The 72,089-nt window shown below is 43.6% G+C and overlaps 1 pseudogene; it reads right to left on the minus strand.

Annotated features, from left to right (window-relative positions):
• Positions 1 to 26,474: 26,474 nt before the first annotated feature.
• Positions 26,475 to 40,813, minus strand: LOC147964933 (NAC domain-containing protein 75-like; annotated as a pseudogene).
• Between the last annotated feature and the right edge of the window lie 31,276 nt (positions 40,814 to 72,089).

Here is a 72,089-nt window from a genome sequence, read left to right on the forward strand (position 1 = left end):
CCGGACCCGCCCGCCGAGGTTGACCGCCGCCGCCGTTTCTTTAGAAAAACCGTTCGGTTTTTCCGTCGTTTTTTTGTCGGTTTATTTAGATCCGTTTTTTTAGATAGATCGGTTTTTTCTCGGTTTAGTTAATTAGCGAGCGTTCGCTCGTTCGTTCGTTTTAACGAATGCGTTCATCGTTTAGATCCAGATAACGAACGTTCGTTCGTTAATATGTTCATCATTTTTCTTTTTCTCGGATTAAATACGGGATTTTTATGATCGCGATTTTTGATCCGATTTTCGTTTTAGTATAACTTTTCACTCGTTTATCGGAATCAGGCGATTCAAGCGCTTGGAGTTTCGTCTCGAAACCCTCTTTCCGTTTAACCAACTCAAACAAGTTTTTGCCTCAGTAAAATTTGATCTAGATCCAGAATAGTAAATGAAGCTTGTTTCTTTTGCCGTTTGTCTTTCGTTGCTTCGTTCAATTTGGTTCTTTTTGCCAACCAGAGTTCTTAAGTTGAACTTTCTGGTTAGATCTCTTATTGGAGTTTTACCTGTGCATTAGTTGAGTACTTATTGTATGCTTGTTTGTTTGCGATAGAGTACCCGGAGTGCGCCGCTTGCTACTTCGAATCTCTAGGTTTTGCGGATCATCAGCAAGGCAAGTAACACTTTAATCATACTTCCTATTACCTAGTTTTTACTGCATTAGATCAATCCTCACACATTGCATGATTAGGATCTAATTAAATTGGGGGTTTGAGAAGTAGATGAGGTAGTACCTATTACCTGTTTTGTTATCAAACCTTTGGGAGTTACTTCTACGTTTGCTTATATTGCCATGCTATGCTAGTAGACGTGGATTGGGTGAGTGTATCCATGATAGATGTGAGAATTGTTAAATTAATGGTTTATCTAAGGTGGCAACTTAAATACACATCTGGGTGGATTGAGGCACCTGGGTATTCCAGCGATTGCCTGTTTTTCTTTTGGACCACCCCCCAGGCTAAAAGGGATCATGAGATTATTCATACTAGAAACTTCCGTGTGCAGCCACAAGCTACTATGGGCTCTAGCATAGTTGATTAAATTGTGCGAACTCTTAAAGTGGTAGACTAGCAGATGTAGGGGAAAGTAGGTGTAACAGTCTACCCGTTCGTAACGTGTGAGCGCTTCTGAAAGACTATGTCTCGGTCATCCGTTTCTCAAACACCATGTAGTGCAAGAATCCCAACGGAGGAGATCGGGTCTTGTGGGGAAAAGTGCGCAAACCTCTGTAGAGTGTATAAACTAATCATGATTAGTCGTGTCCCCGGTTATGGACGTCTTGAGTATCTAGTACCTGGATTATCATGTGAATCTCATCATGTTACTCTAAATTAATTTTGTTTGGTTTAATGATGATGTTTAATTGGGATTGAGAGCGTGTCTACACTCTCAATGTTTAACAACCACCATGATAGTTAAATAAAATGTATTTCTTTGTAGTAGGGAAAAATTGGCTTTACGCAAAACTGTAACCATAGAGCTTTCCACCAGCCAAATATGCATATAGTATAGACTTATTCTTTCATATTTCTCTATGTGTAATATTGCCAGCATATTCCATGTGCTGACCTGTTTCGGGCTGCAACGTTCATGTTCCAGACTTTTCAGACGACGAGTAAGGTGCCTTTAGGTCGTGGTTCTATACTCAGTGATGTCGTTGGAGTTGATGGACTCACTTATCTTCCAAGCCTTCCGCTGTTATCGTTATTAGATGGCCTTAAGCCATATTTATTGTAATAAGTTCTCTTTTGAGTCACTCGATGTATTAAGTGTGTTATTGCTACTCTATTATAAATCCTTCAAGTACTGTGTGGTGTCAGCATTACTGATCCAGGGATGACACCGGAGCACAGAGATTGGACCATTTGTGGTCTGGTCGCTACATCCATGCTATATTATCTACTGTTTTGGACAATATTGGGCTTTATTATCCATTTTTATATTATTTTTGGGACTAACCTATTAACCGGAGGCCCAGCCCAGAATTCCTGTTTTTTGCCTGTTTTAGGGTTTCGAAGAAAAGGAATATCAAACGGAGTCCAAACGGAATGAAACCTTCGAGTACGTGATTTTCTCAACAAACAAGACCCGGGAGACTTGGACCCTACGTCAAGACACAAAAGAGGAGGCCACGAGGTAGGGGGCGCGCCTACCCCCCAGGCACGCCCTCCACCCTCGTGGGCCCCCTGTTGCTCCACCGACGTAGTCCTTCCTCCTATATATACCTACGTACCCCCAAACAATCAGAGACGGAGCCAAAAACCTAATTCCACCGCTGCAACTTTCTGTATCCACGAGATCCCATCTTGGGGCCTGTTCCGAAGCTCTGCCGGAGGGGGCATCGATCACGGAGTGCCAGTAGTTCACCTCAGACCTACGGGTCCATAGATGGCTTCTTCTCTCTTTTTGGATCTCAATACAATGTTCTCCCCCTCTCTTGTGGAGAACTATTCAATGTAATCTTCTTTTTGCGGTGTGTTTGTTGAGACCGATGATTTGTTATCAGTTTGGTTTGGCCTACTAGATTCATCTTTCTTGCAATGGGAGAAGTGCTTAGCTTAGGGTTCAATCTTGCGGTGTCGTTTCCCAGTGACAGTAGGGGCAGCAAGGCATGTATTGTATTGTTGCCATCGAGGATACCAAGATGGGTTTTTCGCCATATTGCATGAGTCTATCCCTCTACATCATGTCATCTTGCTTAAGGCATTACTCTGTTTTTAAGTTAATACTCTAGATACATGCCGGATAGCGGTGGATGAGTGGAGTAATGGTAGTAGATGCAGGCAGGAGTCGGTCTACTTGTATCGGACATGATGCTATATACATGCTCATACCTAGATATTCTCATAACTACGCTCAATTCTATCAATTGCTCAACAGTAATTGGTTCACCCACCGTAGAATACTTATGCTCTCGAGAGAAGCCACTAGTGAAACCTATGGCCCCCGGGTCTATCTTTATCATATTAATCTCCTACTACTTAGTTATTTACTTTGCTTTTTTACTTTGCCTTTATTTTACTTTGCATCTTTATCACAAAAATACCAAAAAATATTATTTTATCATATCTATCAGATCTCACTCTCGTAAGTGGTCGTGTAGGGATTGACAACCCCTATTCGCGTTGGTTGCGAGGATTTATTTGTTTTGTGCAGGTAAGAGGGACTTGCGAGTAGCCTCCTACTGGATTGATACCTTGGTTCTCAAAAACTGAAGGAAATACTTACGCTACTTTGCTGCATCATCCCTTCCTCTTCAGGGAAAACCAACGCAGTGCTCAAGAGGTAGCAGAGAGCTTTGAGCCATGGCCATAAACCAACCTAGGCCAAAAGCCTAAGCTTGGGGGAGTACGTATTCCTCACCGACATTACATTCATGTTCACACACTCATGCCAGTTTTCGGTGCTCATACATTTTCATTGTAATATCCATGCTAGTTTACTTTCTTTTCTAGCATTCTTCTTGTGTGTTCGAAAAACCTTAAGAAAAACAAAAAAAATTAGTTGTAGCTTTCAGCTAGTTTACTTTCCATGCTTGTAGTAGTAGTTATTAAAAAGGATACCCGAAAAGATTTCTCGTTCTTCTTTTGCTTGTTGGGAGCTTTCTCGTGTAAATAGTTTTGTTTCTTTTCTTTTCTTTGGGGGCCGAGAGGAGAAGACCATGAAGAAAATGTTCAGTGGCTCTCATATTCATTATTGTTGATTTAACCTAGGGCCCATATTACCTTGTCTTCTCCTATGTATTGAATGCTTGCAGATTCCAGCTTAGTCCAATGCACGTGCACTATTATTATTATCCACACCGTTTGGTCATGCAAGTGAAAGGCTATAATGACGATATTTGATGAAATGAATGAGATGAGAGAAGCTGGTAGGAACTTGACCTATCTTGTTTTTGTAAATATGATTAGTTCATCGTTCCTGGTTCATCCTATTATGAATGGAACATGTTTGCAATGACAATTAGATATTATAGTTGCTCATGCCATGCTTAATTAGCTAGGAGTTTATAATGGTTTACCTTGTGTGCCAACATGCTATTAAAATGGTTGTGCCATTCATAATACACAGGAGTGGCTTGGCTTGGCACATGTTCACGCATGTAGTTGAAACAAAATCAACATAGCCTCCACAATATTTATGTTCATGGTGAATTATATCCTACTCATGCTGGCTCTTAGTGTTGATTAATTTTAATGCATGTACATGACTGTTATCGCTCTCTAGCTATTCGCTTCCCAGTCTCTTTCTAGCCTTCACTTGTACTAAGAGGGAATACTGCTTGTCCATCCACTTCCATAAACCCCAAAAGTTATTCCATATGAGTCCACCATACCTTCCTATATGCGGTATCTACCTACCTTTCCAAGTAAATTTATATGTGCCAAACTCTAAACCTTCAAATGAAATTCTGTTTTGTATGCTCGAATAGCTCATGTATCAACTAGGGTTGATTATATCTTCCATGCTAGGCGGGTTATTCTCAAGAGGAGCGGACTCCGCTCCTCACTCACGAGAAAATGGCTGGTAACCGGGATGCCCAGTCCCATGCTTAAATTAAAATAATTGCAAACAAAACTCCCCCAGGATTGTTGTTAGTTGGAGGCACCCGTTGTTTCGGACAAGCCATGGATTGATGTTTGTTGGTGGAGGGGGAGTATAAACTTTACCATTCTGTTTGGGAACCGCCTATAATGTGTGTAGCATGGAAGATATCGAGATCTCTCGGTTGTTATGTTCACAATGAAAGTATACCACTCAAGATATTATTTATCTCTATTTCAAAATCGAGCTCTGGCACCTCTACAAATCCCTACTTCCCTCTGCGAAGGGCCTATCTATTTAATTTTATGTTGAGTCATCACCCTCTTATTAAAAAGCACCAGTTGGGGAGCACCGCTGTCATTTGCATGTATTACTATTAGTTTACATTGAGTAAGACTGTGACTGGATCTCTTTTACCATGAATTACAATGTTTAGTCACTCCTTGATATTCAGAGGTGCTCTACATTTATGTTTTGCGGTCTCAGAAAGGGCTAGCGAGATACCATGTTGTTATATCATATTATGATTGTTTTGAGAAAGGGTTGTCATCCGAGATTTACTATTATTGCTCGCTAGTTGATTATGCCATTGATATTAGCAAACATGAGACCTAAATGTTATTGTGAATATGGTTAGTTCATAATGTTTGCTGAAAACTTGAATGCTGGCTTTACATATTTACAACAGCCAGATCAAATAGAGTTTGTAAAAGTTTTTCTTTATCACTTTCAGTTTGTCAACTGAATTGCTTGAGGAAAAGAAAAGGTTTAAGCTTGGGGGATTTGATACGTCTCCATCGTATCTACATTTCCAAACACTTTTGACCTTGTTTTGGACTCTAACTTGCATGATTTGAATGGAACTGACCCGGACTGACGCTGTTTTCAGCAGAATTGCCATGGTGTTATTTTTGTGTAGAAATAAAAGTTCTCGGAATGACCTAAAACTTCATGAAGAATATTTTTGGAATATATAAAAAATACTGGCGAAAGAATCAATGTCAGGGGACCACACCCTGTCCACGAGGGTGGGGGTGCGCCCCCTGTCTTGTGGGCCCCCTGATGCTCCACCGACCTCAACTCCAACTCTATATATTCATGTTCAGGGAGAAACAAATCAAGGAGAAGGATTCATCGAGTTTTACGATACGGAGCCACCGCCAAGCCCTAATCTCTCTCGGGAGGGCTGATCTGGAGTCCGTTCGGGGCTCCGGAGAGCAGAATCCGTCGCCATCGTCATCATCAACCTTCCTCCATCACCAATTTCATGATGCTCACCGCTGTGCGTGAGTAATTCCATCGTAGGCTTGCTGGAAGGTGATGGGTTTGATGAGATTTATCATGTAATCGAGTTAGTTTTGTTAGGGTTTGATCCCTAGTATCCATTATGTTCTGAGATTGATGTTGCTTGGACTTTGCTATGCTTAATGCTTGTCACTAGGGCCTGAGTACCATGATTTCAGATCTGAACCTACTATGTTGTCACTAGTGAATTCTTGATCCTATCTTGCAAGTCAATAGTCACCTACTATGTGTTATGATCTGGTAACCCCGAAGTGACAATAATTGGGACCACTCCCGATGATGACCGTAGTTTGAGGAGTTCATGTATTCACGAAGTGTTAATGCTTTGTTTCGGTACTCTATTAAAAGGAGGCCTTAATATCCCTTAGTTTCCAATAGGACACCGCTGCCATGGGTGGGTAGGACAAAAGATGTCATGCAAGTTCTTTTCCATAAGCATGCATGACTACATTCGGAATATATGACTACATTACATTGATGAACTGGAGCTAGTTCTGTGTCACCCTATGTTATAACTGTTACATGAGGAATTGCATCCGACATAATTATCCATCAATGATCCATTGCCTATGAGCTTTTCACATATTGATCTCTGCTTAGTTACTTTTCCGTTGCCACTGTTACAATCACTACAAAACCAATAATGTTACTTTTGCTACTGCTACCGTTACTTCCATATTACCTTGCTACTAAATACTTTGCTACAGATATTAAGTCTTTCCGGTGCGGTTGAATTGACAACTCAACTATTAATACTTGAGAATATTATTTGGCTCCCCTTGTGTCGAATCAATAAATTTGGGTTGAATACTCTACCCTCGAAAACGGTTGCAATCCCCTATACTTGTGGGTTATCAGGGGGCACTAGAGAGGAGGGGCTAATGTTTCGTGGCTGGGGAGAAGGGAGCTTCCGGGGAGAAGGTGACTTGGCGCCCATGATGTATGGATGTGGAATTGGGAGGGGGAACCGTGTCTTTAGGACGCATTTGTCTGAAATGCACACTACAAAAGAAATACACTTCCGTGATGAGTAGGATTTGTCATAGTAGGTCATGTTTTCTGTCATGCATGTACATCCATGACGATTTTATGACAGAATCAAGATAGTCATACCTGTGCGATCGTAGAAGTGTTCCATGACATTAACAAAATTATCATCACGGAAGTGTCCACTTCCATGACAATAAATCGCGCATCATAGAAGTGCTTTCGCCAAGGGAGATCGACACGTGGCATCCACCGTAACGGGTCGCCGTTAAGCTATCAGGTTCCGGTTTGGATCCGATAAACCATTAACAGCTGGGACAAATGAGGATTTTCCATGTGTAAAATTATCATTGGCTATAGCAACCACGTGTTAGCATCCGAAAAGGACATATGTCAACCGCCCAATGGACAGGAGGCGCCTATGATACGTCAACATGTGGCAAGGCCCAACAGCGGCCCATTTAGGTTAAAAAGGCTGGCCCAGTCAAAATTAGCAGGCTGGACCATTAACGGCCTGCTTGCAGACGGCCCATTTAGGTTAAAAAGGCTGGCCCAGTCAAAATTAGCAGGCTGGACCATTAACGGCCTGCTTGCAGACGGCCCATTCGCAGTTAAGGCCCGTGCAGCTATTGTCAAATCGGCCCGTCAACGGCCCGTTCTAAACTTGTCATCATCGCGGCCCATGGTCACTTCTGGCCCGTTAACAGCCAGCTAAGTATTTGGGCCGAATTACACCCCGTTGTGTTTCTGGCCTGTTTAAAGGTCCTACTTAATTTGTGCCCATTTATTGGCCATTGAAACTTTCGGCCCGTAAACGGCCGTGAAGGATTTGGGTCATATTCGGCCATGTCTAACATTCGGCCTATTAGAGGCCCACTGTAGATTTGGGCCACTTCCAGTCTATTGTGATTTTCGTCCTGTTAACATGGGACAAAATCCATGGGCCATATGCGGCCCAACATCATCGGGCCAATTAACGTCCAATATAAAACTAATACTAATCAAGCCCGACCGAACTTCCAGCCTGTTAAAGGCCCATGTAGTAGGTCGGCGCATTTATGACCCATCTGAATTTCGGCCTGTGAACGATCCGCATTGTAAATGGGCCACCACGAGCTGAGATACATTTTGGCGTGGTAATGACTAGTGGGTTATTTGGCACAATTAGGGCCCAAACTCACTTTCGGCCTATTAAAGGCTCATGTTATTTATGGGCTCAAGATATTTACACATGTTAACGGACTATTGTTACTGATGGCCCAAATTATGTTTAGGCCTGTTAAAGGCCCAGTAGGGGCACAGGCCTACCAACAATATGAAAGCTTATGCTGATTTAGGTCCAGATAGTTTTAGTGGGCTACATGCAAATTATAGCCCGTAATCGTTTTTGGCCCAATTGGAATGGGCTTAATGAATGTTGGCACGTTGGGCTCCTACGAAGCTTTTAGCCGAATACATTACTAAGATAAACCTACACTATACAAAAATAGCGTCGTAATTTCTACAGCCTTTGGTAGCACGATAAATGATGTATCACAACAAAATAAATTACAGCCATACAAAAAAAGGCCTGTTGGCATAAAGTTTACAGTCCTTGCAGATAAAAGCACCATCAAATGTATAGAAGCACAGATCATTTGACATGAGTGCCAATGTTTCAGGCTGTAGAATCTAATGGAGCAGCATGATCATCCCCTTTTGCCGCCATTGCTCTTGAACAACGAAGAAAATGTCTGATAGTCTGGTTTCAGAACCATTCATATCTTGACGACATTTGTCAACCACTATTATTGTTTCTGAAACGACGCCCATTAGGGATTGGACTTGTGTCTGGAGCATAGATATATCACTTTGTCTAGCCGAAATATTTTGTTCAGTAGGCAATTTGGTTGAGGTTACCTCGACAACAAACCAAGAATTTCGCAGGAAGGTGCTTTTTGCACTATTAGTGGAGAGATACCGACACACTGCAGCTAGAGGTGACATTGTGCCTATGGTAGCCTCGTCACCTTCAGGTGGTTGTGGTTGTTCAATCATTTGTTCCATAGCTTGCTAAAAGTTTGAACTTGTAGATTAGTGTATCAGATAAGTTACTAATGAGACAAAAACAAACAAAGTAGGTTTCACGTTTATATGTAACTTATTTGGGTGAACTACTGTAAAACATTAGCATGTATTGTAGTGCCAACTACATAATAAAATCACTTTCGGAACATATGTCCATGTAGCATGCCTACTGTATTATCTATTTCCTCACATTCATTCACATGTAAGGATAAAGAGACATGGTTTAAAGTAGGATGAACATAGTATGACATCGTTCATATCATGGGAAACAGATATAAAACAAACAGGCTATTGTATCATTATGTGAGCACGTGAACATCACAACTAGATTACAGATCAAGACCAAAAGAATATCCTTCATCTCTTTTAAACCGTGTAAGCTGAAATGATATTTCAAGAAAACTATGTATAAAAGTGAATAGAGTAACTGACATTGGCTCCAAACCAAGCAGTTAAATGAACATGTCAAAGTAACAAGCAGTTCAAAGGCAGGAAAAGTAAGGACTTACGACATCGGCTTGAACTGGTGTGCCCATGCCCTTCATCTTGCTGGTGTGGCAATCCATGAAGATTTGCAGTGCATTCGGTTCTGGTTCTTTTTGGTCCGCACGGGCTTTCCTCTGTATTTGGAACAAGTCAATATAGATAAGATAATATGGCATAGAAAAAAGAGGGAAGTCCCAGCTATTTACAAGAGCCTCGTAGTGTGCAATATAGCTATGAGATCATGTTGTCTATTGGAATTTCACTTTAGAACGGTTGGTATTGTTCTTAAAATAGTTAGCCTAGAAGAAGAAACACTTGTAAGGCACATACATAAATACAAGTTCAATATGTGATCTGATCAAATACATATACCCTACCTGATACTTTGGATCAGACCAGTGTTTAACAAGGGTTGTCCGGTCTTCATCTATAATATATTCCACTTGAGATGTTTGGGCGATTTCATTGTTCGACTTGCCTTCAATGTGAGTTTTTCTAAGGTGATACCGATACTATCGTAGAGCAGACTGAAAAACATGAGTGCATGCTTGTTTAGTTGCATCATTTTTCGGATCCGGCTTGAACCTCATCTATTGAAAAAAGAATGTGAGTCTTATTAGGAGGAAGCTAGAAAGTATGGGGCAGAGCAAGACAATATTACAAATTGCGATGAATAACATTACTTATGGATAAATGGTCAAGGAAGGTGTTAAACTCGGTATCGTCTTTCTCATTCATGTACTGGATCCACGTAGGGAGGATACGTGCATGACACCTAATGGCAATGGCTGCCTCTGATACTAACTTGGCTGACTCTATAGCATCACGTGGCCTTTTTAAACCTGCCTCAAAATGGATCTCCATTCTTCCTCCTTTAGATTTTGTTAATCTGTCAAGCATTATCCCTGATGTCTGTTTCCACTTGCGCCGTGGTTCTAGTTCAACAACAAATATGGAAAGTGTTAGTGCACATCAAACTATGAGAGTACATATAAAGGAGCATGCAACTACAACTTGACTCTGTCAGTTACCATCTTGGTATTGATGCTCATGAGTTTTATCTGATCTTGCCAAGTCCTATTGTGTCAGCAATGCTTCGGAAGTAGTCTTAGGTGTGAAGGCAACTTGGGAACTGGCCAGTTGCGGAGCAAACGAACGAGTAACTCGTTGAGATGTTGGTACAGTTGAAGCGGATACTGCAGCTGGTGGAGCAGGTGATATTGTGTTTGTAGATTTAACCCATGGACTTGGACCTTGTACTGCACTATAAGTACCAGCAGAATCTCGAGGGCAGATCCTTTTGCGTTGCACCCGACAAGTAACACCATTCCCTACTATATTGTTTTCCTTGCTCTTTTTTGACTTTTCTATGGCAAGCCGTACCCACAACACAAAAGAATAAAATCTCTCTTGGAACTCATTGATGCATGACACAGACAAGCAATACTTTGATGTAAGACAACTGTATGAGGATGGAATATGTAAGAACAACAGGACGGCGTGACATATTCACAGCTACGATGTGTAAACTAAGCAGAAGGATTTTCAAGAAAGTAGAAGTAATGCAAGCTAGACACCATATGAAATATGCAACCAATATCACTCTACCAAGTTAACAGTATCTTGTCATAAGTGGCATTTTAAAAAATTAGAAGCAGTACAATCAGTATCACTCTGGTCGTTGTTTGTAACTTTCTCATGCACCACTCCGCCGTATTGGAGCTCTTTCCTCTCTTTCTCTCAAACTCTCCAGCTCCCTGGGTCACACATACACATGCATATCTCACTCATACTCGATAGACCCATCTAAAACTCTCTCTCCCTCAATCATTCTCACTCCATATCACACGCGTACACACACAATATCACGCCTAGCTGAGTATGAATCTCTCTCACTCAATTGTAGGCACATGTAGTCCCCCTATGTATATGACTATTTCTCAGTCTCCATCACAAACATATGCATTGTCTCTTTCCCTCACTTGGTCTATCTCGATTTCTCTCGGGGCATCTTTCTATCGCACACACACCTCATCCCTCGATCTCCCACCCATATAGTCCCCTCACGATCTCGAGGGGATCTCTGTATCACAATCACAACCTCTGTCCCTCCCCATCCATCCATCTTCTCCATGCGTCCCTCTCGACCTCTGTCCCTTGTTGGCTAGACCTCTATTGTACATATGTTATAAGGGTGTCTCTCTCCGTTGCAAAAAATCATGTACTAGATATCTTCGTTTATCTCCTCACCTCGCTTTTCTATCTCGGAGATGTAGGCGTGATATGTTTGCATAAGTAACGAACACACACTCTCTCTATTTTGTCGTTTCTTGTCCTTTTCTCTTTCACACACACACAAACACACACTCTCTCTCTCTCTCTTTTGCACACTCACTCTTTCTCCTTCACATGCAATTGATCTCTGTCGACTTAGGCACTCTCTTCTGTCCATAGCAGATAGATTTAGTGAAAAGTCAAACTTCACAAAGTTTGACTATGTATGTGGAGAAAAATATGTACATCTAGAACGGTAAACATATATCATTAGATTCGTCATGAGATGTAGTTTCATATGATTTATGTTTTGTATTGTAGATATGAATAATATTTGCATAAACATGGTCAAAGGTTCCAAAGTTTGACTTCTAAAATATTTCTATGCACTGCATTATCGAATAGATGGAGTATCTCTTTCCCCCTCTTAGCTATCTGACGCACCACTCAGCCGTATCGGGGCTCCTCTATCTATCTCAAACTTTATATATCCCTGGTTCACACATACACATATCTCGCTCGCGCTACATAGACCCATCTAGCACTGTCCGCCCTTGTTCTCTCTCTATGTGACACACCCCCCCTAAGTACCATAATATCTCACTCCATCATAGGCACACGCACTCCCCCCTAAGTATGACTATCTCTCACTATCCATCAGGAAAACACGTATTGTCTCCTTCCATCCATACGTCCATCTCGGTATCTCTCGGGGTATCTTCTATCGCGCACACACCTTGTCACTCGATCTCCCACCCATGTAGTCCCATCACGAACTCCAGGGGATCTCTCAATCACAAACACACACACACACACACTCCTCCCCATGCCTACATTTTCTCCATACGTCTCTCTCCCTTGTTTTCCAGACCTCTCTTGGCCATGTGCTAGGGGTCTTTCTCTCTCGGTTGCAAAAAACCACACACTATCTCCTCACCTCACTTCCACTGTCGAAGATGCATGTGTGATATGTTTGCATAAGACACACACATTTTTTTCTACTTTATCATATCTTTTCCATGTCTCTTTCACACACACACACACACACACACACTTTTTTCACACACACTTTCTATTTCACACACACACTCTCTCTCTCTAGGTAGGTACAATCTCACGTCCATAACACATATGGATGTTTTGGAAAGTCAAACCTCAGAAAAGTTTGACCAGGTATATGTGGAGAACATCATTTACATCTGGAACAATTATTAGATTCATCACAACATGTACTTACTTCATACTATCATTTATCTTTGGTATTGTAAAATAAAGTAATTTCTTTATAAACTTGGTTAAAGTTTCAAAAGTTCGACTTTAAAAAAATATATGCACTACATTATTGAACGGAGGATGTAGCTCTTTCTCTCTCTACTATCTCTCATGGGACTCCACTCCCACTCAATCTCTCTTTACCGAGGGATTATACGGTCACTGTGTCAGTGTATGGCTCCGTATATTGTTTAGTTGACCGGTCAACCAGTCCACATGCTGCCTTGTCAGCTCGTGTTCTCTATCTTCGTGTGCTGGCCCACATGGAAGTGGGTGAAAATAAGTAAACTACATGCCCATGTGACACGCTGTGAAGTAAACAAAGTCGAAACCACTTTTTTGAAGCTTAAAGGTGAAACCACTGGTGGTAGCACCCCACACGCTAGTAAATCAACGATGCTATACACACGACGCATGCACGGCCGATTCATGCACGATTCAGACGTGGCAACACCAAAAACTAGCATGCATGCATGAGCACTGTTTGGGAAGGAGAATCGTGCATGAATGTGCGTTTACTATCATGCGTGAAGCAATTCTGCTAGTAAATTGAGGGCACACTTTTTCTTTATGAAGGACGCACTCGCGCACACTACACCACTGCGTGACGACATGCACACAAGGACGCACTCGTGCACACCCAACACAAAATACACACCAACACACGTGTACACCGGCGTCGCCGCCGGCTGAGATGGATGGCTAGGCAGCCAACAAGCGGAGGCTGCTCGAGCCTAAACCACATCCGGCAAGCCTGGACTTCATCAGTAGCCTCCTTGATGACATGCTATTTGTCATCATTACCCTCCTCCCCAGCAAATCTGCCGTGTGGACCTCACTACTCTCCCAGCGGTGGCGCCCCCTCTGGCGCCGCATCCCCCTCAACCTCTCCGTTGACAACTGCCTCTATGACAAGGATTGCAAACGCATGGCCGCAGTGTCCAAGATCCTTGCATCGCACCCTGGGCGACCCAGATGCGTTGACATCCGCATGTTCAGTACCAACTGGAAGGTCCAAGCCAAGTTCGACAAGTGGTTCTTATCCCCCGCCCTAGATCAGCTCGAGGAGCTCAGGGTTGAAGCTGGACGATGTCACTCTCTGCCGCCGTCAATGCTCCACCTCACGCCAACACTACACCGCGCCAGCTTCAACTCTTGCTATTTTCCCCAGATTAATGTCGCTCCCGCCCTTCTTCTCCCTCAACGCACGCAGCTCGACCTCTTCCACATTGGCATCTCGAAGAAGGCTATGGAGCACCTACTCCGCAACTGTACTGCGCTCGAGTACCTTCGTCTTTGACAGATCCACGGGTTCTTTAGCCTCCACATCACCTCGACGAATCTCCGATGGATTTATGTGTCTTGCTGGCCCCGCAACAAGACATCATTTGGGAAGAGATCACTCGAGATATTCCATGTGATGGTCATTGAGAATGCACCTTTCCTTGAGAGATTGCTTGTATCTGATCTAGAAGGTCCAACAAAAATCATGATCATTGACGTGCCGAAATTGAAAGCGTTGGTGTACTCGTCTGCCAAATTCTCCAAACTCTTTATTGGATCCGTAACCGTTTAGGTACAACACTCATCTTCTTCTCCGTATTCTTGAAATTCACATTTTTAAATTTCTTCTTGATGTATTTACGACTGTCATCCAGATAATGATTCCCACAAGCTTGACCCAGTATGTGTGCACAGTGAAGATCTTGGCAATAAAATCTATCGGCCCCAATCTGGATTCCTTACATGCTTTCCGTGCACCGATAAGCTACTCATCGAGGTGAAACTACTTTCCGATTAGTAAATGGTAATCACAACGTAGCTCCATTTTTCATAATTTCCCAAATTACGATGACAAGTGTAGTGTTCAAAACTTCATCTACGCATTGCACCAAAAGCAATGTTTATAGTATTTTTCCTCACGTGATCATCTGCATTATTTGTTGTACTAGTAGCCTAGGCTAGTCATAGTGGCAAGTAACTTAGACTAGTAATTGTACTATGGTTAGCCTAAGAGCAAGTACTACCTTCGTCCTGGTTTACTCTTCAAAAGTATTTTGTCGTATCCAAATTTGACCATATATTTAACTAACAAAATGTAATGCATGTCACTAAAAATTATATCGTTGGATTCGTGTTTAAACATAATTTCAAATGGTATAATTTTTCGTGACATGCATTGGCATTTTCTTAGGTAAATGTAGGGTCAAAATTTTACACTAAATACGAGGTAGTACAAAAGAGGGCTATAACGGCCCTCCACTATGTAGGCCAAAACACGTCCCAAATTCACTTCTGATGCATCTGGCATCGATACCCTCCACTGCTCACCTGGTGCCCCAATCTGCATCACCTACTTTGTTCCGGTGCCAAATTAGCTCACGCAATAAAAAAACACTTGTGTGGGAGAGGGAGAGCACCGAGGAAATAAAAAAACACTTGTTTGGGAGAGGGAGAGGCAGGTGTAGTTGGTTTGGTTGATTTGTTTATACATGTGGATCTGTGTGCACAACGATGCCAACTCTCTCATATTGCTAGACCGCTGCCAAAATATTTTGGTTTGACATTGATGCGTATTGTATGTGGCATACTTTTGAGAAATATGGCATCGGCCACATAGTGGAAGGCAACAAATGTCCAAGCTCTTCACGTGCTCCTAGGTAGATGAGAGTAAGGAGAAAGATTGAGAGTGTGAAAAATATCATTAGCCTTAGAGAGAACCCTATCGTATGAGCGAATGATATTGGTACCTCTTGATTGCACGACAATCTTATACCGCCAACTGCTCTAATATGCTCTCTTCTTTTGCAGATAAAAAGACCCGACAGTGGAAAATGTGCTGCACTATAACAATCTCATCGAATGCCTTGATCTCCATCTGAAAAAGAAATCGATTGGATCGACTACCGAGGCAACACATCAGAGATTAAATTGGCCAGGTTCTTTGTTCTGAAGGCAAGTGTGCTCAAGGTAATGAGGTTTGACATTCTCTGGTGCAACAATGAATGGCGTGTTGATCACCGCAAGCGTCTAAGCTTAAATGGCAAAGGCTCCGTAGAAGCTGAATTTGTTTTTGAAACCTCAAGTCGCCATAGACAAAAAAATATATTTTCCCATTAGTGACTTGTCAGGGCGGTGCATTTTAGTTTGTATGATAATGCTGTCTCCACCTAAAGTAACGAAAGTTCTTACGTAATATTAGTTTGAAACTTGTAATATTACGACTATCCAACACAAGGCACTATGTTATGATAAATGTCCGCGTCCATAGGTGTGGCAACAATATACCCATTACTCGAGTACAATATTTATTATTACTCGTGGCAACGCATGGGAAATTTTATCGAACACGACTAGTTAAGCAGGCCAGCTCTGCAGCCATGATGATAGTGACTGCACATGCTGAGGCTGACTTTGGTATGCCGATCACGACGCCTACACTCAGGTGTCATCTCCGGCGCAGGGTCTTGTCACTTCACTATGAGGAGAGGCACGTAATAATTTGACCAACGGGTAGTACAGTACTACTACATTGGTAGTACTACTAGTACTAGCAGCACCGTCTTGATTTAGTAGTACTACAACCTCCATCTGAATTTAGTATTTGACTAGCAGTATCTAGTAATGCATGTCACAAAAAAATATACTACTCCATTTGTAAATAAATACATGGAGTATTGTTTTATTCGGTTTTGAATGTAGTTCCTAATGATATTATAAACTCTCCCTAATCCTCTCCCTTTCAGTATATGGCTCAAATATGAAATCTCATCAATTAGACTACTATTGTACTCCCTCTGTACTGGTGCATTAGTGACGTTACGAAAACCAAGTAGTCCCAAAACTTTTAGCCACGGTGCATTAACTACCCACCTCATTCCCTATTTTTTTCCACGAAAAAAGAAATTAGCCTATAGGAGACATGGGGTTCGTATGCATTCAATGACTTGAGATACTTAGCACAATTCTCTGCATGAAATGACATTAATTACAAAATACTACTCCCTCCGTCTAGGTGAATAAGTCATCTTAGGTTGTGCATCGTGACCAAGAGGGGAAAATGAGAGAACTTAATGTTTATTTGCTAATTAATAGCATTGCATGCATTGAACTAACCACTGCATGTCATTTTTGGTAGTCTCAAGTCATTGAATGCATGCCTGCCTCGCAGCTCTTATTGGTTGACATGTCAAGAAATAAGAAACGACGTGGGAGTTAATACACCATGCCTAAGTGTTTTGGCATTATTTGGTTTTCGTAACTTATACACTTAGACACAGAGAGTACGTAGTGAACATCCTAGTTCTCTCGTTTTGCCCCAACTTGGTCTCGGTGAGAGGACTACTACAACACACCAGTATGGAGGGAGGGCCGACGAGTAGATGGCCAACACACACATGAATGCAACGCAGTCAGCACTTCTTATGTAAAGGCTCCCTGCCAGTCCAATCTATGAAATCCTACGAACCTACGCACCCTAACCTAAGGCAAGAGTGATCACTCCAATCGCAAGATCAGTTCACTAGAAGCTAGACCCATGGAGGCAATGAGCGCGAGCATGAGCCGACTATGCCAGATGGTCCACGACACCGGCCTGCGGCCCAGCACCGAGGAACGTCTCTAGGTTGTGCTTGAGGTGGCCAGGGCGAGAGGCCTCTTGGACGATAGCTTCGTCTGCTTGTCCGAAGAGGTCCTTGTTGGCTTCCTCGACAAGTTCACCGTCATGAAGTAGCTCCTGGACGACCTTGACTTATGCCTCCAGCCCACGCGCCTCGGCTCTGTGATGCTTGCCACCCTCAACAGCCTCTATGGTGACAACCTCTTTGACGCACTGGTGGCCCTGCGACTGCCCGCCGTCGCGCCATAGAATGTCCACCTCGAGGTCACGCTCGCTGCGCAGTGCCTGGCGCAGCAAGAAACCATCGACATAATCACCCACGTCTACGAGCAAATCGTCCACAAGGACTACTACGTGCAAGAGGAGGACGAGCAGACACTGGCCTTCTTGGACCGCAGGGAAACCTTGGACGACATTGTTCAGAAGCACGTTGAGCTCGCCGTTGCTCCTCACATGTCGGTTGGTGACCCGGCGCACTAGGGCGTGAGGATGTCATTGATGGATCCGCATGTATCTTTATCTTTCCGTCAGTTCCATGTAGTACTATATTGTAGTAGAAATTATCTTACCTTTCGCGTCAACTTCATAATTTTTGTACGTACTTCCTCCGTTCCAAAATATTTGTCTTTTTAGAGATTTCAAATGGACTACCACATACGGATAAATATAGGCATATTTTAGAGTGTAGATTCATTCATTTTTCTCCGTGTGGAGTCACTTTTTAAAATCTCTAGAAAGACAAATATTTAGGAACGGAGGGAGTACCATGCATGAACCGCGCCAGAACCAAACTTCTCATTACTCTAGGGAAAATCGTTATTTCCATCTATCAGTCGTGCCAAGGAGCAAAACCAAATTTTACAAGTTACAAGTTCAAAATGTAAACCCTGCCATGTTCGTGCCGCACCCCCACACGGTTGGTCCGACGGGCCGCTCATGGGGGAATGCGTGCTGTGTTGCATTTTCACTTACAAGTGGGATCACATTTGAGCAAACCGACTATCGGCAAACTCCCACCCTGCCCACTGCGCGATGGCTGAGTTAGAGAAAACAGGAGGGCAAAGAGATAGATGTAGCATGGACTCCAAGGTCATTGGTGTAAGATGGGACTCGTGTGGGTGGCATGTGCCGTACTGCAAGACGTGAATGCTAATTGTCGCCCATGCCACCCCACTATATCGAGGTGCTGGTTACGTAGAACGACACATTATCTCTCCAGGAGTACGGTACACCACACTACAAAAAAAGACACATCCATTACATTTCGGGCCGAGCGATTTTTCCTATCATGCTTATGACACTTCTCTTATGATAATTGTAATAAAACTCGGTATCATCATAGATGTGGTGGGCTCCTACTTCTATGACAAAAAATCATGACAGAAAATGGGCTTTTCATCCTGGGCGGGCCGGAGACGCACCTGCATGACATTCTTTGGGCTGTCCATGATGGAAAAAATCATGGTATAAGCGAGGGCTAGAAAAATTTCGGGGAGTTCCTTGTTACGGTGGGTGGTCGGGGCCAAGCGATGCATGGAGGTTTGCCTGTTTCGCTAATACAAGTACGCGTGTGTGTGTGAGGCATTGCACCCTAAATAAACTCAAGCGAGGAGTTGGGCTCTAACTGAACCCGAGCGATTGCACTAGCTATGTTACTGTAGCCCCATCGATTGCCTGCTGTTAACTGAACCGAGTAATTCCTTTGCTACTACTGCTAACTGAAGCCGATCTAAGCTGCCTCTTGATGAACAGTTCCCGATGGGGGTTGGATGAACAGGATCCCGTGATAGTAGAGGCCGTTGTTGCTGGATGAACAGGACCCCGATCGAGGAGGTGGGGTGGATGAACAGTAGCCGGTGGAGAGACCCCGTATGTGGATTGTTGGTTGAACAGGACCCCATGGAGGGTAGGTTGAACAATAGCCCGTTGTAGTGATCCGACCTCAAACGGTCAAATCTCTGTGTATAAGTGTCATCCCTGGATCGGTAATGCTGACACACACAGTACTCGAGGATTTATAACAAAGTGCAATCACACACTTATTACATGGAATGTCTCAAAGAGAGTACTTATTACAAGAATATGGCTGAAGGCCATCTAAATAAGATAACAACAGAAGCTTCGAGAGTAAATGAGTCCATCAACTCCAACGGCATAGCTGAGTGCATGACAACGACCTAGCACACCTTACTCTTTGTCTAAAAACTCTACAACATAATATGTTGCGGCCTATGTAGGTCAACACATGGAATATGCTAGCAAGATAACATTATCGAGCAATGAACAAGTAACATCTATAACTATATGCATATATGGCTGGTGGAGGCTCTATGGTTATCATTTTGCGAAAATCCAGTTTTTCCCTACAACAAAGGAATATATTTTATTTAACTACAACGTTTGTTGAAAAACATTTAGAATGGTAACCCCATCTCAATCCCAAATTAATAATCAATAACCCCACAAATTAATTAAGTAAAGTGATGAGATCAACATAGTAATTCAAGCACCAGACACTCAAGATGTCCATAACCGGGGACACGGCTACCATCATTAATTTATACACTCTGCAGACGTTTGCACACTTTTCCCCACAAGACTCGATCTCCTGCATTGTATTTCTCGCACTGCATGGTGTTCGAGAAATGGATGATCGAGACACAGTCTTTCCGAAGAGGTCCCCTTAACCGATAGATAGGCCGGTACACCTACAATCCCCTACATCTGCTAGCCCATCATGCAAAGGTTTCCCACAACTTAATCAACTATGCCAGAGCCCATAATGCCTCATGGCTGCACACGGAAGTTTCTAGCATGAATAACATAATGATCCCTTTGAGACTGGGTGGCGAACCATAGGAAAAATCACACGGATACCCCAGGATTCTCCTTGGCCAACACTGGATTTCCATAGGTGCCCACAAACCAATCCACCCAGACGTGTGTTAAAGTAGCCACCTTAAGTAATCCCTTAGTTCATAATAATAGTCACATCTATCATGAATCACTCAAACCAAACCACATCTACGAGCATAGCGTAGCAAAGTATAATAAGCGTAACGTAGTAACTCCCAAGGTTTGAATAAAAGGGAAATAGGTACTACCTCAACAACTACTTCCCCGTACCCACATGTTAAACAGATCCTACACATGCAATGTTTTCGGATTGAAACTAATGCATAAAAACAGGGTAATAAGGGATATGATCAAAGTGTTACTTGCCTTGCTGATTATCTGAAAACCCTAGTGACTCATAGTAGCACGTTCGCACTCCGGAAACTCTATCGTGAACAACCAATAGCATACATAAGCACTCAAGCATAAGATGCAAGTGTAAAACTCAAGGGAAAAGATCCAAACTGAAAGTTCAACTGAAGAACTTCGATTTGCAAAAAGAATCAGTCGAATCGGAGCTATGAAACACAAACTATGATCAAAAGAAGTTCGAAAATAAATCTACTTGAAACCAAATTTTAAATTGTCAAAATCATGTACGAGTTGTTTATCTAGAAAGAGGGAAACAAGACGAAAATTTTGGCGTTGGTTCACTAGATTTGGATAAACGAGCAAAAAGTAACAAGGGTTTGAAGATCAGGGACTAATCTGTGATAAAAGTAATTACAGATAGGTCCCTAGCCGAAATTTAAAATAAAAAGAAAAATCTACCAGACGAACGTCCGCTAACAGAGGCTAATGAACGAATCCGTTCGATAATACGAACTAAACAAAGTACATTCGCTAATTACCGAACCCTAAAATAAAACCGATCTAAAACCGAAGAACCAAAAAATTAAAAGAACCAGTGAACCGGGACGGCTTTATACCGGTTAAACGGTGTGCGGCAGCTCCGGTGAACGGCAAGGCGGGCTGCGGGGCGGGGCGGTAGCAACGGCGGCGGCGGCTCGGATGGAGGCGGCTGCGGCGGCGATGATGAGGAGAGGGGCCGGGGGGCTCTTTATAAAGAGTGGGCGAGGCGGCGGTGGGGTGGCTTGGGGGAGGGGGTGACGGCCTCGGGAGGCGTGTCCGCCTCGGACATGGCCGGCGGCGGCGGGGCGGTTCCTGCACGGGGATGGCGGCGGCGTCCTGCTGGGCCTTCGGTCCGGTCGGTCCGAAACTAAAAAAATAAATCACCCGAAAGAAAAATCCTAATAAAATATAAAAAATTCTAAAAACACCAGAAATAATTTTTACCATCCAAACCTAATTTTTAGGACAAAGTTAACATTTTTCTAACGTAAAAATGGAATTTTCAAAAATGCATATTTTTCTAATTCAAATAAAATACGAATAAAATAATAATTTGATTTTAAAAATTCTCCTCAAATATTGCTCTCTTTTGAAGAAGTCATTTTATCTTCTCTCATTTATTTTTATTATTGGAAATAATTTGAGAGAAAAATATTAGAATCAAATTGATCCACTTTTTTCAAATTTGAAAAAATTCAAATAGGAAAATTTCTGAAATCTCCATCTCTCTCCTTGGGTCCTTGAGTTGCTTAAGATTCTTAGGATCTCAACCAAAATGCAAATAAAATATGTTATGCATATGATGACCAATGTATGACATCCAAATTGAAAAATTGGGATTTTACAAAACCTATCACCCTTAAGATGAATCTCACTCTCAAGATTCGGGTTCGCTAGAAAATAGGTGTGGGTGCTCTTTCCGTAGGTCTTCCTCTCGTTCCTAGGTGGTTTCATCCTCGGTATGGTGGCTCCACTGAACTTTACAAAACATGATAACCTTTTTGCGTGTAACTCGGCTGGCAAAATCGAGAATCTTGACGGGTTTCTCCTCGTAGGTTAGATCACTCTCCAACTGAATTGCTTCCAGTGGCACTGTATCTCTCAAAGGAATATCGGCCATCTCATCATGGCACTTCTTCAACTGGGAAACGTGAAACACATCATGCACTCCTTACAAACCTTCGGGTAACTCCAACTTATAGGCAACTTCTCCGATACGCTCCAAAACTCGGTACCGTCCTACAAATCTCGGGGCTAACTTTCCCTTAACTCAAATCGTTTAACTCCTCGGAGTGGTGATACACGAAGATGTGCTCTATCTCAGATTTCATAGACTACATCCTTGCATTTTGTATCGGCATAACTCTTCTGCCTGGACTGAGCTACCTTCAATCTATCACGAATCAACTTTACCTTTTCTTCAGACTCCTTAATCAGATCTGGTCCAAACAACTAACGGTCTCCGACTTCATCCCACATTAACGGTGTCCTGCATCTTCTTCCATACAAAGCTTCCAAAGGGGCCAACTTCAAACTAGCCTGATAGCTGTTGTTGCATGAGAACTCTGCGAAGGCAAATTATCATCCCAACTAGACCCATAATCTAGCGCACAGTCTCTCAACATGTCCTCCAGAATCTGATTGACTCTCTTGGTCTATGCATCTGTTTGCGGATGAAAGTATACTGAACTCTAGCCTGGTACCCAAAGTCTGGTGCAGCTGATTCCAAAACATCGAGGTAAACTGTGTTCCTCTATCTAATACGATGGTCCTCAGAACTCCATGCAGACATATGATCTTGGTCATATATATTTTGGCCGACTTCACACTCGTATAGGTGGTTTTCACGGGTATAAAGTGAGCCACTTTGGTCAAGCGATCAACTACTACCCAGATGGAGTCATATCCTGATATGGTCCCGGGTAATCTGGTGATGAAATCCATGCCAAGCTTGTCCCACTTCCATTCGGGTATTGGCATAGGCTGGAGTAATCCTACTGGCTTCTGATGTTCTGCCTTCACTCTGTGACATACATCACATACTGCTACATACTCAGCAATATCCTTCTTCATACCTATCCACCAGAAATGTTCCTTTAAATCAAAATACATCTTGGTGTTTCAGGGGTGAATTGAATAGGGCGAGTCATGAGCTTCCTGAAATATTAACTTCCTAATCTCCATGTTATTGGGCACATATACACGATCCTCAAACCATAAAGTTCCATGCTTATCCTAACGAAAACCTTAGGCTTTTCCTTTGCTCATCTTCTTCTTTACCTCAGCTATTTCCTTATCATCCTTCTGGGCTTCCCGAATCTTTCCCAATAACGTAGACTGAACCTCCATTGCTGCAACAAAACCTCTTGGAACTATCTCCAAATGAAGCTCCTTGAGATCCTCGACTAACTCCTGCGGTAAGCCTCCCCTTACGAGGGTATTGACATAACTCTTGCGGCTCAAAGCGTCGGCTACGACATTGGCCTTTCCTGGATGATAATGCAGCTTCATATCATAATCCTTTATCAATTCCATCCATCTCCTCTACCTGAGATTCAACTCTACATCACAACGATTTACAATCAGAAAATGCCTCCATGTCTTGAGCGCATGCACTATGGCTGCTAACTCCAAATCATGCGTAGCATAATTCAACTCATGAGGTCTGTGCTGACGTGAGGCATAAGAAACAACTCTTCCGTCTTACACGAGTACACCTCCAAGTCCTAGGCAAGAGGCATCGCAATACACTTGGAAATCCTTGCGTATATCTGGAAGAATTAGCACTGGGGCTGTAACCAAACGTTTCTTCAAATCCTAAAAACTAGCCTCACATTCCTCGGTCCATTTGAACTTGGTGTCCTTCTTCAACAAATCCGTCATGGGTTTCGCAATCTTGGAAAAATTCTCAATGAATCTCCTGTAATATCCGGCGAGTCCTAGAAAATTGCAGATTTCTCCAACTGAGGTGGGTGCCAACCACTCAGTGACAGACTGAAACTTGGTAGGGTCTACTGCTATACCCTCTCCTGATATAACATGTGAAAGAAATCCTTCTTCTTTCAACCAAAACTCACATTTGCTGAACTTGGCATATAACTGATGTTCCCTGACCTTTTCGAGAACTAATCGCAGATGTTCCTTGTGTTCCTCTTCATTCTTCGAGTATACCAAAATATTATCAATGAACACCACAACAAACTTATCCAAGAACTCCATGAACACCTTATTCATCATACTCATAAAATAGGCAGGGGCATTAGTCAATCCAAATGACATGACCGTGTACTCGTATAGACCATACCTTGTGGTAAAAGCTATCTTAGGTATATCCTGTTCTCGGATCTTCAGTTGGTGGTATCCTAACCGAAGATTGATCTTGGAGAATACTTTAGCTCCTTGCAACTGGTCAAAAAAATCATTGATCATCGGTAGTGGGTACTTGTTCTTGATCGTCACTTCATTCAATGCCCGATAATCAACAACCATTCTCAACGATCCGTCCTTTTTGTTGACTAAGAGCACTGGGGCTCCCCACGGTGATGAACTTGGTCAGATATAACATTTCTCCAGTAACTCCTTGATCTGCTTCTTAATTTCCTCCAGGTCATTTGCGGGCATTCGGTATGGCCTCTTTGATATTGGTCCGATGCCTGGCAACAGATCTATTAAAAACTCTATGTCTCGACCTAGTGACATGCTTGGTAGCTCCTCTGGAGAAACATCCGGGTAATCCTTCACAACAGGCACTTCTTCCTGAATAGCTCCCGAAAGGTAATTTTCTTGGGTCCTCCTTGGCGCAAGCCTAGATACATAGTTGATCTTCTTTCCCTCTGGGGTGGTGAGTAAAATTGACTTACTAGCACAGCCGATGTTTCCTCCATACATCGATAGCCAATCCAAGCCTAGTATCACGTCCAATCCTTGTGACTCCAAAACTATTAGGTCTGAGGGGAAAACATGCCTACCTATGGTCAATGGCATCTGAAAACATCCTCTGGTTGCCATATACTCTGCTCCAGGTGAGCTTACTAAAATAGGTGTCTTAAGAACTTTGGTGGGTAACTTAAACTTGTCCACAAATCACCTCGATATGTATGAATGCAATGCACCAGTGTCGAAAAGAACAATTGCAGTAAATGACTTAATCAAAAACTTTATGTATTTTCGATATAATAATATGTGTATATGAACTAGTAAAACTATAGGTAGAGATTAGAAAATGGAAATAGGACATGGCATTTCGAGAGGAAATTAGAAAAACTAACTGCGGATGTTCTAAGACAAAATATAACTAATGTTGGCGGGCCAGAGGCCAGTAGATACCTGTTGGATATTTGTGCCCCGTTGTCGTCATGGGCTGGGCCTATTAAAAACAAAACCAAGCTTGGGCAGTCTACAGCCCAGTTGAAACTTGCTCGACCTGAGAAAGCAATATACCTGCTGGATCCCAGTTATTAGTCTGTACTTGCAGAATTCTCTCATTAATTGACTACGTTGAAGACTTCATGGTGATAATAAGTGCATGCAGTTGCTTGCGTATGGCCATGGACCTGCTGGTTTCGTAAGGTTAGGCTCTGTATGGACAGCCGTCTTGTGGTTCCACGGACAAATTTCATGCAAATCGGATGGTTTTCAGTGAAAGCGGACTAAATTCATTGCATTTTACATATTTATTTTCATTATGGAATATTTTACCTATTTCAACTAATAATAATGGAGTAGGCCTTTTTAGTCCATGGGAGGCGCTTCACGATCGAGGTCGCAACACTTAACTTTTCTGGAAGGCCCAAAACCATCGCTCCTCTCTTTTAACAATTTGCAGATGGACTTGGCATGCCATAGCCCAGTTCCGAAGTGTTGCGTCCAACTATCAGCCTATGAAACCGGATGGATCCCCTGCGTACTTAGAAGATGTAAAAAAAATTAGAGAACTGGGAATTCGGACAGCAGATGCTTATGCTACCCATCAAATAAAATTTAGGTGCCTGAAAATTTGTTTCAAAACAAATGATTCAGCTTTATATCCACGTCGACCCTCGACGTGATGGTTGGAAGCAAATGCAAAGTTCATACCGAAAGATCATTAACAGCAATAGCAACATGCAGACGACCAGGTAGTACAAGTACCAATACCAAACTAACTTATAATCTTTTTAGTCCTGGCCATAGTGTTCGTCTGGTAGAAAATCTTGCATAGGACCTGCTCCCGCTCCTTCTATTACTCGAGGTCCCCGAGGTGGTACTGGTTCATCACCGAGTTGGTCCTTTGATGGTCGAAGTTCTTGTTGGTGTGCAGCACTAGAACCTTTTTGCTGCCCGTCTACCTGCCGTTAACCATCACCGGCAAGGTATTGACGGTATTGTGCCACATCGCGTTGATGCCGCACTACGACTGTGTCTTGCAACGCGTCCACGTGCCCCTTTTGCACGACCTGGACTTGCGTTGGAAGAAATGCTTGCTTAGGCAACTCAGTGTGATACCTGCAGTATTATCAAATACAAGTTTTAGTGTACGTAGTTGGCATTTTCATAACATCTTTGGCATGTTGCAGTCACTTGTTTCACTTTTTATTAACTGTCAAATTGTAATTTCTTCACTAGGTCTGCGTCTAAAAATAAAACTGGAGCTATAAACAAAGGAATAAGTTTGTGCAAGTAGACGGCCGACCGGTGTCTCACATGGAAGTTTCTCAGGATGGGTGTAGCATATGCCGTGCTCGCTGTCGATGATTGGTATGAACAAATCGATCAGAGGGTGAGATCTCACACTGTCAGCACTCACTTTGGCGTCAAGTTGCTTGATCAGCTCCTGATCCATGGGATCGAACTTGATGCCAGCTGGCAGCACCGGCCAATGCTTCTTGGACTTGCATCGGTTAATTCTAGTTATATGGTACTCAATGTAAGATCAATCGACTGTTTTAAGTGAATGATGAAAGATTTCGACAGATAAGTGTTACTCCAAATCCGAAGTCCACAATACCCGAACACGCCATCGGGACTCTTATGTCACCTCACGTGTAGCGTGTTGTCACGTCAATTCAATGTGAGGACATGATGAATAATTTGACCGACGTATACTAGTACAACTACTGTACTACTTAGTAGTTGTATTTAGTGTCACATTTTAACCATAGGTTTAACTACGAAAATGTCAATGCATGTCACCGAAAATTATACCATTGGAAACTATGTTCAAATACGGATCAAACGATATTATTTGTTCTCACATGCATTAACATTTAGTTAGTTAAATTTATGGTCAAAATTTGAGACAAATTACGAAGGGGACCAAAAAACCAGGAGGGGGGTAGTAGTACGAGTAGCACAATATACAGTATAGAGGACTAATACAAATTTAGAAATGGAGTAAGAAGTTACAAGGCTGTGCGATAGACTTTGTAGGCTACATGAGTAATACAAAATATAATTCCCATTGGACAACACTTTTACCAACAAGTACGCACTTGAAGCCTAATTGATATATATATATATATATACTCCCTCCGTCCCAAAATTCATGTCATGAGCATAGTGTAATGTAAAATTTGCACAAAAATCCCTTGTATCTTCAAATCTTTTACAAACAAGTCCTTCGGTCTTCATCCGCCCGATCCAGCTCCCGTGCATCGGGCCAAGGCCGTCGTCAACCGATTCATCGCTTGCGCCACCCAGGGCCAACTCCTCTGCCGCTGTGATCCACTCCGGCCGGGATCCCCACCGCCGCTGCCGTCCAGGACCTGCGCCACAAAGATCTGATGGATCTCGTCCTCCTGAAGCTCCCTCACGCACCAGGACCTCAAGCTCATCCTCGTGCTTCCTCTGTGCTTCCAGGCTTGTGTTGCAGCCCCCCTGCTCGAGCTGTCGCCATAGCTCCCCTGCTGCCTACCTGAGCGATGGTCACTGGTAATTTCCGCCGCCCATCCCTGTCGGCGCCCACCAAATCGACGGTCCCTGGACCTTCCCCCCTCCCCCACGCCTAAGCTTCGGTCGCCTGATCTACTCCTCCACGATCAGCACCTCCTCCTCCAAGCCCAGGCGCTGCTCCTCCTCTCCACGTACCGGAGCACCTCACTGCTCGCCCGATAGCACATCCTCTACTTCTCACCTGAAGATAAAGAGGAGATAAGTTGAGCAGAGTATCAGCAGCATGTCAATTGATTAATAGAGAGGAGTATTGATGACCCACAAGTATAGAGGATCTATCGTAGTCCTTTCGATAAGTAAGAGCGTCGAACCCAACGAGGAGCAGAAGGAAATGATAAGCGGTTTCCAGCAAGGTATTATCTGCAAGTACTGAAATAAGTGGTAAAAGATAGTTTTGTGATAGGATAATTTGTAACGAGTAACAAGTAACAAAAGTAAATAAAGTGCAGCAAGGTGGCACAATCCTTTTGTAGCAAAGGACAAGCCTGGACAAACTCTTATATGATGTAAAGCGCTCCCGAGGACACATGGGAATATCGTCAAGCTAGTTTTCATCACGTTCATATGACTCGTGTTTGGTACTTTGATTATTTGGTATGTGGGTGGACCGGTGCTTGGGTGCTGCCCATACTTGGACAAACATCCCACTTATGATTAACCTCTATTGCAAGCATCCGCAAATACAACAAAAATATTATGGTAAACCTAACCGTAGCATGAAACATATGGATCCAAATCAGCCCCTTACGAAGCAACGCATAAACTAGGGTTTAAGCTTCTGTCACTCTAGCAACCCATCATCTACTTATTACTTCCCAATGCCTTCCCCTAGGCCCAAATAATAGTAGTCAACGTTCACATAACACCACTAGAGGATAGACAACATACATCTGATCAAAATATCGAACGAATATCAAATTCACATGACTACTAATAGCAAGACTTCTCCCAAGTCCTCAGGAACAAAAGTAACTACTCACAAAGCATAAACATGTTCATAATCAGAGGGGTATTAATATGCATATAGGATCTGAACATATGATCTTCCACCAATTAAACCAACTAGCATCAACTAAAAGGAGTAATTACCACTACTAGCTACCTACTAGTAGCAATCCCGAACTTGGAGACAAGAATTGGATACAAGAGATGAACTAGGGTTTTGAGACGAGATGGTGCTGGTGAAGATGTCGATGGAGATTGCCCTCTCCCGATGAGAGGAGCGTTGGTGATGACGATGGCGATGATTTCCCCCTCCGGGAGGGAAGTTTCCCCGGCAGAACAGCTCCGCCAGAGCCCTAGATTGATTCCACCAAGGTTCCGCCTCGTGGCGGCGGAGTTTCGTCCGAGAAGATGGCTTATTAATTTTTTTCCCATCGAAAGACTCCATATAGCAGAAGATGGCCACCGGAGGGCCACCAAGGGGCCCACGAGGTAGGGGGCGCGCCCAGGGGGGTAGGGCGCCCCCCACCCTCGTGGGAAGGGTGTGGCCCCCTTGGTGAGGTTCTTGTGCTTAGTATTTTTTATATATTTGGAAAACATCATCCGTGAAGTTTCAGGGCTTTTGGAGCTGTGCAGAATTGGTCTCTAATATTTGCTCCTTTTCCAGCCCAGAATCCCAGCTACCGGCATTCTCCCTCTTTATGTAAACCTTCTAAAATAAGAGAGAATAGGCATAAGTATTGTGACATAATGTGTAATAACAGCCCATAATGCCCGATCGTCACTTCATTCAATGCCCGATAATCAACAACCATTCTCAACGATCTGTCCTTTTTGTTGACTAAGAGCACTGGGGCTCCCCATGGTGATGAACTTGGTTAGATAAAACCTTTCTCCAGTAACTCCTTGATCTGCTTCTTAATTTCTTCCAGGTCATTTGCGGACATCCGGTATGGCCTCTTTGATATTGGTCCAGTGCCTGGCAATAGATCTATTAAAAACTCTATGTCTCGATCTTGTGGCATGCCTGGTAGCTCCTCTGGAGATACATCTGGGTAATCCTTCACAACAGGCACATCTTCCTGAACAGCTCCCGAGAGGGAATTTAGTTGGGTCCTCCTTGGCGCAAGCCTAGATACATACTTGATCTTCTTCCCCTCCGGGGTGGTGAGTAAAATTGGCTTACTAGCACAGCCGATGTTTCCTCCATACATCGACAGCCAATCCAAGCCTAGTATCACGTCCAATCCTTGTGACTCCAAAACTATTAGATCTGAGGGGAAAACATGCCTACCTATGGTCAATGGCATCTGAAAACATCCTCTGGTTGCCATATACTCCGCTCCAGGTGAGCTTGCTAAAATAGGTGTCTTAAGAACTTTGGTGGGTAACTTAAACTTCTCCACAAATCCCCTCGATATGTATGAATGTGATGCACCAGTGTCGAAAAGAACAATTGCAGTAAATGACTTAATCAAAAATTTACGGATTACTACATCCGGATGCTCTTCAACTTCCTCCACGTTGATGTGGTTCACTTGACCTCTGGTGAAGGGGTTGGGATTCTTCCCAGAGTTTCCATTTCCATTACCATTCTTAAACTCTGAGCAATCATTGGCATAGTGTCCAGTCTTCCCGCACTTGTAATAGGTGACATGGCTCAGGTCCTTCTTAGTGGGTGTGGCTGGGTTGGAAAGGTTCTGGTGTTGCTTCCTCCATTCCCATTTCCATTCTTAGGGCGACTATGGTTATGTGTGCTTCCTCCATTATGAGTGTGGCCTCCATGGTTACGGCTGTAATTTCCCGAGTTAGGTGTAAAGCGAGGCTTCTGCTGAGCTCCAGAATTATACTTCCCCTGTCCATACTTCTGTTTGCGGCTCTCTATCTGCTGCTGCTTGCCTTCAATCGTAAGGGCCCTGTCTACCAACTCCTGGTAGTTAGTGAATGTTGCAACCATCAACTGCATACTCAACTCATCATTCAACCCTTCCATAAACTTCTCCTACTTTGCGGCATCTGTGGCCACATCATCCGGGGCATAGCGAGCTAACTTACTAAACGCATCCACGTACCGCCCCACAATATGATTTCCCTGGCGTAAGTTGCGAAACTCACGCTTCTTCATACTCATTGCTCCAGTAGAGACATGTGTAGTGCGGAATGCCTGCTGGAACTGGTCCCAAGTGACATTGGCTATGGGGAAAGTGGCGGTGTAATTCTCCCACCGTGAGGTTGCGGGTCCATCCAGTTGATGTGCGGCAAAGCGCACCTTCTCAGCATTTGTGCAACCTGCGGTGGTCAGCTCCCTTCCAATCCTATAGAGCCAGTCATCGGCAACAATCGGCTCGGTGCTACTGGAAAACACTAGCGGATTCAACCTCAGAAAACGGGCTAAGTTGTCAACTGGAGGTGGTGGCGGTGGGTTGTTGTTGTTGTTGTTGCTGCTGCTTCCTTGGTTCTGGACTAGCAACTACATCAAGGCATTCTAATGTTGGATCAACTGGGTGAGCTCCAGTGGAAAGACAAATCCGGGGTCACGTCTCGGAGGCATCTGATAGGTTTAGAGGGGTGAGAATAGAATAGAGTGAGGTCTAAAGAGAAATCACTACCCATATGCACATGAGATAAACACATTCATTATCACACCACTCAATTCAAACAAGGGCATACAATCAATCTAACTACCGTTACAAAAATACTCGGACTATTACTATATACATTGGGGAAATACTACCGATAATTTTAGTGGTCGATTAGAAATTTTGATTGGAAAAAGACTCCATGATATCTGCTCCAGCTTTGTCTTCATAATCATCGTCACTATCGGGGTCGGAGTCGGTGTCGTCGATGATGATGTAGTCTTCGGGATGGTTGTCCTCCTCTGGTTTGGCATCTCCCATGAATATTCCTAGCTTCTTCTTCTTCTATTCATTCTTCTCAAGTAACACTGCAATGTCCTCTTCATATCCATTATGTGTAGACTTTAGTTCCTCTTCCAGCTCCATGTTCCTGGTCATTACCTTCTTCATGTCTATCATGCTGGCACACATCTGGTTCTCCTGACGATGAATGTGGTGGTTTAACTCCTGGATGTAGGCTGAAATGGACTTGTCCCTCCTTGTGCAGATCATCTCCCATTGCTCATCTCGGCGTCCACATATGTGGTAGATGGTGTCCTTAAGTTCCTTGTGATAAACTTCGCCGATGCGTCCCATGGCGATGTGGGCTGCCATGCTCTTTCCTAGACTCCAAGTTGGTGCATCAAAAGAAAACTCTATGGGCTTAGTAACTGGCGTGAAGGTCCTTCCTGGAACATGTATTCGAATCATCCATAACTCCTCTTCCGGTAAAGTGGTGGTGTAGGTCCCAGTGAAACTTGGTATCCCGATGCTCACGTACTTAGTGGCTTCCTTCAAGTGTCGTCCAAAAGGGGTGTCTTCATCCGGTTGAGCAAACATGTTCCTTGGGTCCGCCATCTATAGAGTAGAAAGTGGAGAAGAGCCATCAATGAGTAGAGAAGAAAGTCCTATGGCTCATCTTAGTGGTCCCGTCCTACACTCAGTGTGTGCTTTTATACCATCTTGTAGCGATCCGACCTCAAACGGTCAAATCTCTTTGTATAAGTGTCATCCCTGGATCGGTAATGCTGACACACACAGAACTCAAAGATTTATAACAGAGTGCAATCACACACTTATTACATAGAATGTCTCAAAGAGAGTACTTATTACAATAATATGGCTATAGGCCCTCTAAATAAGATAACAGCAGAAGCTTCGAGAGTAAATGAGTCCATCAACTCCAACGACATAGTTGAGTGCATGACAACGACCTAGCGCACCTTACTCTTCGTCTGAAAACTCTGCAACATAATACGTTGCAGCCTATGTAGGTCAGCACATGGAATATGCTGGCAAGATAACACTATAGAGCAATGAACAAGTAACAGCTATAACTATATGCATATATGTCTGGTGGAGGCTCTATGGTTATCATTTTGCGAAAAGCCAGTTTTTCCCAACAACAAAGGAATATATTTTTATTTAACTACAAATTTTGTTGAGAAACATTGAGAATGGTAACCCCATCTCAATTCCAAATTAATAATCTATAACCCCAAAAATTAATTAAGTAAAGTGATGAGATCAACATAATAATTCAAGCACCAGATAGTCAAGATGTTCATAACCGGGGACACAACTAACCATGGTTAGTTTATACACTCTGCAGAGGTTTCCACACTTTTCCCCACAAGACTCGAACTCCTTCGTTGTATTTCTCGCACTGCATGGTGTTTGAGAAACATATCACCGACACACAATCTTTCCGAAGAGGTCCCCATAACCGATAGATAGGCCGGTACACCTACAATCCCCGACATCTGCTAGCCCATCATGGAAAGGTTTCCCACAACTTACTTAACTACGCCAGAGCCCATAATGTCTTGTTCCTGCGCACGGAAGTTTCTAGCATGAATAACATAATGATCCATTTGAGCCTGGGTGGCGAACCATAGGAAAAATCACACGGATACCCCGAGATTCTCCTTGGACAATACTAGATTTCCCCAGGTGCCCACAAACCAATCAACCCAAATGTGTGTTAAAGTAGCCACCTTACATAATCCCTTAGTTCATAATAATACTCACATATGTCATGAATCACTCAAACCAAACCACGTCTACGAGCATAGCATAGCAAAGTATAATAAGAGTAACGTACTAACTCCCAAGGTTTGAATAAAAGGGCAACAGGTACTACCTCAACAACTACTTCCCAATACCCACATGTTAAACAGATCCTACTCATGCAATGTTTGCAGATTGAAACTAATGCATAAAAACAGGGTAATAAGGGATATGATCAAAGTGTTAATTGCCTTGCTAACGATCTGAAAACCCTAGTGACTCGTAGTAGCACGCTTCACACTCCGGAAACTCTATCGTGTATAACCAATAGCATAGGTAAGCACTCAACCATAAGGTTCAAGGGTAAAACTCAAGGGAAAAGACCCAAACTGAAAGTTCAACCAAAGAGCTTCGATTTTCAAAAAGAATCAATCGAATCAGAGCTACGAAACACAAATTACGATCAAAAGAAGTTTGAAAATAAATCTGCTTGAAACCAAATTTTAAATTTTGAAAATGATGTTCAAGTTGTTTATCTGGAAAGAGGGAAACAAGTCAAAGATTTTGGCGTTGGTTTCACTGGATTTTGATAAACGAGCAAAAAGTAACGTGGGTTTAAAGATCAGGGACTATCTGTGATAAAAGTAATTATGGATAGGTCCCTGGCCGAAAATTAAAACAGAAAGAAAAATCTACCGGACGAACGTCCACTAACAGAGGCTAACGAACGAATCCGTTCGTTAATACGAACTAAAAAGAGAATGTTCGGTAATTACGAACCCTAAAATAAAACCGATCTAAAACCAAAGAACGAAAAATAACTGAAAAATAACTGGCGAACCGTGATAGTTTTATAGAGGTTAAACGGCGGCGGCGGTCAATGGCGTTTGGTGGCTCTGACGACGGCGAGGCGAGGCATCGTGGGCGGCGGGGCGGTGGCGGAGTGTGGCGCGGCGGCGCGGGGCGGCAGCAGCGGCAGCGGCTCGGATGGCGGCGACTGCGGCGGCGGCGGTGATGAGGAGAGGGGCAGGGGGAGCTCCTTATAAAGAGGAGGCGAGGCGGCGGCAGGGTGGCTTGGGCGAGGGGGCGATGGCCTCGGGAGGCGTGTCCACCTCGGACACGGCCGGCGACGGTGGGGCAGTGCCCGCGCGCGGAAGGCGGCGGCGGCCTGCTGGGCTGGCTGGGCCTTCGCCCCGATTGGTCTGAAACTTTTAAAAAAAAATCATCCGAAAGAAAAATCCTAATAAAATAAAAAAATCTAAAAATACCAAAAATAATTTTCTCCGTCCAAACCTAATTTTTAGGACAAAGTGAACCTTTTTCTGGCCTAAAAATGCATATTTTTCTAATTCAAATAAAATAATAATTTGATTTTAAAATTTCTCCTTCAATATTCCTCTCTTTTGAAGAAGTCATTTTATCTTCCATCATTTATTTTTATTATTTTAAATAATTAGAGAGAAAAAATTTAAAATCAAATTGATGCACTTTTTCAAATTTGAAAAAATTCAAATATGAAATTTTGTGAAATCTTCAACTCTCTCCTTGGGTCCTTGAGTTGCTTAAGATTCTTAGGATCTCAACCAAAATGCAAAAAAATATGGTATGCATATAATGACCTATGTATAACATGCAAATTGAAAAATTGGGATGTTACACTGGTGGAGGCTAGATTAACAGGACCCCGTGGATGGTTGGATGAACAGTAGTCGATGAAGGCTGGATGAAAAGGACCCCGTGGATGAACAGTAGCTGGTAGAGGCTGAAGGAAGTTAGCGGTGGATGAACAGTAGCAGGTGGAGACTGGAGGATGTCGACGGTGGATGAACAGTAGCTTCTGGAGTCCCGTTTTGCGGTACGCCACACCCCTCCCGATCAACAGGACCCCGTTTTGACCGTAGGTGCTTCAACACAAGTCTGTTTCCTCCGTTTTGCAGTACGCCACACCCCTCCCGATCAACAGGACCCCGTTTCAACCATACGCGGTCGAACACAAGTCCATTTCCTCCATTTTGTGGTACGCTACACCCCTCCTGATCAATAGCACCCCGTTTCAACCATAGGCACTCGAACAGAAGTCTGTTTTCTCTGTTTTGCGGTACGCCAGACACTTCCCGATGAACAGGACCCCGTATCGACCGTACGCGATCGAACAAAAGGCCGTTTCCTCCATTCTGTGGTACGCCAGACCTCGTTTCGGCTATTCCGTCCAAGCCGGTTGACGCTTGTTTACTCCGTTCTAACCCGGACGGTTGGCTGCCAATGAACAGGATTAGTCGATGTATGCATTAGAGACCCCGCCCGTATGTACGTACGTAGCCGTATTTACTATCTTGCAGCGTGGCCGTACATACGTGTACATGATATATATGGGATTGCGTGACATGCTATGTTGGCGCCACTACTTCAACACGTGTCGCTCCTTACTCGACCACAGTATGTCGCTGCAGAGAGACCGATTGACCGCTACGTACGTACACGTTCGCGGCTAGAAAGATAACGCTACCTTTGCTTCCACCTAGTAGGTCCTAGCTGTTAGGGGGTAACAAGGCGGTTCCTTACTTGCGAAGATAAAGCCAGTGGGTCCCAGCTGTCAGGGGGAAACATTTTTTTCACGAAATACAGAGGCCCTTCTAGTAGGTCCAAGGTGTCAGGTGGAGGAATCATTATTTTGCGCGTAATAAGGAGGCCCTTCCTTGCGTGCGACCATGGACCGAGCTGTCAGCCTGTCCACTTACAGTCCTCTTCTGATGGCTGTCGTTCATTGACCGCGTTGATGACGTCGTACCGCCCGAGAGCACCAAGGTGGTGGACGACGGTGCGGCCTAGGAAGGGCATGACCCGGAGCCGTGGAATACGCTATAGTGGATGCCCACGCGGAGGAGAGTACGAGGGTTGACTGCTTCGGCTGCGGTTTGAGGTTGCTGTCTCCGGAGAATAACAGGGGGTGTGGGTGAGTAGAGGGAAGCAGCCTAGCTAGCGGTGGGAGTAGGGTGGGGGTGGTCAGGCCTGCGTGGCAGCACAGCCGGCCACGGGAGGCAGGAGCAGGCGGCACGGCCGTTGCTGGTTTGAGAGGCAGGAACAATAAGACAAGAGGTTGAAGAAGCACGACGACCGTTGGATGGACATCGTACGATCACCCCAGCTAGAATCATTTAAATTGACTAAGTTGACAAAGCCCTACATCTGTGTCAGCTTAGTAGGCCCACAAGTCAGCCTCCAAATATGGTGGGACCGACCTAGCAGCGGGGCTATTCATTATTTTTGTGCGTAATAGCTAGCGGATCCGAGCTGTCAGCGGGGGGGGGGGGATGTTTTTTTCGTGAAATACACAGGCCCTTGCGGTGGGTCCCAGCTGTCAGGACGAGGAATCATTATTTTGTGTGTAATAAGGAAGCACATCCTACATGCAAAAAAGGAGTCACTTCCTTGCATCCGGCCATGGAGCCAGCTGTCAGCCTCTCCATGCACAGTCCTCTTCCAATGGATGTCGTTCGTTGACCACGCCGTGCCGAGAGCACCAAGGTGGTGGATGACGGTGAGGCCAAGTAAGGGAACGATCTGGAGCCGAGGAAGACTCGGAAGTTGTTTCCCACGCGGAGTGGGTACGATGGTTTACTAGTTCGGCCGCAGTGTGAGGTTGTCATCGCTGGCGAATAATAGGAGGTGTGGATGAGTAGAGGGATAGCAATGCCAAGGATGCGAGTATGGTGGGGCCGTGAGGCCTTCCCGGCAACACAGCCGGCCATGGGAGGCGGGAGCAGGCGTTCCACCAGCGCTGGTTTCGGTGGCTGGAGCAGGAAGATCATAGACTGAAGAAGCACGATTCCTGTTAGATTGACATCTAACGGTCTGACGCGGGTAGAGTCAATTCTTTACGAAGTTTCTTTTTTAAGAAAGGTTGTGTACGCATGAACTTAGTAGGCCCACAAGTCAGCCTCCAAATCTGTGGCACACAACATAGAGCCCATTTGCTAAATTTTTTTAATAATTTGGAGCCCATTTGCTAATTCTTAAGAAATTTGTTACAGCCCATTTTCTGCCCAAGACCACGGCCAAAAGTTCAACCTAATTTTGCATATTTTGATGGAGTCCAAACTGTTTTAATCCAGAAATAATAAACATTTATTTTTAAGAACTTGTTGATTTGCCAAAAATATCGTTTTGTTTTTGTAAGCAAATAAGTTGTGGGAAAATTGAGTTGGTTTAAGGGAAAACCAGTGGCAAAAAATCAGCGCTGGGAGGGGAAAAACAACAGAAAAATAAGGATGTAAAAATGAAAAGGGAACTTTAAGTATTTTCGATATAATAATATGTGTATATGAACTAGTAAAACTATAGGTAGAGATTAGAAAATGGAAGTAGGACATGGCATTTCGAGAGGAAATTAGAAAATCTAACTGTGGATGTTCTAAGACAAAATATAACTAATGCTGGCGGGCCAGAGGCCAGTAGATACCTATTGGATATTTGTGCCCCGTTGTCGTCATGGGCTAGGCCTATTAAAAACAAAACCAAGCTTGGGCAGTCTACAGCCCAGTTGAAACTTGCTCGACCTGAGAAAGCAATATACCTGCTGGATCCTAGTTATTAGTCTGTACTTGCAGAATTCTCTCATTAATTGACTACGTTGAAGACTTCATGGGTTTCACCGTCTCAGTCATCAGCATTTTTTGTCCATCGTGATAATAAGTTCATGCATTTGCTTGCGTATGGCCATGGACCTGCTGGTTTCGTAAGGTTAGGCTCTATATGGACAGCCGTCTTATGGTTCCACGGACAAATTTCATGCAAACCGGATGGTTTTCAATGAAAGCGGACTAAATTCATTGCATTTTACATATTTATTTTCATTATGGAATATTTTACCTATTTCAACTAATAATAATGGAGTAGGCCTTTTTAGTCCATGGGAGGCGCTTCACGATCGAGGTCGCAACACTTAACTGTTCTGGAAGGCCCAAATCCATCGCTCCTCTCTTTTAACAATTTGCAGATGGACTTGGCATGCCATAGCCCAGTTCCGAAGTGTTGCGTCCAACTATCAGCCTGTGAAACCAGATGGATCCCCTGCATACTTAGAAGATGTAAAAAAAATTAGAGAACTGGGAATTCGGACAGCAGATGCTTATGCTACCCATCAAATAAAATTTAGGTGCCTGAAAATTTGTTTCAACACAAATGATTCAGCTTTATATCCACGTCGACCCTCGACGTGATGGTTGGAAGAAAATGCAAAGTTCATACCGAAAGATCATTAACAGCAATACCAACATGCAGACGACCAGGTATTACAAGTACCAATACCAAACTAACTTATAATCTTTTTAGTCCTGGCCCTAGTGCTCGTTTGATAGAAAACCTTGCATAGGACCTGCTCCCGCTCCTTCTATTACTCGAGGTCCCCGAGGTGGTACTGGTTCATCACCGAGTTGGTCCTTTGATGGTCGAAGTTCTTGTTGGTGTGCAGCACTAGAACCTTTTTGCTGCCCGTCTACCTGCCGTTAACCATCACCGGCAAGGTATTGACGGTATTGTGCCACATCGCGTTGATGCCGTACTACGACTGTTTCTTGCAACGCGTCCACGTGCCCATTTTGCACGCCCTGGACTTGCGTTGGAAGAAATGCTTGCTTAGGCAACTCAGTGTGATACCTGCAGTATTATCAAATACAAGTTTTAGTGTACGTAGTTGGCATTTTCATAACATCTTTGGCATGCTGCAGTCACTTGTTTCACTTTTTATTAACTGTCAAATTGTAATTTCTTCACTAGGTCTGCGTCTAAAAATAAAACTGGAGCTATAAACAAAGGAATAAGTTTGTGCAAGTAGACGGCCGACCGGTGTCTCACGTGGAAGTTTCTCAGGATGGGTGTAGCATATGCCGTGCTCGCTGTCGATGGTTGGTATGAACAAATCGATCAGAGGGTGAGATCTCACACTGTCAGCACTCACTTTGGCGTCAAGTTGCTTGATCAGCTCCTGATCCATGGGATCGAACTTGACGCCAGCTGGCAGCACCGGCCAATGCTTCTTGGACTTGCATCGGTTAATTCTAGTTATATGGTACTCAATGTAAGATCAATCGACTGTTTTAAGTGAATGATGAAAGATTTCGACAGATAAGTGTTACTCCAAATCTGAAGTCCACAATACCCGAACATGCCACCGGGACTCTTATATCACCTCACGTGTAGCGTGTTGTCACGTCAATTCAATGTGAGGACATGATTAATAATTTGACCAACGTATACTAGTACAACTACTGTACTACTTAGTAGTTGTATTTAGTGTCACATTTTAACCATAGGTTTAACTACGAAAATTTCAATGCATGTCACCGAAAATTATACCATTGGAAACTATGTTCAAATACGGATCAAACGATATTATTTGTTCTCACATGCATTAACATTTAGTTAGTTAAATTTATGGTCAAAATTTGAGACAAATTACGAAGGGGACCAACAAACCAGGAGGGGGGTAGTAGTACGAGTAGCACAATATACAGTATAGAGGACTAATACAAATTTAGAAATGGAGTAAGAAGTTACAAGGCTGTGCGATAGACTTTGTAGGCTACATGAGTAATACAAAATGTAATTCCCATTGGACAACACTTTAACCAACAAGTACGCACTTGAAGCCTAATTGATATATATATATATACTCCCTCCATCCCAAAATTCTTGTCGTGAGCATAGTGTAATGTAAAATTTGCACAAAAATCCCTTGTATCTTCAAATCATTTACAAACAAGTCCTTCGGTCTTCATCCGCCCGATCCAGCTCCCATGCATCGGGCCAAGGCCGTCGTCGACCGATTCGTCACTTGTGCCACCCAAGGCCAACTCCTCTGCCTCTGTGATCCACTCCGGCCGGGATCCCCACCGCCGCTGCCGTCCAGGACCTGCGCCACAAACATCTGATGGATCTCATCCTCCTGAAGCTCCCCCGCGCACCAGGACCTCAAGCTCATCCTCGTGCTTCTTCTATGCTGCCAGGCTTGTGTTGCAGCCCCCCCTGCTCGAGTTGTCGCCACAGCTCTCCTGCTGCCTACCTGAGCGATGGTGACTGGTAATTTCCGCCGCCCATCCCTGTCGGCGCCCACTAGATCGACGGTCCCTAGACCTTCCCCCTCCCCCACGCCTAAGCTTCGGTCGCTTGATCTACTCCTCCACGCCCAGCACCTCCTCCTCCAAGCCCAGGCGCTGCTCCTCCTCTCCACATACTGGAGCACCTCACTGCTCGCCCAACAGCATATCCTCTACTTCTCACCTGAAGATAAAGAGGAGATTAGTTGAGCAGAGTATCAGCAGCAGGTCAATTGATTAATGGAGAGGAGTATTGATGACCCGCAAGTATAGGGGATCTATCGTAGTCCTTTCGATAAGTAAGAGTGCCGGACCCAACGAGGAGCAGAAGGAAATGATAAGTGGTTTCCAGCAAGGTATTATCTACAAGTACTGAAATAAGTGGTAAAAGATAGTTTTGTGAAAGGATAATTTGTAACGAGCAACAAGTAACAAAAGTAAATAAAGTGTAACAAGGTGGCCCAATCCTTTTGTAGCAAAGGACAAGCCTGGACAAACTCTTATATGATGTAAAGCGCTCCTAAGGACACATGGGAATATCGTCAAGCTAGTTTTCATCACGTTCATATGATTCGTGTTCGGTACTTTGATTATTTGGTATGTGGGTGGACCGGTGCTTGGGTGCTGCCCTTACTTGGACAAACATCCCACTTATGATTAACCTCTATTGCAAGCATCCGCAAATACAACAAAAATATTAAGGTAAACCTAACCGTAGCATGAAACATATGGATCCAAATTAGCCCCTTACGAAGCAACGCATAAGCTAGGGTTTAAGCTTCTGTCACTCTAGCAACCCATCATCTACTTATTACTTCCCAATGCCTTCCCCTAGGCCCAAATAATGGTGAAGTGTCATGTAGTCAACGTTCACATAACACCACTAGAGGATATACAACATACATCTTATCAAAATATTGAACGAATATCATATTCACATGACTACTAATAGCAAGACTTCTCCCATGTCCTCAGGAACAAAAGTAACTACTCAGAAAGCATAAACATGTTCATAATCAGAGGGGTATTAATATGCATATAGGATCTGAACATATGATCTTCCACCAATTAAACCAACTAGCATCAACTAAAAGGAGTAATTAACACTACTAGCTACCTACTAGTACCAATCCCGGACTTGGAGACAAGAATTGAATACATGAGATGAACTAGGGTTTTGAGATGAGATGGTGCTGGTGAAGATGTCGATGGAGATTGCCCTCTCCCGATGAGAGGAGCGTTGGTGATGACGATGGCGATGATTTCCCCCTCCAGGAGGGAAGTTTCCCCGGCAAAACAGCTCCGCTAGAGCCCTAGATTGATCCACCAAGGTTCCGCCTCATGGCGGCGGAGTTTCGTCTGAGAAGATGGCTTATTAATTTTTTTCCCATCGAAAGACTCCATATAGCAGAAGATGGCCACCGGAGGGCCACCAGGGGCCCACGAGGTAGGGGGCGCGCCCAGGGGGGTAGGGAGCGCCCCCACCCTCGTGGGAAGGGTGTGTCCCCCTGGTGAGGTTCTTGTGCTTAGTATTTTTTATATATTTGTAAAACATCATCCGTGAAGTTTCAGGGCTTTTGGAGCTGTGCAGAATAGGTCTCTAATATTTGCTCCTTTTCGAGCCCAGAATCCCAGCTGCCGGCATTCTCCCTCTTTATGTAAACCCTGTAAAATAAGAGAGAATATGCATAAGTATTGTGACATAATGTGTAATAACAGCCCATAATGCAATAAATATTGATATAAAAGCATGATGCATAATGGACGTATCAACTCCCCCAAGCTTAGACCTCACTTGTCCTCAAGCGAAAAGCCGAGATCGAAAAATATGTCCACATGTTTAGAGATAGAGGTGTCGATAAAAACAAAATACGGACAAGAGGGCATCATGATCATTCTTAGAACATCAACTTATATAATTATTGTCATATAATCTCTTATGCTAGAGTAATAATTCAATCACAATATCAAGTATGAATCGTAAACTTCATTGAAAACTAACAAACTACAATCTCAGTCATTCAAGCAATTGCAATTTAACATAACATAGGAAAGAGTCAATGCATAAGAGCTTATCATCAAGTCCACATACTCAACTATCATATAATCTTTCACAATTGCTGACACTCACGCAAGACTTATGGGTATGGAGTTTTAACCGGACATAGAGAAAGATAGGGGCTTATAGTTTTGCCTCCCAACGTTTTACCTCAAGGGTAATGTCAACAGTAATAGTTCATGAAAACGCACATCCAATTAGCCATATATACCAGGATCTTTCCAACATATTGTGCTTGCCAAAGGATAAAATGTAAAAAGGAAGGGTGAAGATCACCATGACTCTTATGTAATGTTGGAGATAAAAGTAAAAGATAGGCCCTTCGCAGAGGGAAGCAGAGGTTTCCATGCGCTTTTATGGTTGGACGCACAAATCTTAATGCAAAATAACATCACTTTATATTGCCACTTGTGATATGGAACTTTATTATGCATTCTGTCACTTTTATTACTTCCATTCACACGATCGTATAAAGATTATTTCCTCCCCACCAATCAATCATACGTATTTAGAGAGCAATTTTTATTGCTTGTACCGATGACAACTTACTTGATGGATCTTACTCAATCCATAGGTAGGTTGATGGGGAACGTAGTAATTTCAAAAAAATTCCTACGCACACGCAAAATCATGGTAATGCATAGCAACGAGAGGGGAGAGTGTGATCTACGTACCCTTGTAGACCGACAGCGGAAGCGTTAGCACAACGCGGTTGATGTAGTCGTACGTCTTCACGATCCAACCGATCCAAGCACCGTTACTCCGGCACCTCCGAGTTCTTGGCACACGTTCAGCTCGATGACACTCCCCGGGCTCCGGTCCAGCAAAGCTTCGGGGAAAAGTTCCATCAGCACAACGGCGTGGTGACGATCTTGATGTTCAACCGTCGCAGGGCTTCGCCTAAGCACCGCTACAATATGACCGAGGTGGAATATGGTGGAGGGGGCACCACACACGGCTAAGGAATGATCACGAAGATCAACTTGTGTGTCTATGGGGTGCCCCCTGCCCCCGTATATAAAGGAGTGGAGGAGGGGAGGGCCGGCCCTCTCTATGGCGCGCCCTAGGGGAGTCCTACTCCCACCGGGAGTAGAATTCCCCCTTTCCTAGTCCAACTAGGAGTACTTCCATGTAGTAGGAGTAGGAGACAAGGAAGGGGAAGGGAGAAGGGAAGGAAGGAGGGGGCGCAGCCCCTCCCCCTAGTCCAATTCGGATTAGGCCTTGGGGGGGGGCGGCCTGCCCTAGGCAGCCCCTCTCTCTTTCCCGTATGGCCCAATAAGGCCCAATACTTCTCCCCCGTATTCGCGTAACTCCCCGGTACTCCGAAAAATACCCGAACCACTCGGAACATTTCCGATGTCCGAATATAGTCGTCTGATATATCGATCTTTACGTCTCGACCATTTCGAGACTCCTCGTCATGTCCCCGATCTCATCCGGGACTCCGAACTCCTTCGGTACATCAAAACTCATAAACTCATTATATAACTGTCATCGAAACCTTAAGCGTGCGGACCCTACGGTTCGAGAACAATGTAGACATGACCGAGACACGTCTCCGGTCAATAACCAATAGCGGGACCTGGATGCCCATATTGGCTCCTACATATTCTACGAAGATCTTTATCGGTCAAACCGCATAACAACATGCGTTGTTCCCTTTGTCATCGGTATGTTACTTGCCCAAGATTCGATCCTCGGTATCTCAATACCTAGTTCAATATCGTTACCGCCAAGTCTCTTTACTCATTCCGTAATACATCATCCCACAACTAACTCATTAGTTGCAATGCTTGCAAGGCTTATGTGATGTGCATTACCGAGAGGGCCCAGAGATACCTCTCCGACAATCGGAGTGACAAATCCTAATCTCGAAATACGCCAACCCAACATGTACCTTTGGAGACACCTATAGAGCACCTTTATAATCACCCAGTTACGTTGTGACGTTTGGTAGCACACAAAGTGTTCCACCGGCAAACGGGAGTTGCATAATCTCATAGTCATAGGAACATGTATAAGTCATGAAGAAAGCAATAACAACATACTAAACGATCGGGTGCTAAGCTAATGGAATGGGTCATGTCAATCAGATCATTCACCTAATGATGTGATCCCGTTAATCAAATAACAACTCTTTTGTTTATGGTTAGGAAACATAACCATCTTCGATTAACGAGCTAGTCAAGTAGAGGCATACTAGTGACACTCTGTTTGTCTATGTATTCACACATGTATTATGTTTCCGGTTAATACAATTCTAACATGAATAATAAACATTTATCATGATATAAGGAAATAAATAATAACTTTATTATTGCCTCTAGGGCATATTTCCTTCAGTCTCCCACTTGCACTAGAGTCAATAATCTAGTTCACATCGCCATGTGATTCAACACTAAGAGTTCACATCACCATGTGATTAACACCCATAGTTCACATCGTCATGTGACCTATACCCAAAGGGTTTACTAGAGTCAATAATCTAGTTCACATCATTTATGTGATTAACACCCAAAGAATACTAAGGTGTGATCATGTTTTTCTTGTGAGATAATTTTAGTCAACGGGTCTGTCACATAGAGATCCGTAAGTATTTTGCAAATTCTATGTCTACAATGCTCTGCACAGAGCTACTCTAGCTAATTGCTCCCACTTTCAATATGTATCTAGATCGAGACTTAGAGTCATCCAGATCTGTGTCAAAACTTGCATCGACGTAACTTTTTACGATGAACCTTTTGTCACCTCCATAATCGAGAAATATTTCCTTATTCCACTAAGGATAATTTTGACCAATGTCCAGTGATCTACTCTTAGATCACTATTGTACTCCCTTGCTTAACACAGTGTAGGGTATACAATAGATCTGGTACACATCATGGCATACTTTATAGAACCTATGGCTGAGGCATAGGGAATGACTTTCATTCTCTTTCTATCTTCTGCCGTGGTCGGGCTTTGAGTCTTACTCAATTTCATACCTTGTAACACAGCCAAGAACTCTTTCTTTGACTGTTCCATTTTTGAACTACTTCAAAATATTGTCAAGGTATGTACTCATTGAAAAAACTTATCAAGCGTCTTGATCTATCTCTATAGATTTTGATGATTAATATGTAAGCAGCTTCACCGAGGTCTTTCTTTGAAAAACTTCTTTAAAAACACTCCTTTATGCTTTGTAGAATAATTCTACATTATTTCCGATCAACAATATGTCATTCACATATACTTATCAGAAATGCTGTAGTGCTCCCACTCACTTTCTTGTAAATACAGGCTTCACCGCAACTCTGTATAAAACTATATGCTTTGATCATACTATCAAAGCGTTTATTCCAACTCCGAGAGGCTTGCACCAGTCCATAAATGGATCGCTAGAGCTTGCACACTTTGTTAGCTCCTTTTGGATCGACAAAACCTTCCGGCTGCATCATATACAACTCTTCTTCCAGAAATCCATTGAGGAATGCAGTTTTGCATCCATTTGCGAGATTTCATAAAATGCGGCAATTGCTAACATGATTCAGACAGACTTAAGCATCGCTACGGGTGAGAAGGACTCATCGTAGTCAATCCCTTGAACTTGCCGAAAACCTTTTGCGACAAGTCGAGCTTTGTAGATAGTAACACTACTTTCAGCGTCCATCTTCCTCTTGAAGATCCATTTATTTTCTACGGCTTGCCGATCATCGGGCAAATCCATCAAAGTCCATACTTTGTTCTCATACATGGATCATATCTTAGATTTCATGGCTTCGAGCCATTTCGCGGAATCTGGGCTCTCCATCGCTTCTTCATAGTTCGTAGGTTCATCATGATCTAGTAGCATGACTTCCAGAACAGGATTACCGTACCACTCTGGCGCGGATCTCACTCTGGTTGATCTACGAGGTTCAGTAGTATCTTGTTCTGAAGTTTCATGATCATTATCATTAGCTTCCTTACTAATTGGTGTAGGTGTCGCAGAAACAGGTTTCTGTGATGTACTACTTTCCAATAAGGGAGTAGGTACAGTTACCTCGTCAAGTTCTACTTTCCTCCCACTCACTTCTTTCGAGAGAAACTCCTTCTCTAGAAAGGATCCATACTCAGCAACGAATATCTTGCCTTCGGATCTGTGATAGAAGGTGTACCCAACATTTTTTTTGGGTATCCTATGAAGACGCACTTCTCCGATTTGAGTTTGAGCTTATCAGGATGAAACTTTTTCATATAAGCATCGCAACCCCAAACTTTAAGAAACGACAACTTTGGTTTCTTGCCAAACCATAGTTCATATGGTGTCTTCTCAACAGATTTAGATGGTGCTCTTTTAACGTGAATGCAGCTGTCTCTAATGCATAACCCCAAAATGATAGTGGTAAATTGGTAAGAAACATCATAGATTGCACTATATCCAATAAAGTACGGTTATGACGTTCAGACACACCATTATGCTGTGGTGTTCCAGGTGGCATGAGTTTGTGAAACTATTCCACATTGTTTTAATTGAAGACCAAACTCGTAACTCAAATATTTGTCTCCGCGATCAGATCGTAGAAACTTTTGTTTTCTTGTTACGATGATTCTCCACTTCACTCTGAAATTCTTTGAACTTTTCAAATATTTCAGACTTGTGTTTCATTAAGTAGATATACCCATATCTGCTCAAATCATCTGTGAAGGTCAGAAAATAATGATACCCGCCACGAGCCTTAACACTCATCGGATCTCATACATCAGTATGTATTATTTCCAATAAGTCAGTTGCTCGCTCCATAGTTCCGGAGAACGGCGTTTTAGTCATCTTGCCCATGAGGCATGGTTCGCAAGCATCAACTGATTCATAATCAAGTGATTCCAAAAACCCATCAGCATGGAGTTTCTTCATGCGCTTTACACCAATATGACCTAAACGGCAGTGCCACAAATAAGTTGCACTATCATTATTAACTTTGCATCTTTTGGTTTCAATATTATGATTATGTGTATCACTACGATCGAGATCCAACGAACTATTTTCGTTGGGTGTGTAACCATATAAGGTTTTATTCATGTAAACAGAACAACAATTTATTCTCTTACTTAAATGAATAACCGTATTACAATAAACATGATCAAATCATATTCATGCTCAACGCAAACACCAAATAACACTTATTCAGGTTCAACACTAATCCCGAACATATAGGGAGTGTGCGATGATGATAATATCAATCTTGGAACCACTTCCAACACACATCGCCACTTCACCCTTAACTAGTCTCTGTTTATTCTGCAACTCCCGTTTCGAGTTACTAATGTTAGCAACTAAACTAGTATCAAATACTGAGGGGTTGCTATAAACACTAGTAAAGTACACATCAATAACATGTATATCAAATATACTTATGTTCACTTTGCCATCCTTCTTTATCTTCCAATCACTTGGGGTAGTTCCGCTTCCAGTGACCAGTCCCTTTGAAGTAGAAACACTTAGTCTCAGGCTTAGGACCAGACTTGGGCTTATTCACTTGAGCAGCAACTTTCTTGCTGTTCTTCTTGAAGTTCCCCTTCTTCCCTCTGCCCTTTTCTTGAAACTAGTGGTCTTATCTACCATCAACACTTGATGTTTTTATCGATTTCTACCTTTGTCAATTTCCGCATTACGAAGAGCTTGGGAATCGTTTCCGTTATCCCTTGCATATCATAGTTCATCACAAAGTTCTACTAACTTGGTGATGCTGACTAGAGAATTCTGTCAATCACTATCTTATCTGGAAGATTAACTCCCACTTGATTCAAGCGATTGTAGTACTCAGACAATCTGAGCACATGCTCACTAGTTGAGCGATTCTCCTCCATCTTTTAGCTATAGAACTTGTTAGAGACTTCATATCTCTCAACTCGGGTATTTGCTTGAAATATTAACTTCAACTCCTGGAACATCTCATATGCTCCATGACGTTCAAAACGCCTTTGAAGTCCCGATTCTAAGCCATTAAGCATGGTGCACTAAACTATCAAGTAGTCATCATATTGAGCTAGCCAAACGTTTATAACGTCTGCATCTGCTCCTGCAATAGGTCCGTCACCTAGCGGTGCATCAAGGACATAATTCTTCTATGCAGCAATGAGGATAAACCTCAGATCACGGATCCAATCCGCATCATTGCTACTAACATCTTTCAACACAATTTTCTCTAGGAACATACCGAAATAAACACAGGGAAGCAACAACGCGAGCTATTGATCTACAACATAATTTGCAAAATACTACCAGGACTAAGTTCATGATAAATTTAAGTTCAATTAATAATATTACTTAAGAACTCCCACTTAGATAGACATCCCTCTAATCCTCTAAGTGATTATGTGATCCAAATTAACTAAACCATGTCCGATCATCACGTGAGATGGAGTAGTTTCATTGGTGAACATCACTATGTTGATCATATCTACTATATGATTCACGCTCGACCTTTCGGTCTCCGTGTTTTCAGGCCATATCTGTATATGCTTGGCTCGTCAAGTATAACCCGAGTATTCCGCGTGTGCAACTGTTTTGCACCCGTTGTATTTGAACGTAGAGCCTATCACACCCGATCATCACGTGGTGTCTCAGCACGAAGAACTTTCACAATGGTGCATACTCAGGGAGAACACTTCTTTGATAATTATTGAGAGATCATCTTAAAATGCTACCGTCAATCAAAGCAAGATAAGATGCATAAAAGATAAACATCACATGCAATCAATATAAGTGATATGATATGGCCATCATCATCTTGTGCTTGTGATCTCCATCTTCGAAGCACCGTCGTGATCACCATCATCACCGGCGCGACACCTTGATCTCCATCATAGCATCGTTGTCATCTCGCCAATCTTATGCTTCCACGACTATCGCTACCGCTTAGTGATAAAGTAAAGCATTACAGCGCGATTGCATTGCATACAATAAAGCGACAACCATATGGGTCCTGCCAGTTGCCGATAACTCGGTTACAAAACATGATCATCTCATACAATAAAATTTAGCATCATGTCTTGACCATATCACATCACAACATGCCCTGCAAAAACAAGTTAGACGTCTTCTACTTTGTTGTTGCAAGTTTTACGTGGCTGCTACGGGCTTAAGAAAGAACCAATCTTACCTACGCATCAAAACCACAGCGATAGTTTGTCAAGTTGGTGCTGTTTTAACCTTCGCAAGGACCGGGCGTAGCCACACTCGGTTCAACTAAAGTTGGAGAAACTGTTACCCGCTAGACACCTTTGTGCAAAGCACGTCGGGAGAACCGGTCTCGTGTAAGCGTACGCGTAATGTTGGTCCGGGCCGCTTCGTCCAACAATACCGCCGAACCAAAGTATGACATGCTGGTAAGCAGTATGACTTATATCGCCCACAACTCACTTGTGTTCTACTCGTGCATATAACATCAACATATAAAACCTAGGCTCGGATGCCACTGATGGGGAACGTAGTAATTTCAAAAAATTTCCTACGCACACGCAAGATCATGGTGATGCATAGCAACGAGAGGGGAGAGTGTGATCTACGTACCCTTGTAGACCGACAGCGGAAGCGTTAGCACAACGCGGTTGATGTAGTCGTACGTCTTCACGGTCCAACCGATCCAAGCACCGTTACTCCGGCACCTCCGAGTTCTTGGTACACATTCAGCTCGATGACGCTCTTCGGGCTCCGATCCAGCAAAGCTTCAGGAAGGAGTTCCGTCAGCACGACGACGTGGTGACGATCTTGATGTTCAACCGTCGCAGGGCTTCGCCTAAGCACCGCTACAATATGACCGAGGTGGAATATGGTGGAGGGGGGCACCGCACACGGCTAAGGAACGATCACGAAGATCAACTTGTGTGTCTATGGGGTGCCCCCTGCCCCCGTATATAAAGTAGTGGAGGAGGGGAGGGCCGGCCCTCTCTATGGCGCGCCCTAGGGGAGTCCTACTCCCACCGGGAGTAGAATTCCCCCTTTCCTAGTCCAACTAGGAGTCCTTCCATGTAGTAGGAGTAGGAGACAAGGAAGGGGAAGGGAGAAGGGAAGGAAGGAGGGGGCGCAGCCCCTCCCCCTAGTCCAATTCGGATTAGGCCTTGGGGGGGCACGCGGCCTGCCCTAGGCAGCCCCTCTCTCTTTCCCGTATGGCCCAATAAGGCCCAATACTTCTCCCCCGTATTCCCATAACTCCCCGGTACTCCGAAAAATACCCGAACCACTCGGAACCTTTCCGATGTCCGAATATAGTCGTCCAATATATCGATCTTTACGTCTCGACCATTTCGAGACTCCTCGTCATGTCCCCGATCTAATCCGGGACTCCGAACTCCTTCGGTACATCAAAACTCATAAACTCATTATATAACTGTCATCGAAACCTTAAGCGTGCGGACCCTATGGTTCGAGAACAATGTAGACATGACCGAGACACGTCTCCGGTCAACAACCAATAGCGGGACCTGGATGCAAATATTGGCTCCTACATATTCTACGAAGATGTTTATCGGTCAGACCGCATAACAACATATGTTGTTCCCTTTGTCATCGGTATGTTACTTGCCCGAGATTCGATCGTCGGTATCTCAATACCTAGTTCAATCTCCTTACCGGCAAGTCTCTTTACTCGTTCCGTAATACATCATCTCACAACTAACTCATTAGTTGCAATGCTTGCGAGGCTTATGTGATGTGCATTACCGAGAGGGCCCAGAGATACCTCTCCAACAATTGGAGTGACAAATCCTAATCTCGAAATACGCCAACCCAACATGTACCTTTGGAGACACCTATAGAGCACCTTTATAATCACCCAGTTACATTGTGACGTTTGGTAGCACACAAAGTGTTCCTCCGGCAAACGGGAGTTGCATAATCTCATAGTCATAGGAACATGTATAAGTCATGAAGAAAGTAATAGCAACATACTAAACGATCGGGTGCTAAGCTAATGGAATGGGTCATGTCAATCAGATCATTCACCTAATGATGTGATCCCGTTAATCAAATAACAACTCTTTTGTTTATGGTTAGGAAACATAACCATCTTCGATTAACGAGCTAGTCAAGTAGAGGCATACTAGTGACACTCTGTTTGTCTATGTATTCACACATGTATTATGTTTCCGGTTAATACAATTCTAGCATGAATAATAAACATTTATCATGATATAAGGAAATAAATAATAACTTTATTATTGCCTCTAGGGCATATTTCCTTCATAGGTATGGTGTACTCTTATGGCAAGACTGGTTTAAGGGTATTTGCAAGCACAAGTAGCTCTACTTGGTGCAATGAATTTGGCTAGCATGAGTGGGAAAGGCAAGCTCATCATGTTGGAAGATCCAAGACAATATAATTTATCTCAGATGTAAGAAAACATAACCCATTACGTTGTCTTCCTTGTCCAATGTCAACTCTTTAGCATGTCATATTTTAATGAGTTCTCACAATCATAAAAGATTTCCAAGATAGTATATTTATATGTGAAGACCTCTCTTTCTTTATTCCTTCCTATTAATTGCAACGATGACCAAAACTGTGTTTGTCAACCCTCAATAACTTTTATTCATCATACTCTTTCTACGTGAGCTCATTACTCTCCATAAGACTCATATGATCTCTTTGTTTCTTTTTATTTCTTTCTCTTTTTCTTTTATTCCTTTAGGATCATGGCAAAATAATCAAGCCCTTGACTCAACACTAACCTTTAGTATATAGCTCACGGACTCGATTACACAGAAGGATAATAAAGCAAGACTCACGACTAGATCATACTAAGAACTTTTATTCTACTAGATCAAGATATTACCAAAAGGATCGAACTAAGAAAAACGGTAAAGATAAAAGTGATGGTGATACGATACCGGGGCACTCCCCCAAGCTTGGCAGTTGCCAAGTGGAGTGCCCATACCAATGTGATTATTCCTCTCTTTTCGGGGATGGTGATGTGATGTTCTTGGCGATGATGCCCCTCAAGATACGATTCTCCTCCTCAAGCTTGTTGACTTGCTACTTGAGGTCCATTATTTCCTTTCAGAGTTTTCCTGTAATAGCCAAAGCTCCCTACACCCAAGGGTGCTGCATAGCTGCGGGAGAACCGGTGACACTCTTTTTCATATTCTCATAAGAAAGAAATCTAACATTGGAAGGGATAACCAAGTCTGCAGTTCTCCCATTGTGAATCCAGCTCGGAAGCGGGAAGTGACATCTTGATCCTCTTCCATGGCATCTATCCTCTATAATTAGGCCTCCATCTCTTCCTCCGTTGCTAGCCCAAAGAGGTCAACATTGTTGTTTGTCATTGATCTCAGTGCCGGGTGAGACACCCTGCTCTCCCCGACTGACTCTTGCGAAGAAATCTTGCTCTAATCTGTAACAGCAACAACTCGAAACAAAGACAAGAGATTTTTGCGTGATACGGGAGTCAAAACCCCCGGGAGATTATATAATGAATTTTTACTGACCAAAATACATGTCGTGTACGAAAACGGACTCCGAAGAGCACACGAGGTGCCCACGAGGTAGGGGGCGCGCCCAGTAGGGTAGGGCGCGCCCTCCACCCTCGTGGAGCCCTCGTGTCCTTCCCGGACTGCTGCTTATTTTTCTATTTTTCTAAATATTCCAAAATGGAGAAATATTGCCTTAAAAACTATTTTGGAGTCTATTTACCTACCGTACCACATACCTATTCCTTTTTAGAGTTTGAAACGTTCCGGAAAGTGTCCCTTATGTATTCCTCCGGGGTTACGGTTTCAATAACATTAGTTTAAACATTTATGGGATTACCTGAGATATAGTGTTTGATTCTTTGACCGTTCACCACCTTCGGATTTATGCCTTCGAAGTTGTTGATTTTTATGGCACCGGAATGGTAGACCTCCTCGATAACGTAAGGACCTTCCCATCTAGAGAGAAGTTTTCCTGCAAAAAATCTTAAACGAGAGTTGTATAGCAATACATAATCACCTACATTAAACTCACGCTTTTGTATCCTTTTATCATGCCATCTTTTAACCTTTTCTTTAAACACCTTGGCATTTTCATAGGCTTGGGTTCTCCATTCATCATGTGAGCTAATATCAAATAACCTCTTCTCACTGGCAAGTTTACAATCATAATTAAGTTCTTTAATATCCCATTAAGCCTTGTGTTCTAGTTCGAGAGGCAAGTGACATGCTTTTCCATAGACCATTTTATACGGAGACATACCCAAAGGATTTTTATATGCGGTTCTATAGGCCCATAATGCATCATCTAGTTTCTTGGACCAATTCTTTCTAGACCTATTAACAGTCTTTTGCAAAATTAATTTGAGTTCTCTATTACTCAATTCTACTTGACCACTAGACTGAGGGTGATAAGGAGATGCAATTCTATGATTAACAACATATTTAGCAAGCATTTTAAGAAAGCACCATGAATAAAATGTGAACCACCATCAGTCATTAAATATCTAGGGACTCCAAATCTTGGAAAAATAACTTCTTTAAGCATTCTAATAGAAGTGTTATGATAAGCACTACTAGTTAGAATAGCTTCTACCCACTTATTAACGTAATCAACAGCAACTAAAATATGTGTATATCCATTAGAGGAAGGAAAAGGTCCCATATAGTCGAAGCCCCAAACATCAAATGGTCCAATAACAAGTGAATAATTCATAGGCATTTCTTCACATCTACTAATATTACCAATTCTTTGACATTCATCACAAGATAAGACAAACTTACAGGCATCTTTGAAGAGAGTAGGCCAATTAAAACCAGATTGCAATACCTTATGTGCAGTTCTATCTCCAGCATGGTGTCCTCCATAAGCTTCAGAGTGACACTTGCATAGGATCTGTTCCTGTTCATGCTCAGGTACACAATGTCTAATAACACCATCTACTCCTTCTTTATAAAGATGTGGGTCATCCCAAAAGTAATGCCTCAAATCATAGAAGAACTTTTTCTTTTGCTGGTATGTGAAACTAGGTGGTATAAACTTAGCAACAATGTAATTAGCATAATCAGCATACCATGGAGCAGTATGAGAAGCATTTATGACATTTAATTTCTCATCAGGAAAACTATCATCAATAGGTAGTGGGTCATCAAGCACATTTTCTAACCTAGACAAGTTGTCTGCAATGGGGTTCTCTGCTTCTTTTCTATCAACAATATGCAAATCAAATTCTTGTAGCAAGAGAACCCATCTAATAAGTCTAGGTTTAGCATCTTTCGTTTCCATAAGATATTTAATAGCAGCATGATCAGTGTGAATAGTTACTTTAGAATCAACAATATAAGGTCTAAAATTATCACAAGCAAATACAACTGCTAAGAATTCTTTTTCAGTAGTAGCATAATTTCTTTGAGCATTGTCTAGAGTTTTACTAGCATATTGAATAACATTTAGTTTCTTATCAACTCTTTGTCCTAGAACAGCACCTACAGCATAATCACTAGCATCACACATAATTTCAAAGGGTAAATTCCAATTAGGTGGCTGAACAATAGGTGTAGAGATCAATGCTTTCTTAAGTATTTCAAATGCTTCTACACAATCATCATCGAAAACAAATGGTATATCTTTTTGTAATAAATTAGTAAGAGGCCTAGAGATTTTTTAGAAGTCCTTAATGAACCTCCTATAAAAACCAGCATGACCAAGGAAACTTCTTATACCTTTGATGTCCTTGGGACATGGCATCTTTTCAATAGCATCCACCATGGCTTTATCAACTTCAATACCTCTTTCAGAAACTTTATGCCCCAAGACAATACCTTCATTCACCATAAAGTGGCACTTTTCCCAATTCAAGACAAGATTAGTTTCTTCACATCTCTGCAAAACTCGATCAAGGTTGCTCAAGCAATCATCAAAAGAAGATCCATAGACGGAAAAATCATCCATGAAAGCCTCACAAATCTTTTCACAAAAGTCAGAGAATATAACCATCATGCATCTTTGAAAGGTAGCAGGTGCATTACATAAACCAAAAGGCATACTTCTATAAGCAAAAGTACCAAAAGGGCATGTAAAAGTAGTCTTTGATTGATCTTTGGCTGACACAGGTATTTGAGAGAAACCAGAATAACCATCTAGAAAGCAAAAATGTGTATGTTTAGATTATCTTTCTAGCATTTGACCGATAAAAGGTAAGGGGTAATGATCCTTTTTAGTAGCCTTATTTAATTTGCGGAAATCAATTACCATCCTATAACCTGTAATAATTCTTTGAGGAATCAGTTCATCTTTATCATTAGGAACAGCAATAATACCTCCCTTCTTAGGGACACAATGGACAGGGCTTACCCACTGACTATCAGCAACGGGATAAATTATACCTGCCTCAAGGAGCTTTAGTATCTCCTTTCTTACCACTTCTTTCATTTTAGGATTTAGCCGGCGTTGATGATCACAAACTGGTTTAGCATCTTCTTCCAAACTAATTTTATGTTGACATAGAGTGGGACTAATGCCCTTAAGATCATCAAGAGTATACCCAATAGCAGCACGATGCTTCTTCAGAGTTTTCAATAATCTCTCTTCTTCATGCTCTGAAAGGTTAGCACTAATAATAACAGGATATATATCTTTTTCTCATCAAGATAAGCATATTTAAGAGTATCAGGTAACGGTTTAAGCTCAAACACGGGATCACCCTTGGGTGGAGGAGGATACCCTAAGATTTCAACAGGGAATTTTTTTCTTCAGAATAGGTTCCTGTTTAAAGAATACCTCATCTAATTCCCTTCTTTCATTCATAAACATGTCATTTTCATGGTCTAGCAAGTATTGTTCTAAAGGATCACTAGGAGGTACGGCAATAGAAGCAAGACCAATAATTTCATCCTTGCTAGGTAATTCTTCTTCATGGTGTTGTCTACTAAATTTAGAGAAATTAAATTCATCAGTCATATCATCTAAACCGACAGTAACAACATCTCTTTTGCAATCTATGGTAGCATTAACAGTGTTTAAGAAGGGTCTACCAAATATAACGGGACAAAAGCTATCTTGTGGGGAACCAAGAACGAGAAAATTAGCAGGATATTTAGTTTTCCCACACAAGACTTCAACATCTCTAACAATTCCCATTGGTGAAATAGTATCTCTATTGGCAAGTTTAATTGTGACAACAATATCCTCTATTTCAGCAGGTGCAATCTCATGCATAATTTCTTTGTATAAGGAATAAGGTATTGCACTAGAACTAGCACCCATATCACATAAGCCATGATAACAATGATCTCCTATTTTAAAAGAAATAACAGGCATGCCTTCCACAGGTCTAGGTTTATCTTTATCACGGGGTTTAGCAATTCTAGCAGTTTCATTACAGAAATAAATAACATGCCCATGTATATTATCAGACAAGAGATCTTTAAAAATAGCAATATTAGGTTCAACTTTAACTTTCTCAGAAGGTGTATATGTTTTGGTATTGCTTTTACGAACCACAGTTGAAGCTTTAGCATGATCCTTTATCCTAATAGGGAAAGGGGGTTTCTCAACATAAGAAGTAGGAACAATAGGATAATTATAAGTGATAGTCTTTTCTTCAACTTTAATAGGTGCAGCTACTTTTACTTCTATGGGAGGATGGTCTTTAAACCACTTCTCCTTGGGGAGATCAACATAATAGCAAAAGATTCACAGAAAGAAGCTACTATCTCAGAGTCAAGTCCATATTTAGTGCTAATTTTATGAAAAATATCGGTATCCATAAAAGATTTAACACAATCAAAACTATGTGGCATGCCTGACTCCTTACCATTGTCGAGGTCCCAATATTCAGAGTTGCGTTTAATTCTTTCCAATAAATTCCATTTGAATTCAATAGTCTTCATCATAAAAGAGCCAGCACAAGAAGTATCAAGCATGGTGCAATTGTTACCAGAAAGCCGAGCATAAAAAATTTGAATAATCATTTCCCTTGAAAGCTCATGATTGGGGCATGAATATAACATTAATTTAAGCCCCCCCAAGCTTGAGCGATGCTTTCTCCTTCGCGAGGCCAAAAATTATATATAAAATTGCGATCACGATGAACAAGATGCATAGGATAAAACTTCTGATGAAATTCCAATTTCAATCGTTTGTAATTCTAGGACCACATACAATCACATAGCCTATACCATGTCGATGCATCTCCCCTCAAAGATAAGGGAAATACCTTCTTCTTAAAAACATCTCCGGGTACACCTTTAAGCTTAAATAATCCACAAACTTGATCCACATATATCAAATGTTCATAAGGATGTTTTGTTCCATCTCCTAGAAAAGGATTAGCTAGCATTTTTTCTATCATACCCGAAGGAACTTCAAATCAAGCATTTTCATTTTCATATTCATTTTCATTAGGTTCAGTAGGTTGAGGAGCAACTCTTTGCTCTACTAGTCAGGGTGAAGATAGCCGGAACAAGCCCCTAAAAGGATTACCTTCCATGGTACCAAGTGACAGTAAATTTCAGCACACTATATGAATTTTTCCTTACCAAATTCCACCTACCAAAGGCGCTTCACTCCCCGGCAACGGCGCCAGAAAAGAGTCTTGATGGCCCACAAGTATAGGGGATCTATCGTAGTCCTTTCGATAAGTAAGAGTGTCGAACCCAACGAGGAGCGGAAGGAAATGATAAGCGGTTTCCAGCAAGGTATTATCTGCAAGTACTGAAATAAGTGGTAAAAGATAGTTTTGTGATAGGATAATTTGTAACGAGCAACAAGTAACAAAAGTAAATAAAGTGCAGCAAGGTGGCCCAATCCTTTTTTAGCAAAGGACAAGGCTGGACAAACTCTTATATGATGTAAAGCGCTCCTGAGGACACATGGGAATATCGTCAAGCTAGTTTTCATCATGTTCATATGATTCGCGTTCGGTACTTTGATAATTTGGTATGTGGGTGGACCGGTGCTTTGGTGCTGCCCTTACTTGGACAAACATCCCACTTATGATTAACCTCTATTGCAAGCATCCACAGATACAACAAAAGTATTAACGTAGACCTAACCATAGCATGAAACATATGGATCCAAATCAGCCCCTTATGAAGCAACACACAAACTAGGGTTTAAGCTTCTCTCACTCTAGCAACCCATCATCTACTTATTACTTCCCAATGCCTTCCCCTAGGCCCAAATAATGGTGAAGTGTCATGTAGTCGATGTTCACATAACACCACTAGAGGAGAGACAACATACATCTCATCAAAATATCGAACGAATACCAAATTCACATGACTACTAATAGAAAGACTTCTCCCATGTCCTCAGGAACAAAAGTAACTACTCACAAAGCATAAACATGTTCATAATTAGAGGGGTATTAATATGCATATAGGATCTGAACATATGATCTTCCACCAATTAAACCAACTAGCATCAACTACAAGGAGTAATTAACACTACTAGCAACCTACTAGCACCAATCCCGGACATGGAGACAAGAATTGGATACAAGAGATGAACTAGGGTTTTGAGATGAGATGGTGCTGGTGAAGATGTTGATGGAGATTGCCCTCTCCCGATGAGAGGAGCATTGGTGATGACGATGGCGATGATTTCCCCCTCTGGGAGGGAAGTTTCCCCGACAGAATAGCTCCGCCAGAGCCCTAGATTGATTCCGCCAAGGTTCCGCCTCGTGGCGACGGAGTTTCGTCCGAGAAGATGGCTTATAATTTGTTTCCCATTGGAAGACTCCATATAGCACAAGATGGCCACCGGAGGGCCACCAGGGGGCCCATGAGGTAGGGGGCGCACCCAGGGGGTAGGGTGCGCCCCCCAACCTCATGGGAAGGGTGTGGCCCCCCTGGTGAGTTTCTTGCGCTCAGTATTTTTTATATATTTGGAAAACATCATCCGTGAAGTTTCAGGGCTTTTGAAGCTGTGCAGAATAGGTCTCTAATATTTGCTCCTTTTCCAGCCCAGAATCCCAGCTGCCGGCATTCTCCCTCTGTATGTAAACCTTGTAAAATAAGAGAGAATATGCATAATTATTGTGACATAATGTGTAATAACAGCCCATAATGCAATAAATATTGATATAAAAGCATTACGCAAAATGGACGTATCAAGTATCATCTGTAGCAGTAGTATCTATAGGAGCAGTATCTTTTGTAGCATCAATTGATCGGTATCAATAGTATAGCAAGATCAAATATCAGACTTTTTTTACATTATATCAAAGATCAAACTTGCCCGACACCTATGCTCTTCAGGTACAACAATTTTATGATGTTTTAAAACATGAGCATCATAACATGTTTCAGTTAGTATGACCAATACTGTAAATTTTAGAAACTGAATTAGAACATGTTTTCCAAGATGTAAATATGCACAATACAGTCTCATTTGTACTTGAAATTAGAATTAGAAAACAAGATTAAAATTAGGAAACACCCATATACTGTCAAGTTATGTCGACACTCCACTTGGGGAAGGGAACTGCACCCATTTTCACTACTATACAATATGCCATAGCCAGTGGACAAAAATGTGACTAATGGGCAACTTTTAGAAATCAAAAAAATGGACAGTAAACTAAACTGTAAATTGTTACAGAGATTTGCCTACTGAAAATATAATTGAATGGACAGAAAAATGGGTGAAAAGATAACTAAAGACTAGGCTAAAATGGACAGTAAACTGATAATGACTATTGCCAACAAGAGTAGGAAAATGCAAGCTTCTGAAGTTTGTTACGGAAATTTTCCTACAGAAAAGATAACTGAATTTTGAGTACTGTACTGACAGTTTATAGTGCCCAGTGTAGGAAAGTTTACTGAATTTTGTGGAATACTCAAAGTGCTTTGAACTAAAAAGTCATCAAAGTTCAAAGCCTAACTGATTTGAAAGGCTTATTATCTAGAATCATCAATCAACATCAATGTGCATTCCAGCTAATTATTTGAACTTTGATCATCAATCCAAAGAATACATTTATTTGATTTTTGAAAATTTACTTGGAATCATTTGAATTATTTAAATTAATCTGAATAATTTAGTCAAGGCCTTTGGATTTATTTGAATCTTGCAATTTGGTCTAACTTAGATGATCTTGTCTACTTGGAGTTCATAGTCTGCCGAGTAGTCATGTCCCAGTCATGCATCCATGCATCCAGTAGCAACATCTTGCATACATGATCAGGTGTCAAACTTTTAAATACATCAAGGTCTACTGAGTAGTTCTTGTGCTCATCCAGTAGCAACATCTTGCATACGTGATCAGTAGTCAAGTGCCAGATTTTTATTTACACTGAATTTGTAAATCACCAAGAGCTCTACTAGTTTCAAACTAGATTTACACTGAATTATTTGACCAGTAGTCATGTAAACTCTCTGAATTTGTAAAAACTTCAAGACTTGAGCATTCAGAGTTTGCAATTGCAAATAAAGTCCCTTGTTCATGAACTTTACTGTACTCCTTTCATTCAAGCAGAAACAAACAAACAAGGTCTGAAGAAGAATGAATCCCTTCTCCATTAATTTTATTCACACATGATAAGTTGAGGTCATAAAAATCCATGATGTTACATGAACAATTAGAGACAATTAACAGGACTACTCATAGAATCCATGATGTTACATGAACAATTAGAGACAATTAACAATTAGAGACAATCCATGATGTCGTTATAGAAATACTATCTATTCTAAATTTGTAACAATCAATAGGCAATCGTATTCATAAGGTAAAGATGAGATGTGATAGAACAATTACATGACGATAGATTCCACCAGTATAGTCGGCCAATCTATGCGTCGACCGCGTAAACGATGCCATCATGCACTATAGCATCATACGGAAATGAAAGCTCAACAGGATTGATGATGAGCCATAACCATGTATGCCGACCGGATTCCAGATAAACTAATCCCATGTTGAACAAGCCAAGGAGCTTGTAATCCATGTAGTGTTCTGATGGTGTGGGCACTTCATAGATTACAACCTTCAGCAAACAGAGGTCACACCAAAAGTTCGACGCATCTTGTGCGTAGTAGGCAGGAGTGTCCGGTGGGCGACGAGGCTCGATGAAGGCAGTATCCAACGATGGAAGGGTAATCTCTCGCTGGGTGTAGATATCCACGAGATGGCATGGACAACCAGATTGGTGGATGAGGACGATCTAATTGGCCGTCATGACCGCCCAGCAAGAAGGGTTTCATGAAAAGGGTCGGCCGGTTGCAGACGAGTAGACGGTACAAAGAAACCGAGTGAGGGAGTCCTGGATTAGGGGGTCTCCGGACAGCCGGACTATCTCCATTGGCCGGACTGTTAGACTATGAAGATACAAGATTGAAGACTTCATCTCGTGTCCAGATGGGACTCTACTTCGCGTGGAAGGCAAGCTAGGCAATACGTATATGGATATCTCCTCCTTTGTAACCGCCTTGTGTAACCCTAACCCTCTCCGGTGTCTATATAAGCCGAAGGGTTTTAGTCCGTAGGACAACCATCACAACATACAATCATACCGTAGGTTAGCTTCTAGGGTTTAGCCTCTCTGATCTCATAGTAGATCTACTCTTGTAACACCCATATCTTCAATATTAATCAAGCAGGATGTACAGTTTTACATCTATCAAGAGGGCCCGAACCTGGGTAAAACTTCGTGTCCCTTGCTAATGTTACCATCCGGCCTAGACGCACAGTTCGGGACCCCCTACCCGAGATCCGCCGGTTTTGACACCGACATTGGTGCTTTCATTGAGAGTTCCGCTGTGTCGTCGCCACAAGGAAGGATGTCTCGTCCCGTCTTTAAAGACGACACTATCGCTGAGGGAGCTCTGGCTATCGGCCAAACTCTCCGGCTAGGTGGTTTTCTTATGACCGCCTGTTCGGCCGCTGCGCCGACGATGACTTCTCAGGTCATCGAAAGCAATCTTCACATCAACTCGGAACTCGCCGAGCAGTTAGATCCAATGGAGCTCTCTTCCCTGAATGAGCTCTTGGATCGTATTGCTGCCCTGGGAGTCGCTATAGACTATGATTAGATTGGGCCTAAACCCGATCTAAGAGAAATTAACTCTCCCCAGGTCACCCATCACGTTGTAGTGGTGGAAGAACAATGCGGTAAAACTTCATCTATCTTAAGGACTAGCTACGTCCGGATTTCGGATCCCTCCAAGCCGGATACCCGCAGAGGGGAGGATGTCACTCAAAGCCTGAACCTAGAATCAGGCAGTGGGCCAGATTTACCGGAAAACATCCAATAATCCAAACTTTCGAGTTCGGAAACTCCTTGGCCACTAAGCCTCAGATTGGGTGAGGATTCGGATTCAATTCCACCCACCCACCCAAACATACACGATCTATCCCAAATTAGGCAAGAGCCCGCAGAAACAATACACCATTACTGGGCCAGATTCCTCCTGGTCAAGAATAGGATAAAGGACTGCCGCGAGGAAGATGCAATTTTACTCTTCTGCAATAATGGCACGGACAAGGGAATCCTCAACGCCATAAGTCGTCGCGAAATTACACGCTTTGCCGACTTGGTGTCCATAGTACGAAAGTACTGTGCGATGGAAAGCGTCTGGAAGACCGAAATAAATTTTTGGGATAATCCGGCCCTGAATACAAACCTAGTCCGAAACAAAAGGGTGCATTATCACAATACACCTGGGTTAACTACCAAAAAGAAAAAGCCCTCTACGGGTCAAGGAACCGTACTGGAGGGATGGCTCAACGGACCCTGCAAAATTCATAGTACAGTGGATGTGATACCAACGCACAGCCTTAGAGCATGCTGGATACTGCGGCAGGTGGCCAAAAGTGGTGAGGATCTACTCCTCCCAAAAACCACAGAGCACCACCCCGAGGACAACAGTACGGTCTTAACGGTCTTCGAGACCTTTGCGTCAAATAAAAGATGGAAGCGAACACTCCGCAGCATGTCCCAAATCTGCCACATAGCAGAAACAAATCCTTGGAGCGACACGGCTATTACCCTCAATGCCAGTGATGAACCTAAATTCCGAACAGCCCGAGTACCAGCCGCACTGGTCCTCATGGACGGCGGCAGCGGATTAAACCTCATCTACAAGGAAACTCTTCAAAAGATGGAAATAGACTGGAGCCGCATTAAGCAAAGCAGCACAACCTTTAGAGGAATCATCCCCAGTCGGGAGCCACGCTGCGCCGGAAAAACTCACACTAGAAGTGGTATTCGGCACACCGGATAATTACAGGTCTGAAGAAATTACATTCCAAGTGGCCCCGTTCAGGAGCGGATACCATGCTCTATTAGGGCGGGAAGCGTTTACAATCTTCCAAGCCATACCCCATTACGGGTACATGAAGCTCAAAATGCCCGGGCCCAACGGAATCATCACTCTTGTTAGTGATCCGGACATAGCACTCCGTGCCGAAAATAAGACAGCTGCACTGGCCCTTGAGGCACTATCCGAAGCCCTAGCGGCCGAAGAACTAACTGCGCTGCGCTCCACGGTGAACAGGGACGACGTGATACTCGATAAAACATCCAAGTCCACCTCCTTTAAGCTGGCGGATGAAATAGTCAAATTCCAAGTCCATCCAACGGACCGTACAAAAACAGATTCCATCGGGGCACAATTAAACCCTGTTGTTGACGCCGCACTGCGAGAGTTCCTACGCGAAAACTAGGACATTTTTGCCTGGCACCCTTCCGACATGCCAGGAATCCCACACAGGCTGGCTGAACACAGCCTAAATATCCTAAAAGGATTCAAGCCAGTCAAGCAGGCTCTTCGACGTTTCTCCGAGCCTAAAAGACAAGCCATGGGAGAGGAACTAGCCAAGCTATTGAAGGCCGGATTCATCAGAGACATAAAACATATGGACTGGCTAGCAAACCTGGTGATGGTGCCAAAGAAGGACAAATCCTGGCGCTTGTGCATCAATTTTAAGGACATTAATAAGGCCTGCCCAAAGGATCCCTTCCCCCTCCCCCGCATCGATCAAATCATCGATGCTACCGCAGGACACGATTCATTGTGTTTCCTCGACGCATACTCCGGCTACCATCAAATCAAAATGGCAGAGCCAAACCAAGCCGCAACGGCATATATCACACCATACGGCCCATTCTGCTTCAACACAATGCCCTTCGGGCTAAAAAACGCCGGTGCAACATATCAGCGCATGATTCAGACATGCCTGGCTAACCAGATCGGCAAAACAGTGGAGGCATACGTGGATGACGTGGTCGTTAAAACCAAGCATGTCGAAACCCTAGTAGACGACTTGAGGGTCAGATTCGACAACCTCCGAACATATGACATAAAGCTCAATCCAGAAAAATGCGTTTTCGGCGTAGCAGCAGGAAAGCTCCTGGGATTCATCGTCTCCAGTAGAGGTATTGAAGCTAATCCGGCCAAAATCCGAGCATTGTCATAGTTGGCTACCCCAAATGACCTCAAATAAATACAAAAATTAACTGGATGCATGGCGGCTCTAAGCCGCTTTATCTCCCATTTGGGAGAAAAGGTATTACCCCTTTATCGCCTCCTATGGCGCACCGAACACTTTGAGTGGACGGACGCCGCCACGGCCGGACTGAACGAAATAAAAGCCATATTGGCAACAAACCCAGTCCTGGCCGTGCCAAACACTGGTGAACCAATGCTATTATACATTGCGGCAACTCATCAAGTAGTAAGCGCAGTGCTTGTCGTCGAGCGAGAAGCGGACGGACACAAATTTCCCCTTCAAAAGCCGGTTTACTACGTGTCCATAGTCCTTACCCCATGCAAATCACGGTACCCGCATTATCAAAAGATAGCGTACGCGTATTTATGGTATCCCAGAAGCTGCGACACTACTTTCAAGAGTGTTCGATAATGGTAGCCTCGGAAGTACCACTTAACGATATTATAAACAAGGGCGACGCGATGGGCCGGATTGCCAAATGGGCCATTGAGCTCCTCCTGTTCGACATAACTTACAAACCATGGCGAGCTATTAAATCACAAGTTTTGGCTGACTTCGTCACTGAATGGACGGAAGCCGAACTCCCTAAAGAGTATGGCACATATTCAAACTGGATCATGCACTTCGACGGCTCCAAAATGTAGGCTGGTCTGGGCGCTGGCGTCGTTTTGACGTCCCCAACAGGAGACACCATTCAAGACGTACCGCAGATAATGTATACAGACTCCAACAACGTAGCCGAATATGAGGCCCTTCTCCATGGTCTCCGGATGGCAGTATCCATGTGCATTCAATGCCTAGAGGTGCGCGGGGATTCAAACCTCGTGATATCCCAAATAAATGGAGACTTCGATGCCAATGATCCAAAAATGTCCGCCTATCTCAATGTTGTCCTAAAAATGTCAGCTCGGTTCGAAGGGCTTGAATTTCACCATATGGCTCGGGAAAACAATCAGGCGGCAGATATCCTCGCCCGCATTGGCGCCAAACGCGACGCGGTCCCTCCCAACATTTTTCTGGAAAGGATCTTCAAGCCATCCGTAGCATGGGAAGGGGACACCGGTAACAACAGTCAGGACCCGGACCCGATACCGAACTCCCTGACACAATCGGAGGCTCCGCCACCGAAATAACACAATCAGCCCACGAAATAATGGCCATTATTGCCCCATGGACAGAACCATTCCTGGCCTACTTAACTAGATAGGAACTCCCGGAGGACCAAAATGGGGCACGCTGCATAGTGCGGCGATCAAAGACCTACAGGGTCCACGAGGGAGAATTGTACAAAAAAAGCGCTACCGGAGTCCTTCAACGGTGCATCTCCGAAGAGGAAGGACGGAACCTTTTGGCAGAAATTCATGCCGGACTCGGCGGTAATCACGCCGCAGCCCGGGCTCTTGTGAGCAAGGCCTTCCGTACATGATTCTATTGGCCAACGGCCCGGGCAGGCGCACAGGACTTAGTCGAGTGTTGCGCCGGTTGCCAGCTCTTTGCAAATCAAAGCCATATGCCACCCACCGCCCTCCGAACAATCCCCATTACATGGCGCTTTGTGGTCTGGGGGCTTGACATGGTTGGTCCCCTTAAAGGTGGAACCCACAAGAAAAAGTACTTATTGGTCATGGTGGATAAATTCACCAAATGGATAGAGGCCAAACCGGTTAAAACAACCGAATCCGGACCGGTGATAGATTTCATATTCGGGGTTGTACATCTCTACAACGTCCCCCACAGCATCATCACTGATAACGACACGAACTTCACGGCCGACGAGGTAAAACTCTGGTGCAGCAAAATGGGCATCAAGCTCGATTATGCTTCAGTCTACCACCCACAAACCAACGGTCGAGTCGAATGAGCAAATGGTCTTATAATGAGAGGCATTAAACCCAGACTAGTGCGCTCCTTAATAGAGTCTGACACGCACTGGGTAGAGGAGTTCGACTCCGTACTCTGGGGGCTGCGGACCACGCCGAATCGTAGTACCGGATACACACCATTTTCTATGGTGTACGGCGCAGAGGCAGTCCTGCCCTGTGACATAATTCATGACTCACCTCAAGTGCGCATGTACGAAGAAAGAGAAGCCGAGCTCGATCGGCAGGACAGTCTGGACACCTAGGAGGAAGAGAGCGACATAGCCAAAGCCCGTTCCGCATTTTACCAGCAATAGGCTAGCAGATACCAAAGCAGAGAAGTACGAGCCAAAACTTATAATGTTGGTGAACTAGTTCTCCGGCTGCCGGATAAGAAAAAGAACAAGCTAGAGCCCAAATGGGAAGTTCCCTTCATCATCGACCAAGTTCTGACTGGCGGAGCGTACCGACTGCGGGATGCATCGACTAGTCGACTCGAGCCGAACCCATGGAACGCAGCCAGGCTCCGAAGATTCTACGCCTAGCACCGGACTTTATGTTAGTCCCCTCCCTTTGTCCATTTTCAGCATATGCGTCGTCTGTCTTGTTTCCCTTTCTTTCTTTTATTCCCCTAGGCCTTCAAGGTTCACCTTGTGCCTCACTTGTACATTACAGAGGTGCTAGCAGCACTATCTACACCTGGGGGCTTCTTTTATAGAAGCTTAAATTATTTACCTGGGCATCACGCCCAACACATGCGTTATACTTCCGCATGTACCTTTTTCACCATTATATGCATCGATATGACTTAAGTTTTGGCCAAGCTGGGTTTCCAGGCTCTTGTATTTATGCCCTACATTCCCGTTAATTCGGCTAGGGCATAAGGGGAGCACCTCTGCAATTGTTACCGCCGGGTCAGCCGGACGTGTACCTCAGACTGGGTGAAGCCGAAAGCTAGCATTCTTAAGACAATATTCGGTTGGTGAACAAGAGATGGCTTTTATTTATTAACCATATCTTCCCCCAGACGTTTTTACTGTGCTTCTTGTCGCAGTCCGGACATGCACTTTAGGGCATGCCTACCCAGGGAAAGGAACCCTTAACGGAACTATTCTCTCTGGAAGATGTTTCTTACTACCCATGTAATATAACATAACTAGTTGGGCACTTGTCTGATAAAGCACTAATGACCCCTACGCCTGGTCTCCACGCGTGCCTCGGTTCTTATATAACCGAGAGGGTATTTGGATACACTCCGGACTGTCGGGTCCCGAGGTTGAAGCGAAAAGGTCCGCCACGACAAATGATCTACAACCCGGCTAGAAGACATCATATATGTCACTTTACAATTACATTTTGACTGGTTGAATTCCTCTTCAATGCCCTCCAATAGGCTGTCTAGCCTACAGTCCTGTTGGGAATACTTTGCGGCCAATTCTACTTGGCCGTACACTAAATTCACAAGGACCTCCTTGCCGTCAGGCCCCACAGGTCCGACTTCGGCCATGTGGTTCGGGTCAGCCTTCGTGTATCGTGTCTTCACCATTGCCCAAGCCTCCCTGGCGCCCTGATGGCAGGCCGATATCTTCCATAATCGGAAACGCCGCTGTGCTCCCTTCAGCTTTTCTGCAAGCTCTCCAAGGCCTTCGGGTATGGAGACGGACGGCCACAAGGCCTGGGCAACGCCTTGCATCACCTGCCGAACTCGTTCGTGCAACTGCGCGAGCTCGGGAAGAAGATCACCCGTTGAACTAGGCATCTCCTCGGCAGGACGTCCTGTTAGCATACCTACAGAAATAACTCTGTCAGCCAGCTTCCTCGCCAAACTCTTTTTCAAAGTTCGTTCAAGCACTTACTAAATATGCCACGTCGAAGCCGTCGATTCTCCTTAACAGAATCCGACAGTTGGGCACGAACATCTTTTAGTTCACGCCCAGCTTGGTGTTGGCATCTTGGAGATCATTTTTCTCCTGCCTCACCCTCGTTAGCACGCTCTCACCAGCCTTTAGCTGGCGTATGAGCTGCTGCTTATCCAGATTCACTCCAGCGTCATCTGCAATTTTATCGTCTAATATGATACTTATCATTGATGGATATGATACTTATCATTTGACGGATACTTATCATTTGACGGATACTTATCGTTCAAGCCACACTCTAATATGATACTTATCATTTGACGGATATGTTACCAGCGGGGGTCTCTTTTTGCTCCCCTGCGGCGGACAGTGCGGCCTGAAGTTGGGCTTTGCACTCTTCCAGCTCCCGGGACAGTTGAGTATTCTTTTCTGTAAGAACCTGCATAACAAATTATCCTTAAATCAGTTATCCTAACTGTTTCAAGTCTCAGGGGCTACTGATATATATAATCATCAAATTTTCTCACCCGTATGTCTCTTACATACTGCTCCGTGGCTCTGGCTAGATCATTTTGAGCGGCACAGAGGTGCGCATCTCCCAAGTTGAAGGCATCCAAAGCCTATTGGGAGAAACAAGCGTCACAAAGAACAGTCCGGCGACGCCTATGGTTCATGGCACTTTCCACCTCGGAATGGGTGGCGGACAGTCTATCCGTATCCTCGTCGGAGGAGCACCCGGTGCACGCCTTGTACTCGTTCCCACCCCTGCGTCTGGCCTTGGAGCCTGGCTTGTGGAGGCGCGGTTGGTAGCCTCTCCGGGTATAGTCCGGCGAGCGCTCTTTCTCCTGAAAAGAAGGCATGGGCGTTAATATGCCTCTGTAAATAATGTCTTGAAATAAAGACGGCGCGCTATACCGCTGCGCCGGTGCCTCAATCCGGACTGCAGATCTTTTCAGCCTGCCTGGCCTAGCGGCCCCTTGTTGGCTAGTTGCCACAGGCTCGTCCTTCTGCCCCGAGGACCTCCCCTGCAAAACACGGCTGTTATACGGCAATAAAAAAGAGCACAAGGACGGATCATTTTTTAAGTGCTGGGACTTCGGTCTCAGTCACCTGTGAGGCTGGAACTAGCCCAGGGTAATCGGCCATAATGGCCACCAAGGTATTGTCATTACTCCCTTGGTAAAATTCCCCGTCGATCAGCTCCACGGATATGTCCGGATCCTCCTGGGAAGCCGGGTCAGGGGACCGTCCAGGGTCCTCGGGCTGTGGAGGAGGGCTTTTTATCTCCTTTACTGCCTGGCGCAGCTCGTGCGATGAAATCGCTAAAATGAATGGTTAAACTACGGGAATACGAAATAGATGGGCGAGAAAAAATCTCCGCTTACCCAGCTCAGAGGATTGTACATGGAGAATCCGCCCTGCGGGTTGATACAGAGGAATTCCTCCTCTTCTCCCTTGTACAAAGTGGACAAGATCTTTATTAGATCAGTAGCCGATCCTGGCCCTTTGCGGTCGTGGCGGGTGGCGTCATCCTCCCCGTTGAAGTCCCACATGGGGTGGCCTCTATACTGGAGCGGCTGCACCCCCCGCATAATGCATATAGCCATGACCTCGATCATGGTCAATCCGGATCGAGCTAAAGAGCTTATCCGGCTCATCAGATAAAGAATGTCCCGGTCGTCTTCCTCCAGGGGGCTCCGTGGACGCCAGCTCTGGCGCTTCTTCAAAGGGGCGTTCTCAAACTCAGGAAGGCCGATCCGAATAGGGTCCGGAAGGGGGACATCTTCTATATAAAACCATTCTGAAGGCCAGTCTTCGGACGTCTTCTTTGGGGTCCCAGATAGGTATCCGCCCACTTGATATATTGATCCCTTCTTAGAACGGGGCACAAGGCAGAACAACTTCTTCCATAGAGCGAAATGAGCCTCACATCCCAAAAATAACTCGCAAAGGGCTATGAATCCCGCCATATGCAGCAGGGAGGCAGGCGTAAGGTTGTGCAGCTTGAGACCATAGAACTCTAGAAGCCCTCGGAGAAACGGATGGATTGGGAATCCGAGCCCTCTTACCAGATAAGGGACAAGGCATACCCGCTCTTCCTTGGAGGGATTGGGACGGCTCTCCGCTTGCTCTCCGCCATTATAAGTGGCAAGCCTGGCTCGAACCGGGACCAGGTACCCTGGGGGAAGAAATCCCTTGGACTGAAGCATCACCAATTTGCTGTGCAGGATGGAACATCTCTCCCAATCTCCAGGCTTGGAACTAGGGCTGCGAGAGGAGGAGCTGCGTCGACCGGCCATGATGGAATGGATCTCTGTCGGGTACGCTCTGATGAAGACTCGGCAAGGGAGGATGATGTGATTTGGATCTGAATCCTCGTCTTTCTTAAATAGGCGGCTCATTTACATAGCTAGGGGGGTAAATGTGAAAACACCATGGCTCTTCACATTCGCCCGACACGTGGAACATGGCCATTATTGGGCATAGAAGCCAAGAAGTACAAACCATCACAAGGAACCGGAGATTATTTCGATAGGTACACAGAATTTGAAGAGGAACCCGCCTTGCAATGCCAAAGATAATACTGCGCGCCGGACTCATCGTCATTGAAGCCTGGTTCGGGGGCTATTGAGGGAGTCCTGGATTAGGGGGTCTCCGGATAGCCGGACTATCTCCATTGGCTGGACTGTTAGACTATGAAGATACAAGATTGAAGACTTCGTCTCGTGTCCGGATGGGACTCTACTTGGCATGGAAGGAAAGCTAGGCAATACGTATATGGATATCTCCTCCTTTGTAACCGACCTTGTGTAACCCAAACCCTCTCCGGTGTCTATATAAACCGAAGGGTTTTAGTCCGTAGGACAACAATCACAACATACAATTATACCGTAGGCTAGCTTCTAGTGTTTAGTCTCTCTGATCTGGTGGTAGATCTACTCCTGTAACACCCATATCTTCAATATTAATCCAGCAGGACGTAGGGTTTTACCTCCAT

Source organism: Triticum urartu, chromosome 6A (genome assembly GCF_056163025.1).
Source record: "Triticum urartu cultivar PI428250 chromosome 6A, HENAU_Tu73, whole genome shotgun sequence".
NCBI lineage: Eukaryota > Viridiplantae > Streptophyta > Magnoliopsida > Poales > Poaceae > Triticum > Triticum urartu.